At 47.8% G+C, this 69,994-nt stretch overlaps 3 protein-coding genes across 3 annotated transcripts; 2 read left to right on the top strand and 1 right to left on the bottom strand.

The window, feature by feature from the left end:
• The first annotated feature begins 2,114 nt into the window (after positions 1-2,114).
• PHF19 (PHD finger protein 19) lies at positions 2,115-21,808 on the top strand. The gene is made up of 15 exons (XM_047068782.1): positions 2,115-2,295; positions 4,723-4,923; positions 5,412-5,493; positions 8,101-8,196; positions 8,688-8,788; positions 9,334-9,482; positions 11,073-11,168; positions 11,929-11,997; positions 12,202-12,322; positions 13,854-13,921; positions 15,435-15,596; positions 16,156-16,243; positions 17,035-17,120; positions 18,119-18,214; positions 19,331-21,808. Exons 2-15 carry the CDS (start codon positions 4,738-4,740, stop codon positions 19,671-19,673), a joined length of 1,743 nt encoding a protein of 580 aa, XP_046924738.1. The 5' UTR covers positions 2,115-2,295; positions 4,723-4,737; the 3' UTR covers positions 19,674-21,808.
• Positions 21,809-26,200: 4,392 nt separating this feature from the next.
• On the bottom strand, positions 26,201-43,447 carry LOC124524577 (protein CutA homolog). The gene is made up of 6 exons (XM_047096898.1): positions 43,379-43,447; positions 39,103-39,251; positions 31,972-32,031; positions 29,745-29,790; positions 29,442-29,491; positions 26,201-26,549 (listed from the first exon to the last, which is right to left on the bottom strand). The coding sequence occupies exons 1-6, from the start codon at positions 43,445-43,447 to the stop codon at positions 26,447-26,449; spliced, it is 477 nt and encodes a 158-aa protein (XP_046952854.1). The 3' UTR covers positions 26,201-26,446.
• A 4,123-nt stretch (positions 43,448-47,570) lies between these two features.
• Positions 47,571-69,142, top strand: PSMD5 (proteasome 26S subunit, non-ATPase 5). Its single transcript, XM_047068771.1, has 10 exons — positions 47,571-48,053; positions 55,488-55,632; positions 56,588-56,701; positions 57,141-57,269; positions 59,316-59,425; positions 61,310-61,452; positions 63,114-63,305; positions 65,901-66,010; positions 66,646-66,786; positions 68,337-69,142. Exons 1-10 carry the CDS (start codon positions 47,881-47,883, stop codon positions 68,592-68,594), a joined length of 1,515 nt encoding a protein of 504 aa, XP_046924727.1. The 5' UTR covers positions 47,571-47,880; the 3' UTR covers positions 68,595-69,142.
• Positions 69,143-69,994: the final 852 nt, after the last annotated feature.

Below are 69,994 nucleotides of genomic sequence, written 5' to 3'. Positions count from 1 at the left end.
TGCAATGCTGTTCCCTCCTCCTGGAAGGCTCACCTCCCTATTTCTGCATTCTACCTACTGCCACTTTCCCCGTGAAATTTATACTCTCTTCTCGATTCAGAGTCAGAGCTGCCTCTAAGTAATCACTGGTGCCATCATACTTTTCTGGTGGCATTTATTATTTCCTAATTTGTACTGTTTTGGCAACTCGCTTTAGGGGTGCCTGGGGGGCTCAGTCAGTTAAGTGACCGACTTTGGCTCAGGTCATGATCTCACAGTTCGTGGGTTCGAGCCCCGCATCGGGCTCTGTGAAGACAGCTTGGAGCCTGGAGTCTACTTCAGATTCTGTGTCTCCCTCTCTCTCTGCCCCTCCCCCACTCACACTCTGTCTCTCTCTCTCTCTCTCAACTAAATATTTTTTTTAAAAAACTCGCTTTGCATACCTTTTCCTTTACAAATGTACCTGCTCCTTCATTATGTTATTTTAACCTTCATTCATAGTCTGATTTTAACCTCATCCATGCAACAGCCTGAGATGGGGTGGTGTTAACAACTCCTTTGGACAGATGTGGAAACACAGCCCAAAGGGCTACTCGCTTACCCAAGATCCCATACTGGCCCAGAGGCAGAGCTGGATTTGAAGCCTGGACTCTCCCAATTCCACTTCTGGATCACTGCACCACACCCCTCATATTTGTATGTGTGTGTTGTGTCAAAGCCTGATTCCCCCTTGAGACTGTGGCCCCCCGTGGCTCCAAGCTCTAGGTCCCCCCAGGGTGCACTCAATGAATATGTAATTCCTTGAAACTACAAGGATCGCAGGGTGCCAGGGACTGTGCAAATGTCAACTCTGATCTTCACAGCAACTCTATTCAGATAAGGAAACTCAGGGTCCCACGGCCAGCAATTAGTGGAGCTGGCTTTTCAGACCCAGAGGTAAGCTTCTACTTCCATAATCTCCGCCACTGGCATCCCGAAGGCAGAGCCAGCCAGCCGGAGAGATCAGAGCCCAAGGCGGGGAGGCAAAGAGCCAATGGTGGGCAACTTGACAGTGAACATGGAAGGCTGGGATGCGGATGCCCACTGACCACACCCACGATGTGCACACTGCCCCCAGACTCCACGGAGTGTCTGCAGAACGCCACGGTAGCAGGTCAGAGGAGGGCTGAGGGATGGGGTGGGGGGTTGTTTGCAAGTGTTCACCCCACCCCCACAGAGTGAGTCTGGATACGGACAAGTCTGCACCCCCCCCCCTCCCCAGGGCAAGGACTCTAGGTGACTGGAGTCATGTCCAGTGCCTCAGTCAGCTATTCCTATGACCCTGTGTGTTCTCTTTCACGGTGTGCCATTTATTTAGACTTTGTGTGTGTGTGCCTGGTATGTATTCGCGATTCTATCTTTGTGTTTTCGTTCCTGTGCGTTGTGTTCGTGTGCCATGCGTCTGGTGTCGTGGGCCTGTTGTTTGTCTACCTTACGTGCATGTTCCGTTGTGTGTCCGTGCCGAGCACACTCTGTGTCTCTCCTTGTATCTGTGTCCAGTCTGTGTCTCCATTGTGTGCCGTGTGTACCGTGTGTCGGGAACTTGGGTCTGTGCTGCGTGCGCTGTGGATCTACGTTATGCTTGTGCTGGTCTCCGGCCCGACTGTCCACGCGGCGAGCGCCGGCTGCTGCGTGTTTACGTGTGTGAATCCCGTCCGGCCGCCCCGGGCCTGCGTCCCCGCCCGCAGCCAGTGCGCGTCCGCACCTCCCCGCCGCGCGTCTGGGCCAGCGGGAGGTCTGCGCCCCGCGCGCTGCGTAGTGTGTTTCCTCCAGCGGCGCGGGGCGGTGCTTCCGCGTGTGCCCGCGGCGTGGCCGGGTCGCGGCGGGCTCCGCGTCCCCGTGCTGTCGCGCCGCGTGCCTGCGCCCGGCGCGCGGGGCGGCGGGGATGCGCGCGCGGGGGCCGGGGGCGCGCGGGGGCGGGGGCGGGCGCGGGCGGGAGGCGCTGCGGGGCCCCGCGGCCGCGGGCTCCAATGGCGAGGCCGGCGCGGCCCCCGCTAATTACATAAGCGGGACGTCAATAATTCGCGGGAAAACGCGAAAAAGATGGCGCCCCGCGCCCGGGGGGCCCCTTCCTGAGCGCCCCGGCCCCTCCCTCCCCCGCCTCCCCCCCCTCTTCCCCGCGGCGCCCCCGCCCCGCCCCGCCCCCGCCGAGACCCCGACCCCGGCCCCACGGGCGGACACTCGGCCGGGCAGCCGCGGGCCGCGCGCAGCCGCCTCCGCCGCCGATGCGTCTGGTGGCCAGACTCCAAGTGGGACCGGCCGACACGCAGGCTCGCGGTAAGCTCAGCGGGGACTCCCCGCCACACGCTTCGCTCCCGGCACACATCCCTCTTCTCGAAATCTCCCCGGACTGCGGCGGGCCCAGCGCCTCCGGGGGTCGGGGTGGGGGGGGTTGGGGTCCCAGGGAGCCGCGCGCCTGGGGCTGGGACGGGGGCGAGCGGCGTCCGCGGGGCCGGGGAGCCCCGCCCGAGTCCCCGAGCCTTAGGGGGGCGTGGGTGACAGGTCGCTGCTCCCTAGCCCCAAATCTTGACTTTTCCCGTTCGGGGCGGGGGGTGGGGCGGGGTGGAGACCGACGGGGGCATTTGGGATTTTGCTCACGTCCGAAGTCAGGCTGCAGCAGGACTGGGACGGGGGAGGCTTGGCGTCGGAGCGACTGAAGAGAGGAGCGCTTGAACCCGAAGGGGGTACCTCTGCAAGGTTTTGTTTTTTTTTTTTTCCCCCTCCTGAACACCCTTTTTTAAAAAGCCAACGGCTGCCCTGGGAGAGGCCCCGGCGCATGAATCATCCTCGCTTCCTGCCCCCGCCCGGCCCCGCGCTCCGGGTGCCGCGGATTTGAACTGGACGCCGACGGGAACCCGCAAACAGGCATTTCTTTGCAGATGGGTTTGAATCAGCCAATCACAGCCCGCAGGGGCCCGCCCCGGGAGGATGGAGGCGCGGGGAGGGGGCCGCCACCCGGGGGCCCCCGCCCGGCCAGTGGGGGCGCGGCGACCGGGCCGGCTCCCAACGGCGCGAGGGGGGAGGAAGTGTCAGTTTGTGAACCTGCCGCGGCCCGGGGCCCAGGCCCGGCGGGCGGGGACTTCGCAGCGCCTGGGAGCCAGGTGGCAGGGAGAAGGCAGGGAGAAGGCAGGGATTCAGAGCGCTGACCCTGCCCAATGCCTGCGCTGCCCTGCTGTCCAGAAAAGGGCAGAATGGCCTGCCGTCCAGAAAAAGGCAGAATGGGTGTGTGGGGTGGAGGGAAACGTGGCCACACTATCGTCTGGGGGGCCAAGACCCCAACAGTGCCCTGCCTGCCCCATGGCCCCTGACATGCGCATGCATGTATTTCATTTCATGTACACACTGACATACTGCTGCAGACATCATCAAGCCCAATCTCACGGGAGGGCACATGCACTCACACAGAAAAACACACAGAATTCTCTCCCTGTCTATAAATAATTGTAACACCAGGTGCCGGTGCCATGGCCGGCGGGGGGGAGGGGACCAGAGTAGGAGGTGCAAGGCTGTGTTTTGGCTCAGCAGGGAGTGTGTGGAAGGGCACTGAGCCAGGTCAGCCCAGAGAGGGGAGGAAGGGGCCTTGGGGAAGGCTTTCAATGCCAGCAGAAGACATGGGGGAGCCACAGAAGGTTTCTGGAAGGGAGCCTAAGAAAGGGAATTGGGGGCCCTGGGGAAGAGTCTGGTAGGAGACAGGAAAGCAGGGAGTGACCTGCACTGGGCGCTGGTGTCTCATTCCCCTTCCTAGTACCCAGCATAAGTGAGCCTTCCGAACCAGTTACCGAATGAATGAATGAATGAATGGCCCAAGCAAAAGAGACCTGAACCAAAATGGGCTTGGAAGAGAGGGGCCAGATGCCAGAATTCACTAGGCTTGAAGTTGGCCGACTGTGGCAATTCACTGGTTGGAGAAGTCTAAAGATGCTCGGGTTCTGGGGACCATCAGTGGTACCATTAACAGAAAGAAGAGAGCATTGGGGCAGTGGCACATGTCGTAGGATGGTGAGAGAGACAGGTGTGCAGAGAGTGACCAGCAATGACTTCACTGTGTGGAGCACATTTGCATCTGAGTAGAAGCATAGTGAGTTTAAATGTCCCAGAATTGGTTTTCATTAAATCACCCCACAATTGAGAACAGAAAGGGGGATTACAAAAGACACAGGTGGCCAGTCTATACCGGGTCACAAGCCAGCTAGGAATTTTCCTTCCTAGGTGACTTTCCTTGGGCCAGATCTCAGGGCAGGGGCAGAGAGGGGGGAGAGTGAAAACTTTCCGCTGCTCCCCTGGAGAAGACCCTCCACTCAGATAGCCCGTTTGCTTAAGGGAGAGAGCTTCAGGGTCCTAAGCCTGGGATTCAGGCCCCCTGGGTGCAGAGACCACTCTGTGGATGGTTGAGGGGTTCGTTGTCTTTAGAAAGCAGCATGGTATGGGTGGGAAAGAGAGGTGGGGTTTAGAATCAGCCCACCTGGTTATGAATCTCGGCTCTGCCTCTGCCCCACTGGCCACTTTCCCTTGCCAAGCCTCAGTTTCTGTGTATAATGGGAGTAATAATGTCTCCCTCGCAGGGTTGTCATGAGGCTCCAGTGAGATAATAGAAGTGCCTGGCACATAGCCCGGGTTTCGTAAGTGGTAGTCTCCTTCCTTCCCCGGATGGACTTTTGGAGCAGGGGAGCGAGGAGTAAAAACCCTGTTCTCTTTCTCTTCCAGTGTCAGGGGAAGCTGATGGAGAATCGCGCTCTGGACCCAGGCGCTCGGGACTCCTATGGTGCCACCAGCCACCTCCCCAACAAGGGGGCTCTGGCAAAAGCCAAGAACAACTTCAAAGACCTGATGTCCAAGCTGACGGAGGGCCAGTATGTGCTGTGCCGCTGGACGGATGGACTGTATTACCTCGGGAAGATCAAGAGGGTAAACCTTTCCTCCCGGGCCCCAGTTCTGAGGCTCAGCCTCTCTGCTCATCCTCTGGCCTAGGCCTCCCTTCATCCCCCTCATCCTCCAAAGATGAACGTGGAAGGAGCCAGAGTCTGCTCTTGCAGGTGCCATCCTTAGGGCCAACATCATCCAACCAGGTCTTTAGAAAAGAGCCCTGCGATCCTACAGAACAAAACAAAGGCAGGTTGGAGAGGATCTCAGATGACCACCTGGCCTGTGCTGTCCTCAGCATTTCCACCAAGTTGTGGTCCCCTGGCCCCTGACCGTGCGGCTCCAGGAACTGGGCGCGCACTACCAGGAACTGCTGTCCTCCTTCCCCTTCCAGCCCAGCTCTGCTTTCTGGAGCGCAAGGAGTGGGTGTAATCTCTCTGTCCTGCAGGGGCAGAAATGGGAGAGGAAGACCACGTCCCAGTGGCTTTTCCCCAGCCACTTTCTCACGTTACCCCTCCCTCTCCGTGCCCCAGGTCAGTAGTTCTAAGCAGAGCTGCCTGGTGACTTTTGAAGATAATTCCAAATACTGGGTCCTGTGGAAGGACATACAGCATGGTGAGTACTCCTAAGAGCTTGGGCCCCCTGCCCCGTCCCTGGCCCTCTCTCCTCCTCCACTTCCGTTTTGTCCTCCTGTCCTTCTCTCTTACACTCCTGGCACCTGGCCTTGTCTCCCCACTCCCCACCAAGCCCACCTGAGAAGATGGTAAGGTGGCCGGTTGTGTTTTTACACGGAAAAGGGCTTCTGACATCTGTCATGCCCTTGATTACTCCCATGTCTCCCCTGTCACAAGGGAGGCAGAAAGGCGGAGAAGGTGGTTCGGGAAGGTGCCGGGAGAACTGGGATGGGTCTCGGGCCCGTGTCTGCTTTCTTGCTGTGCTTCACCCCCTGCTGCACGAAGCTGTGGGTCAGTCTGGGGCTAGGAACGGGGAGGGGTCCAGGCAATCCAGACGGGCACCTCTAGACGTGAGCACAGTGTGCCGTACCCTCGTGTGAGGAAACCTAGCGGAGGCAGCTCTAGCCTCGGTGGAAAGCCAGGAGAGCAGAGACGGACCAGGCAGGGTGAAGATGATCATGCCTACGCAGGGCTGGACCAGCTTCGGGGGCGAAAGGGAGCTGGGCTGGGTGCCACCCCTGCACTCGGAGAGCTGACATCTTCCTGTCTTGCCACCGCTGTCCCTTCCCACGGACACGACAGACCTCGCTCAGCAGTCACGGCACTCTCATATTTCCAACGTGGAGCTCCAAGCGGAGACTCAGTAGACCTTGGACCAAGTTTTAGCTCTGCTGCTGGCTAGCTGCGTGTCGTTGGGCAAGTGACAACACCTCTCTGAGCCTGTTTCTTCATCTGAACAATAAGGAGATGATAAAAATACTGGACTCTCAGGGTGGTTAAGTGAGACTCCACGTAAAACTCTTAGCCCAGTGCTCCGGAGTTACAGGGAGGCAGTCTCTAAATAATTTGTTACTGTAAGAAATGATCTCAAGGAGCCTGCCAAGTAGAGGCCGCAGAACCCAGCCAGTTTGTAGAGATTCCAAACTGCCCTTTTCTCTAAGATGTTGTGGCTAATGTAGACTTGGAGGTTCTTCTCCAAGCTCCCCTCACCCTCAATTTATAATACAGAGATCCAAAGCAATGAGGAGCTCTTCTCCCAAGTTACCCTCTTATTGAAGACCCAGAGAGCCAACAGGTGAGAAAGACCCCTCAGCAGACATTGAGTAGAAGGTCCAGCACGTGCCAGGGACCACACGTGTGCCACCGCCCCTGGGGAACGGCTTGTCTCCCCCCTCCAGACGACTGTGCCTCACCGGCAGGATGGGGCCCTGTCCTTGGCTGTGCCCAAGATGAGAGCACAAGGCTGAGCAAGCCGTAGTTATCGATTACTTAAGCTTGTTGCTTTATTGGTTTATATCAGTGGCTTTACTTCCTGAAGCCAGTGCCGGCTTAGTGCAGCCCCTGCCTGGGGACGTATTGTGGGATAAGAGGCAAGAGACTGCGTGTTCATGTTCAACAAACATGTCTTGACCATGTGTTATGTGCCACACACTTTATGAGGTCCTGGGGATATCGTGAGGAGCAGCTACCATTTCTGCCCTTAACAAAACTTTTAGTTGGCTGGGGGGAACCAGACAGAAATATGTTTCAAAATGTATTAATTTATTCACGCAAACCTTTCACACATACACTTATTCTTCAACAATAACCACCCCTCCCCCCCCCCAAAAAAAAGCAGAGAAAAAAAGAGATGAGAAAGAACTTGTAGATTAGAAGCAGTTGAACACATTTGTGGGGCACCTGGGTGGTCAGTCAGTTAAGCATCCGACTTCAGCTCAGGTCACGATCTCACAGTTTGTGGGTTCGAGCCCTGCTTCGGGCTCTGTGCTGACAGTTCTGTGCAGCTTCAGATTCTGGGTCTCCCTCTCTCCCCGCCCCTCCCCTGCTTGTGCTCTGTCGCTCAAAAATAAATAAATGTTAAAAAAAAAGGCTAATAAAAAAAGCAGTTGAACATACTTGAACTTATTATATTTTTATATAAGAGACAGTTGGAAATGTGAATAGTCACCGAATTTGTTGGTGAGAGTAAGAAACCGTTTTTAATTTTTAGGTGCAATAAAGGCACTGTAGTTATGTTTTTGTTTTTTAAAAGAACATCCTAATCTTTCAGAGATACATACTGAAATATTTTCAGAAAATGATTAGGTATCTGGGAAGTGATTCAGAATAATACGGGAGGAAAAAGTGGGTGGGAATATAGGCAAAGCAAGACTGGCTATGAGTTCTTCATTATTGGTAAGAACATGGAGTTTCATTAGAACATTCTATTATTATTAACATAAAATTTTGTTTAACAAACAAGCTAAATTAGGCAGGAGAGGCAGCGTGATATGGTCAGAAAGAACAAAGGAGTTGACGTTAAAGAGCCATGGGTTTGAATCCGACCTCTCCTACTTCTGGGACTTCTCAGAGCCCCAATTTCCCCACCTTTAGAATGGGCTAATGATAATAGGTACCTCAGAGTAGTTGAGATTCAGTGAGTTGGCCCATGGGGCCCAGCGCCACGTCCAGTAGAGGCTCAGGAACTGGAGGGTGATTTTTTTAAACTCTTCTAAGTCCTGCGAGTGAGCAGAACCTGACCCCGAGGGCCTCCCTCTCTCCCTTTCAGCTGGTGTTCCAGGGGAGGAGCCCAAGTGCAACATCTGCCTGGGGAAGACCTCAGGGCCGCTGAATGAGATCCTCATCTGTGGGAAGTGTGGCTTGGGTGAGTGTGGTGAGCAGGGCACATGGGAGGCCCCCACCCGCACCGGCCCCAAGTGGCATATGCCTTGCTACTGGGACCTTAGCCGGCTTCCCGTTCCTCTTGGAGCTCCAGAGTGACAGGGGGCCAGTCCATGGGAATGAGGGCCCAGGGAAGTGACCCCTGGGGGGGAGCTGGGGCTCCAGGAAAGTGAGACAAGGTATGCAGTTTGGAGCTTCCCCTAACCCAGTAGAGAGGAGGGTGGAGAGATGGGGCACAAAGGCTTAAGCCAGGTTGTCGTGCCTCCCCTACTGGGGCCCAGGCTGTCTTTTAGTCGCCTGCTTGGACGCCAACTTGGCTGCCTTGGCGAGCGTCGCCTGCCAGTGCCCTGGCAGCTGGCAGGCACCGGGCTCCTCCTAGCTGCTGCCACCCTCCCCAGCCCTGTGGCCTTTGGGCTGCCTGGCTTGGGGTCAGTGCTTCCCTGTGGGCGCTCAGCAGCCCCCTCTCTTCCTCAGGTTACCACCAGCAGTGCCACATCCCTATAGCAGGCAGTGCCGACCGGCCCCTGCTCACACCTTGGTTCTGCCGACGGTGCATCTTCGCCCTGGCTGTGCGGGTGAGCCCTCCCCCCCTTGCAGCCCCTGCCTTTCCCCACGCCAGTCTGGGAGCCTGGACTCCCTGGGCTCCCACCTGACGGCAGGTCACAGAGCCTGCACTTTGGAGGCAGACAGCCCTCCTGCCACTGACCAGGGAGCGTTATGTCCTTGGCCGGGTTCCTTAGCCTCCCCGAGCCTGTTTCCACAATGGTAAAATGGATATGGGTTGGTGCCAGGGGTAGGTGGCCCCCAATAAATGGTGCTCTACTATCAAAAGACAAAATCCATGTAAGCAGCCACCCTCAGTACCTATTGGTTATTATTGTCACCTTTCTTGCAGCGTGCGACTACTAATACTGTTGTTAATAGAGATCTTTCTGGGATGGAGAGAGCATAGATTTGGGATCGATAAGAAAAAGCTTCTTGCGTTTCTGACAACGTTGGAGTAATTGCGGGTCCCCGAGTCAGCGTTTCCCCCGTGCTGGCCGCACGCAGACCTGTGTGGCCTCGCCCCCCACCCCCCACCGGGACCCCGCCGCTGAGCCGGACCCTCATCTCCCCGCAGAAAGGCGGCGCGCTGAAGAAGGGCGCCATCGCCAGGACGCTTCAGGCCGTGAAGATGGTGCTGTCCTACCAGCCGGAGGAGCTCGAGTGGGACTCGCCCCACCGCACCAATCAGCAGCAGTGCTACTGCTACTGCGGCGGGCCCGGAGAGTAAGGCCGCGGGGGCGGGGCCTCCGGGGGCGGGGAGGTGGGCGGGGGCTCCGCGGAGGGGCGGGGCCCGAGGGAGCGAGGCTGGAGCTCAGGCTATGTGGCTCCAGGAAGGGAAGGAAGTGTGGAAGCGCGGCTAAGAGCCTAGCCCCAAGTGTCCAGATCCTCCCAGCCCCTTGGGGCTGTGTGCAGCCCCTGAGTGCAGTCCTCATCGCAGTTTTCCCGCTATACGGTGTGGTGGACAGGGCGCGATTAGATTAATTCACATAAAGGCTCATGCAGTGCCTGTTACTTGAAGGCACTTAATAAATGTTAGCTGTTACTGCTGGCGCATGGAATTGAAGGTAAACCTTGCTCTTGTCCGAGCCAATGAAACAGGCTGCCGGTGAGGCATTAAAGTACTTTGGCCTGGAAGTGTGCAAGCAGGGGTAGGGGGTCATATGTCAGGGATGCTGTGGACGGGATTCTTGCCCTGACTATAGGACAGGAGTCTTTGATTGATTCTTCCTTGCCAGCCTGGGCCTCCCCGTAGCCATGGGGGATTGAGCCTGCTCTCTTGGCCTGACTGCACCAGACCTTGTGGCAGGAACCACAGAAGTGACAGATGGGGTCTCTGCCCTCAGGACATATCCGTATGGGATGCCCTAAAGTCCTGAATCTTAGACCCAAGCTCTGTTGACAACCAGTAGGTATCTGGAGGCTGGGCGTATCCAGCCTAGCAGGGTAGCAGGCCTAGCTAGGCTTATCCAGCCTAGCAGGCCAAGGGATTAATTACCTTGGCCCCATCAACTTCCCTGGGTGTGGGGAGGTCTATGGGATAACAGAGGAAGAAATGCTTATAGAGACCTTAACAGAATTGAGGCAGTGGTTCTCAGTGCATCTCCCGCCCGCCCCCCCCCCCCCCCGCCCCGCAAAAGATTGAGTAGGTCTGGAGTGGGCCAAGGAATCCTCGTATTTTAACCTGGACCCCAGGTGATTCTGATGTTCACGGTCCATGGACCGCACCTGACAAGTTATGAATGAAGCATCGGTTGTCAGTGAGGAAATACCACTTTGCTCTTTGTTCATATTTAGTGCATAGTTGTTGAATGGCCATGACAGGGTAGATACAGTATTGGGTGAGAAAAAGCAGACATGGCGCTGCCCATGGAGCTTACAGGAGCCATTATATTCCTGCCAAGTCTCTAGGGCAGACCTTTCCATTGCGGTAGTTTTTGAGAAGCTGTATGTGGGGCCCAGTCCAGAGATGGGGGCTCCAACTGTGTCATGAGGAGGGCAGGCTTTGAAGTTAGGGAGGCCAGGGTTTGAATCACCATCCACCGTTTGCTTCCTGAGTGACCTTGAGCAAGCCATTTAAGCTCGGAGTCTATAAAATTAGGGCAGTGGCCCATCTTTTACCAGAGGGTGAGATCAAACAATGTAGCATATGCCTGCTCCCTGGACCTCCCCCAGGCCCAGCCTAAGTGCTCGGTAACTGTGAGTTCTCTTCCTTTTCCCCCGGTGGAGTGCAAGTTTGTGTTGGGAGAGGTTGCGGAGGCTGATGCCTGGCTAGCAGTGTGGGCCTGGCTGACCCTGGCTCCTCTGGCTCTCCAGATGGTACCTGCGGATGCTGCAGTGTTACCGGTGCAGGCAGTGGTTCCACGAGGCCTGCACCCAGTGCCTCAATGAGCCCATGATGTTCGGAGACCGGTAGGTGCTAATCTGATCCACTTCAGCCTTGAGGGGACAGGGGACAGTGGTGGCGGTGGCTCTTTCAGACTGCCTGCCAGGCCCTACGCAGGTGGGGGTCTGTGAGGTGGGTGCCTGTCTATGGGAGGCGGCTCAGGGTGAGGGAGGCCTTCTCAGTAGAGGGCTGTGCCGGACCACAGCCCCAGTTGCCATTGACTTGTCGGGGACCTTAGACAAAGCCCCACCTCCCCTAAGCCCCAGTCCCTTCCTGAGTCTGGGCGGAGGGGGAGGGATGCAGGAGGCCCTGCCTCACCCTTACCCAGGCTACTAGAGGAGCCACTGGGAGCTGGATGATTGATCTGGCTTCTAATGAATGGGGCTAAGCTAACAGAAGGCTTCTGTGTGTCACACCAGATATTGCGTGTCTTGGTTGGTGTGTCAGGGTTGTGATTGCGTGTGTGTGCACGTGGGTGTGTGTGTGTGTCTCAGAGGGGAAGAGGGTGCCCACTGCAGCCCAGCCTAGCTCAGCTGGCTCTGAACTCAGCCACACTCTGGGATAACGGCGTTTGGGAAAGAGTTTGGCATAGGGGAAGGTCGGGAAGTATTGTGTGGTCTGTGTCCTGCCCCGTCCTAGCCGCTGCCTCCTGCAGGGACCACTAGTCGTTGGAACGAGGACAGCACTCACTGTGGGAAGGCCGGTGGGGAGCAAGGGTGGGCGAGGGCTGGGCCAGGGTGGGGTGTCAGCCCCTGCCACCACAGGCCTCTCTCCACCTTCCTCCAGGTTCTACCTGTTCTTCTGCTCCGTGTGTAACCAGGGCCCGGAGTACATCGAGCGGCTGCCCCTGCGATGGTGAGACGGGGGGGCTCGCTCGGCCAGGCCCACCCCTGTCCCCTCCCAGCTGCTCCGCTCCCACCTCCCTCCGGGAACAATTCCATTTCCAGCCACCAGGTCCCAGCCTTGCCCCTGCCCTTCAGCCTGGGCCCCGGAGGCTCCAGCCCGGGCTGGGCAGGCTGCCGCCTCACCCCAGCCCCACCTACTCGCCCCCTTGCCCAGGGTGGATGTGGTTCACCTGGCCCTCTACAACCTGGGGGTGCAGAGCAAGAAGAAGTACTTTGACTTTGAGGAGATTCTGGCCTTTGTCAACCACCACTGGGAGCTCCTGCAGCTTGGCAAGGTATGCAGGGCCACGGGAAGGCAGAACGGCCAGAGCCCATTCCACAGTGGGCTTACCGAGGTCCAGAGAGGTGAGAGGTTTGCCCAGGGTCACACAGTGCAGGACTGGTGTCGGGGTCTCTTTTGAGGACTCACCCTTCGGCAGCACCACCTGCCCGCAAGGGCTGTTGGCTGGGAGAAAGACCTAGAGCCTTGCAGCTGCCACATCCCCTGGTCCAAGCCTCTGAGCCCTTGCCCTGCGAGGGGCTTCCTTGACCCGGGTTTTGGCAGCGGGCGGATTGGGGCCACCCTGACTCAGCAGCGGATTGGGGCCACCCTGACTCAGCAGCAGGGGGCCGGGGGTGGATCTGGCTGCAACAGGGCTCCCTACAGAGATGTTGGACCTGCTCCAGATTACCTGGCTGTAGTGGAAAGTGAAGTGGGCCTGCCCTCTGCTGATCTTACTCTGAATAGCAGAAGTGGTCAGCGGGAGCCTGCGAGCCTGGGAGCTGGGCAGTAAAGTAACAAACCACAGACTTTCAGGAGGTCAGAGGTGGCCAGCACAGCTTTGGGGCTGAGCCAGGATTGGAGCCAGGGCATCCCAGCCTCTCTCATGGTGGGGCCGTGCCCGCTTTTCCCTAACGGCAGCCTTAAGAGTCCTCTCTACCAATCCAGAGTGGGGCATATTCTCTACTGACTGCCAGAAATCTTTCTTTGATGAGACAGGAATTTACCAAAAACAATTTTTTTAAAAAGGACGACCCTTTATGCTTTGCAAAAGCTTTTCATATAACAACATCTTCATTTATGGTGTTTGATAATTTATAAAAGCTATACGTGTTGTAAAGCCTTAAAAGACAGATAGAGCTGGTATTTTTAATAACTTTTTTTCTGATATGTAAAAAGAACATACATGTTCCTGACAGAAAAATTGTTAAATGCCAAAAAGCATAAGGAAGTAGACTTTAAAACGTCACCTACCCATCACACCACACAGAAACAACTGCTACTAATGTATTCCATCCTTTCTTCTGTGTCTGTTTTTCCTTTTTCCTTGGCTTAGGTTATACAGTAAGTAAAATTTTAAATCATCTTTTTTTTCAATTCATATTATATCATAAATACGTTTCCATATTCCAGAAAGAGTTTTCATCAACACTTTTAATGGTTTCCTTGGTTTCTAGCATGGTTTACTTAGTGCTTTCCTTCCTGTTGGGCAGGTGGTTTCTTGCCCACGTTTCATATTTGGCCGTCATTAGGAACGACGCTGCAGTGACCATTTTTGTACTTAAAGCTTTGTGTTTCACGTTAGATCTCTGTGATAGATCCCATGGCGTGGCATTACTGGGTCAAGGGCATGGGCATTTTTAAAGCTCCTGATACATCTAGGACGGGAGTTACTCTCCCCATTTCCAGAGGGAGAAGTGAGCTCAGAGAGGTGAAAAGATTTGGAATCCTGGAGGAAGTCAGGGTCCTCACCCGGAGATTTCAGGGAGGGGACAGGGGCCCCCATGTGCCTGGGTCTGACTATCCTGCTGGCTGCTCTCCCTCAGCTCACCAGCACCCCCGTGACGGACCGAGGACCGCATCTCCTCAATGCGCTCAACAGTTACAAAAGCCGGTGCGTGCAGGGAAGGGAGCGCGTGCATGGGCCCTCCCCCCCCCCCCGCCCCGACAGGTGGGATTGGGTGTAAAGCATCTTCTGGCCTCGTGGTCTTTGCTCAGCCTGTGCTCCAGCCTGGGTGTCCTGCCCCTTCTCTTTGACTAGATGAGTCCCACCCATTCTTCAAGATCCAGGGAGCACTCCACCTCCTTTGTGATGCCTCCCCTGAGCACTCCAGTGACCTGATGCATTTTGGCCCTGGGCTCGGCTCCACAGGGGGTACACCCCTGATCTCTGAGGGCCCGTCCTGCTCTGGCCGTCTGTGGTTCTGGGCCAGGCACTGAAGGTTCCATTCATCATCTCTTGGGTGGGCCACAGCCTCCTAGCTTGTCCCCAGCACCATGTTTTCCCCTCTAGACTTCTGACTCCTCAGAACCTACATCTGGCACATCCCTTGCTACTCCTGCACAGAATGCCCAGGCTCCTGAGCACGGCATTCAAGGCCTCTTATGAGGAGACTCTGCCCACTCCTTCTGCCACTGATTCTTTGCTTTATTCTGGGTGTCAGCCATTCTGAATGCACTGCTCTCCCACTCAGTGCTTTTGCTCAGATCCCTCTGTTTGACTGGGATGCTCTTCCATCCATTTCACTCATTTGTTCCGTGAACAACTTTGTTTTTTAAACGTTTGTTTGTTTTCGAGAGAGGGAGAGAGGGAGAGAAGGAGGGGCAGAGAAAGAGGGAGAGAGAGAACCCCAAGCAGCCTCCACACTCAGCACAGAGCCCTACTCAGGGCTCGAACTCATGAACCGTGAGATGACAACCTGAGCCGAAACCAAGAGTTGGACCCTTAACCGACTGAGCCCCCCAGCCGCCCCCAGGAACAACTGTTTATTGAACTGCTACTCTGCGTCAGCCCTTTGTGGATGCTGAGGACACAGGGAGGAATAGGACATGGTCCCTGCTTCTGTGAAACCTCTCCAGACTTCGCTAGACAGAATTAGCCACTCTATATTCCTTCTGCCTTCTCACTATTCTTGAGTAGTGGGGCTTCCTGCCCTCCCTGTAGATAGTCTCTTGAGGGGGAGGACTGTCTGAGTCACCTCTTCACCTCATGGCAGCTCGGCTAGTGTTGGAAGGATGAGGGAAGTACCTGGAGGTGTTTCCAGTCTCCCTGGGGAGACCAGAGACCAGAATGGTGCAGGATCCAGTGTCTTGGCCATAGCAGTTCCACTGAAAGCTGGAACTTCCGATAGGTGACCTTGGGGCTGGCTGAGGGAGAGGAGGAGCAGCAGGAACCACAGACATGCAAGAGGAAGGATGGGGGGGACCACCAGCCACATCCCCAGCCACCACCTGGGACCCCTGGTCCCACAGGCCTTGAGGAATCAGCATCTCCATGGGCAACTCTGGATTTCAGTCCTGGGTCCAGGGAGACAGAGAGTAATTTTAATGCTTGACTCTCCTCCCCAGGAGGATGGACCGACAGACTCCAGAGCTTTCTCCTCCCCCTGTCCACCCCCTCCCCCCAGGTTCCTCTGTGGCAAGGAGATCAAGAAGAAGAAATGCATCTTCCGCCTGCGCATCCGGGTCCCGCCCAACCCGCCAGGGAAGCTGCTGCCCGACAAGGGCCTGGTGCCCACTGAGAGCGTGGCCTCCTCTGAGCTGCGTAAGAGAGGAAAGAGCAAGCCTGGGTCAGTGCCTGGGGACCGAGCTCGGGGTCTCCGCTGCTCCTGGCTCCAGCCCCAGCCTATGTGCTGTGCGGTGGGCCCAGAGACCACAGTGACATCCAAGCGAGCAGGGAAGAACTCCACCTGGTTAGGCCCAGCTGGAGGCACCCTGAGAGGGCCAGTCAGCGGCTGGACTTGATCCCCCATCTGGGATTTCTTCCACCGCGGCCCCTATTGCCTTGCTTGGAGGGAAAGGCAGATTGTGAGGCCCTGTCTTGCTGGGTTAGAGCTGAGGCAGAGAGGGAAGAGGAAGCGAGAGTGTGTACGGGGTCCCTAGCTCTCCTGGCCAAGCTGAGCCCCTCATCCTGGGCGCCCAGGGCAGAACATCCTTCCCTCTTTTCTGCCCACCACACCCCCCTCCGCACCCTCCTACACCTGCTGCCTGGAGGATGTGCCCTCCCCAGACAGCCCTGTGAAGGAGCGCCTGTCCCTACCCGCCCTGCTGTGAGCCCAGCCCTGCCTCTCCTTCCTCCGGGCCTTCAGGCTCTGACCCAGCCACCCTCTCCCCTTTCTGTCTCCACAGTTTGTTGCCTCACGAATTCCAGCAGCAGAAAAGGCGAGTTTATAGAAGAAAAAGATCAAAGTTTTTGCTGGAAGATGCTATTCCCAGTGTTAGTTTCTTGTTTTCTTGCTCTCCACGTTCACACACAGGGTCAGCACATTAATTAGGGATTCCTATGCAGGAAACTAAGCACCCCAGGCCCCAGGGACTCTCCCACATCCCTTAAAGGAGAAGCCAGTTCCTTCTGCAGCAAAACAAGCAAAAACCAGGCACTTTGAGACCACCACTTTCTCTCCCTACACTCTCCCACGACTGCTTTCTCTCCCCAAACTCTCCTGAGAAGCCAAAGGGGGCGGGGCAGGGTAGGTAATATCCTCACCTCCACAGTCCAGTGGGGACACTGAGTGCCAGGGAGGGACAGTGACTTTCCCGAGGTCACACCTCAGCCAGTGGCAGAGCCCAGCCTAGACCCAGGGCTCCGGAGCAGTCTTTCCTTGGCCCCGCATCCTTGCTGCAGCCCTCCCTGGAGGACGAATACTAGCGATGCTCACACCTCCCTGTCACCTGACAGCGAGCAAGTTGCTTTTACAGCCAACATCTCATTCTTCTGTGCTTCCCAACACCTCTACCAGGGAAGCACGGCAGGTGTCGCTGGCCACCTTTTGCGGTTCAGGTAACTGCGGCCCAGAGTTGCGAAGGCCATGTGCTCAGCTAGGGACAGGGCTAGAACCGGTCTGATGTGGCTCCCTGGTCAGACAGAATAAAGAGCGAGTGACGAGTCTAAGCTTCGGGAGGCCCAGCCCTCAGAAACCCTGTGTGGCCCTCAGCAGAGAGAGGGTGCTGTGGGGGGCGGGTCTGATGCTCACTGACCCATCCTCCTGCTCCTTCCTGTGTCCACAGAGTGACTTTACCTCAGCCTGGAGCACCAACCACCACCTGGCCAGCATATTTGACTTCTCGCTGGACGAAATTCAGAGTTTGAAAAGGTACCGACGAGGGACCCGGCAGAGAGGGCTGTTCTGGAGCGTGGGGTAGAGGCAAGCAGTGAGACCTCCATTCCCTGGCAATGAAGGAAGGCTCTGGAAGGGGCAAACGAGAGAGCCTTTTGAGGGAGTGGAAGGTCCCTTGGGTCATTCCAGTTAAAAGGGTCCATGCTGCATGAGGCCTACTGACTAGGCTGCCTGACAGGTCTTCCCACGATAGAACTTTCAGCACGACATCCTCCTGCTGTAGGTGTGCGGGGCTCCCAGGGACAGCTCCCCAGAGCAGGGTCAAAGGCCGCCTCGCCTGGGCCCTCCCTACCTGTCCAGCCCCTGTCCTGCTTCTCCCTGCCCTCACACCATATACCAGAATTGCTTTGGCCACCCTGCATTCCCGTTCCTCCAGGGAGCCTTCCCTGGCCCTCCCCAGGCTGTGTTGGGTGCTCCTGTCTGTGTATCCCCACAGCTCCTCATGCTCAGTACACCCACGGGGAGGGGACGCACAGCCCACTGTTCTGTTTCTGGAAGTATCAAAGGCCAGCTGGTGCTCCCTGAAGGAGAGGAAGGGCTTCGGTCAGGCCTGGGCTGCGGCCCCTACGTACCAATTACTGACTGCGGCGTCAGGGTCCTCCAGCCTCTCTGCACCTCCCACCTGTTTCCGCGTGGTTATTAGGAGGCTCGAACGGGTGCTGGAAATGAAAGCCCTTTGGGTCTATATAGCACCCAGGTGGCGGTGGCCAGGCTCCTTAGTGCACCTCTCGCCACGGGGGCAGGTGTGGGGGGAGGCTTCCTCTAGCGTCCCGAGGCTCCTCGGGCTCTGGAGGCCGCTGCGTAGGAGATGGACAGGCCGAGGAGCAGCCCCTGCAGGCACGGTGGTGGGAAGCGCCGTGGAGGGAAGGCGGGCCTTCGATGGGCCGGGGGAAGGGGGCGGCGCTCAGGGCCGACTGGAGGGTCCCAAGGGGTGCCGAGGGCCGGCGGCAGGCTCACCCTCTCCCCCCTCGCAGCGCCAGCTCGGGCCAGACCTTCTTCTCCGACGTGGACTCCACGGACGCCGCCAGCACCTCCGGTTCGGCTTCCACCAGCCTCTCCTATGACTCCAGGTGAGCTTCCCGCAGGATGGACCCTGTCCGTCGTCCCCCCGCCGCCTTGCCTCCCCCTGGTGCCGTGTGGCCCACTCTGTGTGCTGGGGTGTCAAGCTCGGGGCCCGGGACCATCTGGTTCTGATGTGGGCCTTCAGGTGGCTCTTCATCAGCTGCAGGTTATGTGACACTTGTTGCCGAGCAGTTTCGGTTCTAGGGCTCTACCTGCCATGATTTTGCCCGTCTCTACCCCTGACTATAGGGTCCCCTGCTTCCTGGCTGTCTAAATCTGGTGTCTGTCTTCTGGGTCACTAAGGAAAAGAGCCACTGATTTGGAAGCCTGAGGGAGGGGAAGATGGCATCCTGCAGGGTCTGGGGTCTGGGAGAAGGGACAGAAGTGCCTGGGGACCTAGCCAAGGGTGCAGCCTGTGTGGCAGTAGCTGGTGCTCGGCAGCACGGGAGGCTCCTGTGACTGTATGTGAGGACTCTTGTGTCTTGACGTCTATCAGAGCATCTCTAGTTGTCGGTCTCCTTTGCTGCCTCTGGGTTTGTAGTTATTTCCTCTCGTTTCTTTGGTTCTCACAAGCTCCCCGGGGCTTGGCTTCTGTTTCTAACCATCTGTGAACACATGCCTCTTCTTCTGTTTCCCCACCACCTCTCTCTGTCTCTTCGTCTGTGTGTGTGTGTCGCCCACGTACATCTGTCTGTCTGCAATCCAAGACTCTGGGTACGAGGCCCGTCAGTCCCTCCCTCCCATCCCCCACCCCCTCCGACTCCCCAGGGAAGGGCCTCCGCGATGCAGGTGCAGGCGAGGCCTCCGCGCGGCACTCGGGAGGCGCAGGGTGGCACCCCTCCACCTGTGCGTGCAGTGCTGAGGTCCTACGTGGAGAGTGTGCACTTTTAGAGCCGGACACACCCGGGTTTGAATGCCTGGCTCAGCCACTCGCCCGCTGGTGGCTTCTCCTGTTCGGCCTCCTTGGGACCGTGGTGGGGACCGTGGTGAGGACGGTGGTGAGATGCTGCAGCCCCCTGGGGCCCGGCCCGGTGCCTGGCGCCCGGGAGGGGCCTCAGGGAGAGGGGCTGGTCAGCATCGTTCCACCCCGTTCCCGCCGTCTTCCTCCCCCCACCCTGACGCAGACGGACAGTGGGCAGCCGCAAGAGGAAGCTGGCGGCCAAAGCGTACGTGCCCCTGCGGGCAAAACGGCGGGCAGCCGAGCCGGGTGGACGCTGCCCCTCAGACAGCAGCGCGGAGGGGGCTTTGGGCCCCGAGCGGCCGGACGAGGGCGTCGACAGCCACACCTTCGAGAGCATCAGTGAGGATGACTCCTCCCTGTCCCACCTGAAGTCCTCCATCACCAACTACTTTGGCGCGGCCGGGCGGCTAGCCTGTGGGGAGAAGTACCAGGTGCTGGCCAGGAGGGTCACGCCCGAGGGCAAGGTCCAGTACCTGGTGGAGTGGGAAGGGACCACCCCTTACTGACGAGCCCCAGGGGACGCCGGCAGCCCGTTCTCTCCAGGCCCGGGCGGGGGAGGAAAGCAAGACAGCTGCGAGTGCCTGTGGCCGAAAGGCCCTCCCGCCTGCCTGCCAGGCCCAGGCCGGCGCCTCTCTGCGTGCCTGTTCCGCTCTTGGGCCTCGTCAGGCTCGCCACCCCTTTGCCTGTGTGTCTAAGGTCCCACTGGCTGTCACTCAGTGTCTTCACACTCTCCCTCCAACCGTTTACCTGTAACTGAATGTGTGTCCCCATGGCGCTAGGACCCTTCTCCCTGAGGCCCAAGTCTTTCTCTTCGTCCCATTATGTCCCTTTACCTCTCTCCTACCCCGTTTGGGGGGGGGGGGGTGTGTTTACACACCTACGCGCGCATGGCTGTCCCCGTACCGGATGTCCTTCACAGCTGACCCGCGGGCAGCCGGTTGTCCCAGGGACCACGGTGTGCGAACGGGAACCTTCGAGCATGGCTGAAGGTGAAGAGGACGCCCCTCCGAGCTTTTCCCTCCCCCCTCTGCTGCCCCTCCATGCTGTGAGAGTGGGAGGCTGCCTCTGCCGGTGAGGCAGAGACCCCGGGGCTCTCGGGATCCCAGGAGCCAAGAGGCTGGGTCTCTGCCTCAAGGCACCAACACCAGAGCCCGGTTAGTACGGCTGCAGGTGTCGGCTTCCGAGGTCCCAGAGCTGGTCCTTTCTCTGGCCCCGCCCCCTCATCGTTGCCGAGGTCCTGGCCTCAAAAACTTGCGGGACAGGAAGGGGGAGGAAAGGAGACCTCAGGCTGTCTCCTGTGCCTCCCACCCCCAGACCCACCTCACACCCAGCCGAGCGATACCCACTCTCACAGAAGCTGCCATCCACACGTGCGCTTTCACCCTCGAGGCCTACACACCACCCGCACGCGCACACGCGCACCCCACTCCCTCCGGTGCCAGCCTGGCTCCTGCCCTCTGCTCTCCTGTGGCCCTCTTCAGGGGCCCTGTGCTGCAACTAACTGTGAAAGTCCAGCTCCGGCCCCTTGGTCCTGACCATGAACCAGCTAGGACCCCACAGGGAGGCGTGGAGGGCGCACACCCTCTTCCTCACCCCCTGCCGCACTCTGAGACTGACAATCACTTTTTGGGACAGGTTGGGACTTTTAAAAGGCTTGTGTTGTTCAGTCCCCCCAAAGGGAAGCCTTTGTCAGCGGGGGTATAAGTAGAATTCTTAGAACTGACATTACAACTCATACCATCTGGAGGGAAACCAAAAATGAGAAGGGGAGGGGACCCCTCATTTTTGCTGCTTCCAGAGATATTAGAAACTGACCCACTTGATTGGAAAGTAGGAAGAAGTGCCTTGACTAGGGCAGGGGGTGGACCAGATGGGGACCAGCCTTGCCAACTGCCACCGTGGCCTCCAGCCTGGCTGAGTTCTGCAGGCTGCCAGCTGCAAGGCGAAAGTGGGTGAACGAAGGGGCGGCAGTGGGGGCAGCAGGCCTGGGGAGCTGGTTTTTCCGTGGCTGTGCCCAGCCCTCCCCAGCTGTGCGCATCATGGAGTCCCTGAGACTGTTCAGACGCCCCTTGCCTTAAACCTCAGCTCCTATAGTGCCTTTCACACGGGACCTCACCTCCTGCACGTGGCCCACCCACTCCCCTCTGCTTCCCCAGCAGGACCCAGGCAGGGAACAGCTGGGGTTGGGCCCAGTTCTCTCCCTTCTCAGCCCCACAGCTGCTGCCACGGAAGCCCCCCCGCTGGGGCCAGATGGAAGGGGAGCCGAGAAGCCAGCCCCCAGCCTAGCAGGGGTGTGGGACCCGGCGTCCAGTCTGTGGCTTCCTGCCTGGCTTCGGCTTTCTAGGCTTCTGGGAAAGCACTGGATGAGCAAGGCCTGCCACAGTGCACCTGTACCTTCTCTACTCAAGCTCCAGAGAGGCTCTGGGCCGGAAGAGGGGAGGGGGTGTCTTCCTCACTTGGGAAGTCAGCGTTAGGCCTGGGAAGGCCACCCTGGCTCCACACCCCAGCATTTCATTCATAGCAGATAATAGCTGCATTACTGCCAACTGACCTTACAATAACCCTGTGCACCTTTGAAAAGATTTATGGTTTTGAATTGCTGCTTTTAATAACATTTGTTATATTAAAGTTATAATTAATATGTGTGATTTATAATTTAAAAGCTCCCTTTGAAAAATTAACTATCTTCTCCCTGGTGAATGAACCGTCTATCAGCTGTTGGGTACCGGGAGGAATGGTCTGGTTTCTGGTCTTGGTTTCCTGGAAACTGAGGAGGCATGACAGGACTCCATCTGGCCACCTGCCACTCCTACCCCTCCCTCCCACATTCTCCCCACAATATTCTCACCTTTACCGCCAACAGGATGTGGAACTTTTTTTCTAGTGTGAGTACCTGATCCATGGGGGCAAAAAACAGCTGAGGGCCATGAAGTAAAAGATGGGGAATGACCTCAAACTGACCTTATTAAAATAGTTAACGTACAGCCGCTCTAAAACTACTTAATGCACGCAGTCACACAATCCGAGAAATCTGGTGTTTATGGCCTATGCCACTCCAAGCAGGTGCCTTTGCTTTCCTCACCCTCCAGATGCCAGCAATAGTCCCTGCCGAGTTTAGCTCCCAGGTGTTTGGAGGAAACCCTTCTACATATACGTGTGATGTGATGGGTTATTACTTTAAACTTGTCTAAATTTGGGACAGTTAGAAGAGAGAAAAATAGGCATGAAGGGATAAAAAAATTAGCTATAGGGAGGTTCAGGTCATTGGTTCAAATGGATTCTGTAATTGCAGGGACAAAGTGTAGCCTGTTAATCACCCTGAATATTCATGTCTGCACTTAAAAAAATTCATTAACCGTCGCTCCCACTTGTTTCTACCATGGTTTCTGGTTCAGCCTTTTAGCTGCCCTTGGAACAAAACCACAGCTGAAGCCAGGGTGTAAGGGGGTGGGATTATTCTTTGGGCTGCCAACAATGTGATGGAATGAAAAGTGAATGGTCTGAGGGGTCAAGAGACCTGGGTTCTAGTCCAAGTTCCAAAGTGAACAGCTATATAGACCTCCTGAAAACAATGGTCCTGCCCAGGCTGGAGAGTGCCTGGTTCTTCGTAGTCTAGATTAGTGATTACAAATTTACAACAAATATTTACTTTGGAATTTAGGAGCAAGAAATTAGAATTCTCAGAAATTCTCTAAATCACAAGTTATTCTTGAAATACTTGAAACATCCCCCCCCCCATTATCATAGATATCTGAAAAAAATTTAACAGGAATATTACACTTAGCAGTAACTACAAAGAACTGTAGCCTATAGGGAATAAACACTGGAAACCTCCAGGGAACATTACTGGCTAGTATTCAAATAACATTCAAATACCCTAGCAAGGTTAAGAATACATGGAATCACGTGTCAAAATTGCTAAATTAAAATTTATTTTGCTTCCAAAGCTTATTTCTTCAAACAAAGCTCATAGGATTTGTATAAAGTATATTATGTGTATTAACTTATTTGTACAAATAACTCAGTTTGCAGCAGATAGGGCTCGACAGACACACCTGGGACATGGCAACAATCGCAAGCAAGATTCATTGGTGGGTAACCATTTCTCTCCTGCCCTGGGTCCCTCCACCCTCAACTCCGTGTGTTGGTATTTCTTGCTCTGTTTTGATTTGATAAAGATAGATTCCTTCAAACCAGTTAACATCTTTATGCTTTTAAGCGTTAGTATTCACAGATAATTTTAGTATTGTTTTTCATTTCCTCAAGTGATTTTTCTGGGGATTCTGGATTCAAAAAACATACCTTTCCTGAGAAATGCTGGGAAGGAATTCCTGCATGGAGCCACTCATCTAGGTCCTATCCCAGGTCCACAGGATGACTCAGGGGGCAGGGTGGGGGGCAGTGTGGTCTACGGTAAGCTGGGAGTCACGCAGACCTGCAGAATCACTGAACTCCTCTAGTCCTGTGCCCTGATGTGCAGAACAAAGATACTTTCACCAGGCTCTGGATCTGTGGGGACAAGTAAACACTGCAGTACATTTTCAAGTGCCAGACCGATTACTGTATACATGTTTTCAGAACGACTCACCCTTCCTTTAGAGTTGGCTACAGTAGGCTCTCTGGGCGTTTGGCCTACAAAAGGGTATGTCCAACCTCTGAAAGAGGCAGTAAGAGCATCAGATCTAGAATCAGACGGGTTCAGAGTCTAGCTCTGCCACTTATGTTAGGTGTCATGCTCCCTGATCTCAGGATTCTTCTGCAGGCTGCGGAGAACACTGAGTTAAAACCAGCAGAGAGCTGGTATTTTGTTCTCTCCCATTTCCTGTAGGTAACTATGACACTGAGGCAAAGGAAGTCCACCAAGAAAACTTTCTGTGCACAGTCAGCATCGAAAATGACCCAATGAAGGCCAGAGATAGAAAAATCTCCTTTGGAATTAGTCCCACTTTAGGAAAGTTCAAGGAAAAGCAGCTGGATTTTGCCAGTTCCATAAGTTAGAAAGTAACTGGGCTATAGAGAAAGCTTTATTCAAATCCTTGAAACATCAATTTGGGAAATATTTGCCAAACCCTGTGCAAGAGATCAAATTGATTCAGACATACTCTTGACCTCGAGCAGCTCACAATCTAGAAACAGGCTGGCTGTAATGCACAAGGATAATAGGAACACTGAGGCCGGAGAGATTCCTTCCAACCCAGAGGGAGCCTGCCTTGCAAAGGAGCAGCCAGATTTCCCAGGCGTTCGTGGAAAAGGGCACTCCAGGCGGAGGGGATGTCCGGAACGCAGGAATAACTTCACATAGCATACTGGAGCCATCCACTTGCCACAGTGGGCAAGGAGAGGTGGGCGGTGGAGATGGGAAAAGCGAGTTGAGGCAAGGTTATGAAGGGCCTTGAAAGGCAGACCAACAGACTGGGCTCTAACCTGAAAGCAACAGAGGCAGTCCGTCTGGGGTCCCCAGAGCGTTTTCAGCAGGGTTTACTTCACACCAGATTTTGCTGTGTATCAGAAACATCTGTTGTAGGGGGCACCTGGGTGGCTCAGTCGGTTAAGCATCCGACTTCAGCTCAGGTCATGATCTCGTGGTCCAGGAGTTGAAGCCCCGCATCGGGCTCGGTGCTGACAGCTCAGAGCCTGGACCCTGCTTCGGATTCTGTGTCTCCCTCTCCCTCTGTTCCCTCCCCATCACGCTCTGTCTCTCTCTCTCTCTCTCAAAAATAAACATTTAAAAAAATTAAAAAAAAAAGAAACATCTGTTGTAAAAAGGGACATCACCAGTATCATTCTCTTTGTCCTTCTCCTGAGGTAGCCCTCCAAAATCCCTACTGGCTATCAAAAAAGGATCCTCTGGAGCTTTGGAAGGGCCTCGGCCTTAAGTCCCTACAAGGTGTTCCCAAAAGGCCCTGGGAGAGCCTCCATTTTATATTTGAAGGAACTAAGGTTCAAGGAGCACCGTAGGTGTCAGAACTCGAGCCTGGCAATAGCTCTGCACATATCCTTCCCTCTGGGAAGACCCAGGATACCAAAGAGGCCTGTGGACCCCACAGTCTCCCCAGAGTGGGGTTACCTTGTGACAGATTCCGGGAGGGAACCTAGGTCAATCTTTCTCCTCACCCTAAAGGGGTGCTGCCTCCCCTGCCCTCTTTCACCTGACACCCGGGAGCAGGCATAGCAGAGTACCAGACACACGGTGAGCAGTCTTGGCTTTACCGTTCTTAACACGCCACCCCCTTGCCGGACCTCAGTGCAGTTCAGTTTCCTTTGGTAATCTATAAGATGGAGACTGGCTTAGACCCCTGGTTTACCAGCTTTTATCAAAGAAAACTCAAAAAAACTTACAAGGGAGTTCAATACATAAAAGTGATACAAGACAGTTCTACTGGTTGAGGTATATATTGGTTGAGGTACGGGTGGGGAGCGGGTCTCATACCCTTACCCCATCCAGGAAGCACCCAGGGTACCGTACCTTCTGTTGACTGCTAGCTCAGGGGAGCAAGTCTGAAAAACCCTAGTCTAGCAGTTCCCCAAGGTTCTTTCCTACTTTAGCATGCTCAGTTTCAATGCTCAAGTGACCAGGTTAGTACAATGGGCTCAGAACCTAGGTCTCTAATGAGCAAGGCACCAGAACCTTCTGATACCTGTCACATTCAGGCTAGGAGGAGTCTAGACCTATTTCCACCCATGAAGCTGTGTCTAAGCCCTAATACTCCTGCAGTCCTATCCCCAATCACAAAGCCCATTCCCACATTCAGGAATAACAAATACCATCTTTAGTTACAAAAAATAACTCTGCTTGTCCCTGAAACCCCACCATTAGCAATTCATCCTTTTGGATAAAGTGCTGGCCAGCTCCCCTAGAAAGTGACATTCATCCCACACACTGGATGAACAGGTCACCAGGTCTTCTTCCTGCATCCTGGGCACCCAAGGTAGGCCCAGTAACTGCAGGAGATGACAAACGTCACCCTCACTGCCATCTCCCCTGGGTCCTCCCCCCCCCCCCATATAACTGCCCTCACCCTCCCACCCCCTGGCCACCTTTAAGCATGAGGCACTCAGAATCCAGTTCCATTGCGTTGCATGGCCCGACCAACCCGGCCTCCTCCTCCAGCCTCGGGGGCCTCAGACCTTCACCTCCTCAAGTTCCTCAGCTCTTCCACGCTGACACAGACACAGGCTCCAGAGATGCGAGGAGGCAGCTAGAGGCCCCCCGCCTCCCCAGAGGGCGGCTGCTGCAGGCTAGAGGCAGCCGGCGGGACCTGCAACGAGCCGCCCCCACTCAGTCCTCCCCCGTGCCCTCCTCCAGCCACTTTAGATAGCGCACATCTCCTTGGTCCATGGGAAGACTGAAGACCTCTGGGATTTCAAAAGGATGCACCAACCTTTGGAAAGAAAGCAGAGCCCTGTGAGTGACTATGATGAGAATCAGCCTATGCAGTTAAACCCAACCGAACAGCCTCCTGTGAGGCTGCCATCTACCGCCATCTACCGCGGTCCACCTGCCCAGGCCCATGGGCCGCTGCTCCTGAGCCTGTTTCCCATTTGTCAACAAGGAATGAGGTGGGCCAGATGGCTTTAGAGTCTCCCGGTCATGGGTTCCAATTCTAAGCCTGCCTCTTGTAGCTGTGTGACCGTGGACAAATCACTTCATTTCTCCACAGGCCCTAAAAAAAGGGTGTCAAAATAGTACCTATGTGACTGGGCTGCTGGGGAGTGAGACAAGGCACAGAAGGCACTTACCTGGCGTACCGATGGGCACTGCATGCATTCATTACATGGCAGTTAGTGTCTGTATCACTATCCCACGCTCATCGCTGTGCCTTCCCCAAACGACCCCCCATATCTCTGCATTGTCTTCTCCTCCAAGAAAGTTCTCTGTTCGTCACTTACAAGCCCGTCTATCCTTCAAAGCCCAGCTCAACCACTGATCTTCTTCCAGGGATCTTCCTCGACCATCCAAACCCATAGGAAGCTCTTCTTTCTCTCCATTCCTTTCACCTGGCCCTCGGCACACAATGCAAGTTCTTTTCGCTTCTTAGACTGAAGAGATATGAGGCTTTGGGCCTCAGTCCCCCATCTGTCAAATGCGGGGAATAATCCCTGCTTCCTTTCCAATGAAGGAGGCACTGTAAAATTTTCATGAGACAGCATGCATAGTAAATCACAACACATGCACGCGTGCCTAAACATTTGGAGTTGGGGTGATTTTATCCAGTGACCAAGGATAGTGCATTTTCTTATTTCAGGGCACACATCAGTGTGCTTGTTTTCTGTTGGTTTTTTTTTTTTTTTTAAGATCTTATTGGGTTTATTCAATGATTCAAAAACCAGGCAGCATCCCCTCTAGCAAACAGAAAAGGAGCTCCCTCACGTATGTGTTTTTATTAGCAGACATACAGAACTCAGTGTGTGTATGAAGGCAGTGTTTGGACACACAGAATAAGACCGTTTAACACGTTTAACACGTTTTAAACGTTAACGTTTAACCGTTAACACGTTAGTAAGAGCTGCCGTGCCACCACCAAGAATCACTGATTTTTTTTTTTCCTTTGAGAGGAAGAGAGAGAGCACACATGTGTTGGGGAGGGGCAGAGAGAGAAGGGGGACAGAGGATCCGAAGCTGTGCTGACAGCAGAGAGCCCGATGTAGGGCTGGAACTCATGAATCAGGAGACCGTGACCTGAGCTGAAGTCGGACACTTAACTGAGCCAGCCGGGCGCCCCGAGCATCAATGATTTAAGCCAGCGCTTCTCGAGCTTTAACGTGCGTAGGAATCCCATGGGGATCTTGTTAAACTGTAGTTTGACTCCTTAGTTTGGGGTGACAGTGAGGAGGCAGTCCTAGCAAGCTTCCAGGTGATGCCAATTACTCCCCAAACCATACCGTGAACACCAATCTAGACCAGCAGTTTTCAGAGTGAGGCCCACTGACCCCTGGGGAATTCCAACACTCTGCCAGGTCCATGAGGCCAAAACTGTTTTCAGAAGAATACTAGTTTTCATTTTTTTAATGTTTATTTTGAGAGAGAGAGAGAGAGAGAGAGAGTGGGGGGGGGGGGGGGGGAGAGGGAGACACAGAATCTGAAGCAGGCTCCAGGCTCAGAGCTGTCAGCACGGAGTGGGATGCAGGGCTCGAACCCACGAACCGCGAGATCATGACCTGAACCGAAGTTGGCTGCTTAACCAACAGAGCCACGCAGGCGCCCCGAAAAATACTAATTTTCTATTAATCTTCTTACTGTGTTGATCCCTGCACTGCTGGTGCAAAACAATGCCGAGTAAGACTGCTGGCGCCTCAGCACGCAGCAAGGCAGTGGCACCACAGTGTATGAGCCTCACGGTGCTCTTCTCCATCGCACGCTCGGGCTTCAGAAAAGTCACGTTCACTTAAGAACATCCTCGATAAAACAGCGAAGATCGCTATTGCTATTGCACTTCAGCCCTGGAGTCCCTGTCTCATTAATGACGAAATGGAAAGTGCACATTAAAGCACTTCTGCCGGATACTGAAGTTCAATGTTGTCTTAAACCTGTCTGCCCATTGAAGCCACAAGCCAAACTAAACAAACTGCGCTTTTTTTCATGGAACACCATTTTTAATTTCAAGCCTGAGTGACCATAATTTGTCTGTCATGTTTACAAATGCTGGTTACTGTGGTTTGAGCATTAGGCAGACGTTTTTCTCTAATGTGAACAAAGTGAGCCAATCACTCAAATGAAGACAACTGATACCATTTGTTGAGGAAAAAAATTCATGTTTTCAAGCAAAAATTAGAAGTTTGAGAGTTTGAGTTTACCATCATGAGCGTAAAAGTGTCCCAGTACTTAAGAGGGAGTATGTTTTCTGAGGAGACGCAGCCTTCTCAACAAGCCAGATGTTGCCAAAATATAACATGATGCCATTTTTCTCACTTTGTTTCTTGGAAAATATGGTTACTTCCCATAAAAATGTATTACTTATGTTTATATAGAACAGTTGTATTGTTATTATTTTAAATGAACTAAAACATTTTTTTAATTTCGTAGTTTTACTTTCTAATGCAATAAACTTTAACATAACCTTAAGCTCCCCTGGGATCCGAAGACCAAAATCTTGAGAACTACTGTCTCCATTCACTCACTCTAGCCTCTCATTTTATAGCTGGAGAATCTGAGGGACAGGGACATGCCCAGGGTCATATGAGAGGTTGGTGACTAGGCTCTAGGTCTCTTGCTTTTCAAGCTCATTCACTTAGTTCCCAGGACATCCCTGGCTGAAAAGACACACCAGCATTACCTGATATAGCTGAACAGCATGCGGACCTTGGCAGTCTTTGTCTTTATTAGCTGTAAAAGAAAAAAAAAATCCCTGCTTTAGGAAGGACCTTGGCCCCAGCCATGCAGCTACTCGTTCATCTGGCCATTTTGGAGACAGCATTCATCCAGGTCACCAGGCACCGTTGCATTTGCAGATTAACCTAGGGCACCTGATGTGAGGCAAGAACCTCAAGCAGTTGATCTTTGCTCATTTTTAATTGGAACCTTGGTCTCGCTCTCCATCGAGGCCCCAACCACCCCCCACCCCCCCATCCTCACTCACCAACAGGATTTCAGTGGCTTCTTCTATTTCTCCATTCCAAAAGTACCTGGAGAAGAGAACAAAACCAAATTATGATGCTCACAAGAAGAGCCCAGGAGATACCAAACCTGGCCCAATTAGGTGGCTTACCAAGGTGGAGACTTTAAAATCCTTCCAACCCCACACAAAAATGTCTATAATTGGCCAAGTCCCCAGAGGTCATCGAGTCCAATCATTCTAATGCATGCTTCTAGTAGCTGTCTGAACATTCTATCTCTTGAAGAAGTCCACCGATCTACCTTACAGGCTTTCACCTGAGATGGTTTTCCTTCCGGTATGCCAACGTCTGCCACCCAGTTGTTTTCCCTAACTTCCACATGAAGAGCCACCTCAGGACAGCCCTACAGAAACTCCTGTTTTCTCTCCTCCAAATTGGGCATTTCCAGCTCTTTCTGTGCTCATCCTATAGTCATGACTTCCAGGCCCCTCCCATCCTTTGGACTGCTACTTTTATTACTGACTCTTTAAGTGGAGAACCCACAAATGGAGAACTAAAAAAACACAGGAGGCTTCGGGGAAAAAGTGAGCTTTATAACATATGGAAAGAAACAGGCCCAAAAGTTAAAAAAAAAAAAAGTCAATAACGATGTTGAGAAAAGAACACAAAAACAGCATCACTGGCAGGGAAAGAAATTTGGCCTGAGAATATCTACACTGACCCAGGGCAAGCCCAAGATGACCTAGGCCATCAGCACTGTGGTGAAGGGATTGATTATAAAAAGGATGGACGTATGAAGGGAATGCTAGGCTGAAATGCTGTTCTAGTTCCCAAGCACTGACTTTATGTGAATCACTTCCATAATTTTTTTAAAATTCAGTGAGCCAGGCCCAACCCCCAGGGAGAATGACTGAGTAGCAGCTCCAGAATGGAGCTCAGGCCTCTAAAACACAGCCACATTTGGCTGTGCTGACAGCTCAGAGCTGGAGCCTGCTTCAGATTCTGTGCCTCCCTCTCTCTGTGTCCCTCCCCTGCTTGCACTCTGTCTCTTTCTCTCAAAAATAAATAAAGATAAAAAATTTAAAAAAACCCACAGCCACACTTGGGAGCTACAGCTACAGACAGATGTGAGCCACTGAGGGGAGGGCGTTGCTGGAGGTGTGGAGGGGGCTTTCATAACACAGCACTTTCCTGCTCTGACCTTCAGAGTAGATACTATTTCTCTCTCTCTCTCTCTCCCCCTCCCCCACCAGGGGAGGAAGGAGATGAGAAACAGGCTGATCAGAGATATCAAGGCATAAGACAAATCTTGCACAGCTAGTACTGGGAGGCTGAGATATTTTGATAAGGGAAATGGTACAACCAGGATTAACTCCTGTGAGGGAGTTAACAAAATGAGAGGCAGACACTACAAAGAAGCAGCTTGTCACATAAGCTAACCTCTGAGTTTCCCACAGAATTCAAAAGGGACAGGAATTATTTTCCTTGATATCTTAATAGGCTTACTCAGGGATGGAATGTCCAGTCTGAATTTTTTTTTTAATGTTTATTTATTTTAGAGAGAGAGAGAATGAGAATGAGCAGAGAAAGAGGAAGACACAGAATCCAAAGCAGGCTCCAGGCTCTGAGCTGTCAGCATAGAGCCTGACGTGGGGCTCGAACCCATAGGCTGTGAGATCATGACCTGAGCTGAAGTCAGACGCTTAACCTGACTGGGCCACTCAAGTACCCCCAGTCTGACTTCTTTGCTAATAACAAGCTAACTAATTTAAACAAAGAATGTTGGTTAAGCATCCAGCTCTTGACTTCAGCTCAGGTCATGATCTCATGGTTCATGGGTTTGAGCCCTGAGCTGGGGCAGTGCTGACAGTGTAGAGCCTGCTTGGGATTCTCACTCTCTCCCTGTCTCTGGCCCTCAGCCGCTCGTGTGTTCTGTCTCTGTCTCTCTCTCTCTCTCTCAAGATAAACTTAAAAAAAAAAATTTAAACAAAGAATGTGCAAACAAGATTCATTGTTCCTAAACTACAATTTTTTTCCACCCTTCTGTTTACATAGCCTATTTTTGCTTTTATTGGTTGACATAAATCCACTAGTTGATTTCCTCTGAATATAAATTAACAATGAACTGTTCGTTAATCAAATGCCTTTGAGTTGTTCTTTGACAATTTCCCATTAGTTCGTTGTCCTTCCCACCAGCCAGTACCTGACCTCGCACTCCCACACTCTTCCACAGGCCACAGCAAAACTCACAGTGAGGATGCCTTGGGCAGGATGTTCACAGAGGCAGCCAGCTTCTTATCCAGTATAGCCCTAAAGCAGACAGAGAGAGAGAGAGAGAGAGAGAGAGAGAGAGACCATCACCAAGGTAAGTACCGAGCATCTTAAGAAAAGGGACAAGGGACAGGAGTTCCTGGGAATTGCCCAGGAAACCAGAGTTTACGTAGATAACCATTTAGAGGGCCCCTTCCTCCTCAAACCAACACATTCCATAACCACCAGGCACAGAACTTCTAAAGACAGTGCTATTTATAAGTCCTCCCCTGGGTGGGGAGGAAGGTAGAGAAATAGCTATGGGAAGGCAGTTTTAAGAACAGGCCCAGGGGAAGGGGAACAGATTAACACTGGACAGAGCACAACACCTGAATTCTGTTCCTGACCCTGCAGTGGATGGTTGTGTGACTTTAACCACATTCTTTCATTCCAAGAGTAAGTATTCGAGCATCTGTCCAAGACAGGCATGTCCCCCTGACTCAGGCTGCCTCTCCTGCTATATAGTTACAGTAACAGGATAGGTTCAGTCAGCGGTTTCCAAACCTTTCAGTCAAGAACCCATTTTATTCTATCACCATCTTCTGCTTTTGTCTGATAGGTATCTGGCTGACACTGCTTCTGATCTGTAGATACCCACGTGACCACACAGATCAGATACAACTCCAAATAAAAGCAAAAACCCATCATACTTCTTTTCACCTCTTAATTTATGTAAAGGTTTCTACCACAGGCCTCAAAGCACAATCATCACCTTTGCAGACCTGTAAGATTTTTTTGTTTTTTGACAGATCATAGGTTGGAATCCCTGGTCTGATAGTCTGATTCCTGTGCAGAACCCTGATGAACACAATCAAATGCACTTGAATTAGTACAGGTGTCACGGAAACAGGAGCACCACCAAGTCATCAACGCAAAGAGGCGTTCTCAGACATCAAAACCTCAAGCCCTCAAATCAGGCAGGCCTTGACAAACATTTCTCAGGTCTCAGGCAGCCAAGGGGGCCTGATCTATTCTCCGAAGTGCTTGGACCCTGAGCCCTGCTCACTGATACCTCCTGCCCTCAGCTGTTGCCAAGAGAACTGACCTACTTTCTCTTCCGTGAGTTCCAAGCTGAACGTGGCTCTATTTAAGGCTCCACATTTTGTGACAGTCCCTTGGAAAGTTCCAGAGATAAATAAATCCCTGGCTGTAAGGAGAGACACATGGCACAAATCTGTTTAAGCACCTGCTGCAAGGCTTGCTCACTCAATCGTCCGCTGAGAAAGTACATTTTATTGGTCCTGACTGTGGCAAGGAAACACAGGGGGTGAATTAAACCTTAAAAAAAAAAATAATTCCATTGTCTCATAGGCCCAGAAGGTGAGCTCCTCAGAGACTGTCACGGCAACCTGTCCATGGGTAAAAGACTAGAAACGTGGAGGGCTATGTTATTCAAAAAGCCCCTGTGGCCAAAAACCAAAACCAGAGAGTGTGAGAGCAAGAGAGAACATTAGCTGACTGATTAACACACACACACCAAGACAAGCAGCGAGTCACAGGTGGCAGCTGAGGTCCTCACGCTCATCCGAGGACAGCAGAAGACAGAGACGCGTAGAGCCTCGAGAAACTGCCAAATTCACAGACTAGTGAATCACAAACCACATACGTGGTCTGGCTCTTGTGGCATTTTAAATTCTTGATTTTGTTACTAATATTTACTATCAGGGGCGCCTGGGTGGCGCAGTCGGTTGGGCAACCGACTTCAGCCAAGTCACGATCTCATGGTCCGTGAGTTCGAGCCCTGCGTCGGGCTCTGGGCTGATGGCTCAGAGCCTGGAGCCTGTTTCCGATTCTGTGTCTCCCTCTCTCTCTGCCTCTCCCCCGTTCATGCTCTGTCTCTCTCTGTCCCAAAAATAAATAAACGTTGAAAAAAAAAAATTAAAAAAAAAATATTTACTATCAGGATATTTCACACTCAAAAAGTAAGAGATTCTCAGGGCATCTGGGTGGCTCATTCGGTTAAGCGTTCGACTTTGGCTCAGGTCATGATCTCATGCTTTCATGGGTTCGAGCCCTGCATCCGGCTCACTCTATCAGTGCAGGCCTGCTTCGGATCCTCTGTCCCCCTCGCTTTGTCCCTCCCCTGCTGTGTGTGTATGCGTGTGCATTATCTCTCTCTCTCTCAAAAATAAACATCAAAAAAAATAGATTACCTTGTTTCTCACCAGAAAGTGAGTCTTGTAACATTGGACATACTGTCCTCCAAGGTCACATTTACTTAGAGCTGAGCAGTGGCTATTCCCTCGAGGTGACATCCACTTCTCAGGTCCACACATTCCCACTGCCCTCCTTCCTCCCAGTGTGCAGAAGAGTCAGGGCTGCTACCTACCATCGCCGTCCCTCATCACACCCCAGCCCACTTTGCTCATTTAGGGGCCTGCTTGTGGGTATTTGTGTTTGCGCCCCTGATCTGATCCACTTCCCTCTTATCTACAGGAGGTCGAAGCCCAGAGAAGACGACTTGTGTAAGGCCGTATGTGGAGTGGGAAGCAGAGAGGACACTAGAATCCAGGTCTCCCAGTTCAACATTCAGGATTTATACTCCGGCCCCAACAAGAGATGTTTCTAGATCACTTTTCTAGCTAAGAATGTGTCTGTCAATGAAGAGATCTAAGAACACTGCCAAGAACCAGAACTGAACTGACCCAGAACTGAGAGGCAGCAGACTAAACTTTAAAGAACGCAAAGGAAGAAAGACCACCACACCAACCAGAGCTGAGAGACGCGGTCTCGCTGCTGGTTCTGTAGCTCAGGCTGGGCTTCCTGCCTGCTCCTGGTGACGGGCCCTCCCCATCACGTACCACCTACTTCTACAAAGCCTGGAAACTATACCTGCCTGCCTCTTTTCTATCCAAACCACTAATAAAAAAGACCAAACAAAATAGGTTGAGTGAGAGCTCCACGGCCACATCCCTAAAGGCTCCACTTGAGACTTCCAGTCCGACCGGACAGACTAGACAGATACTCCATCCTCCCCTTTGACACCAAAGCCTAGAAGCGACAGGAAATACCTGTTGCTCAGCCATGCCAGCACACGGTAAGAACGCGCTGCGTACCAACGACTGTGGAGAAGCCCCAAAGAAGAAAGGGCAGTCCTGAGACACGAATGGGAGCGTGCAGGGGAGCTGCCACGGGAGACGAGAGCAACAGTCCCCGTCTGAAGGGGACGGGAACCAGAGCAGGCAGGAACGCGGAGGCAACCACCAAGGTGGGTAGCTGGGACGCCGCAGCAGAGGCGGACCCCCAAAATCTCCCAGGGCCCAGGCAGCAGTAATGGAGTGTCTGTCCCCAGGCAGGAGCGGAAAGTGTGCCAGAAGACCAGTCAGTAGGACACCCCGGCCAGGTGAACGTCCCCCAGTGCGCACTCACACTGGAGACAGCGCTGCGTGTCCTTGCAGCCACTCTGCACTTCCCCACAAGCACGACTAAAAAGATGAGAGAGGTCACAATTAATCACAAGGTAATTGAGGAAGGTCAGTAACCAAGAGAGACAAAAACTCAACAAACAAAAGAATTTACACAAGAGAACCAGTTAACAGGACATTCAAAACCAAGATTTTTTTTTTCAATGTTTTTTTTTTTTTTTTTGGGACAGAGAGAGACAGAGCATGAACGGGGGAGGGGCAGAGAGAGAGGGAGACACAGAATCGGAAACAGGCTCCAGGCTCTGAGCCATCAGCCCAGAGCCTGACGCGGGGCTCGAACTCACGGACCGCGAGATCGTGACCTGGCTGAAGTCGGACGCTTAACCGACTGCGCCACCCAGGCGCCCCCAAAACCAAGATTTTAAAATAAGTAGAACTGTGTACACTTGAAAGTTGCTGAGAGCAAATCTTCAAAGTTTTCACCACACACACCCACACGCAAGAGAACCAGGGAAGGTAATGAATGTGCTAACTAACCTTACTGGGGTAATTGTTTAGTGTTGTATATTTACATTAAGTATCACGTGGTCCTTAAATTTAACAATATTGTGTATGTCAATTGTATGTCAAGAAGGCTGAAAAAAATTAAACATAAATTAACTATAATTAATATCCATAAAAGACAAAGCAAGGTTACTGCATCCATAAAATATGATCATGCAATTATGAAAGAAGAGCAGTTGGTTAAACTATTAAAAAAAAAAAACTCTATGGGAATGCAAGCTGGTGCAGCCACTCTGGAAAACAGATGGAGGTTCCTCAAAAAACTAAATATAGAACTACCCTATGACCCAGCAATTGCACTACTAGGTATTTATCCAAGGGATGCTGTTTCGAAGGGGCACATGCGCCCCAATGTTTATAGCAGCACTATCAACAATAGCCAAGTATGGAAAGCGCCCAAATGTCCATCGATGGATGAATGGATAAAGAAGATGTGGTATATATATACAATGAAGCATTACTCAGTGATCAAAAAGAATGAAATGTTGCCATTTGCAACTACGTGGATGGAACTGGAGGGTATTATGCAAAGTGAAATTAGTCAAAGACAAAAATCATATGACTTCACTCATATGATGACTTTAAGAGACAAAACAGACGAACATAAGAGAAGGGAAACAAAAATGTCCTCCTCAGGGAAGGGGACAAAACATAGGAGACTCATAAATATGGAAAACAAACAGAGGGTTACTGGAGGGGTTGTGGGAGGGGGAATGGGCTAAATGGGCAAGGGACATTAAGGAATCTACTCCTGAAATCACTGTTGCACTATATGCTAACTAATTTGGATATAAATTTTAAAAAATTAAAAAAAAACTGTAAATGTTTAAACAAAATAATCAATAGAAGGGCTGAATAGCAAAACAGCTGAAAAACAAATAAGAGAGAACACTGCTCCAAAATTCTCCTAGTACATAGAATAAAGAAACAGAAAAATATAAAAGTTCAGTCAGAGAGAGCAAATTCAACATGTACCTAACTAGGAGTTACAGGAAAAGGACAGAGAAAGAATAAAAAGAGAATATTTACCAAACCAACAGTTGAACATTAAGATAGAAACTCCTAATTAAAAAAAAAAAAAAAAGAGGGATACCTGGGTGGCTCAGTTGGTTGAGCATCTGACCCTTGATTTCAGCTCAGGTCATGATCCCAGGGTCGTGGGACTGAGCCCCGTGTCAGGCTCCATGCTGAGCATGGAGCTGCTTGAGATTCTCTCTCTCTCTCTCTCTCTCTCTCTCTCTCTCTCTCTCTCTCGGTCTCTCTCTCTCCCTCCCTCCCTCTGCTCCTCTCTCCTGATCGCACGCTCTCTCTCTAGAGTAAAATTTTAAAAAGATAGAAACTCCATGGGGCGCCTGGGTGGCTCAGTCGGTTGGGCGTCCGACTTTGGCTCAGGTCATGATCTCGCAGCTTGTGAGTTCGAGCCTCGTGTCGGGTTCTGTGCTGACAGCTCAGAGCCTCGAGACTGCTTTGGATTCTGTCTCCCTCTCTCTCTGCCCCTCCCCTGCTCATGTTCTGTCTCTGTCTCAAAAATAAATAAAACATTTAAAAAAAATTTTTTAAAAACATAGAAACTCCTAAAAACTATCAGAGAGAAAAAGTATTATCTACAAAGGAACGAGACCCCAATAAACACCTGACTTCTCACCAGAACCCCGGAGGCAAGAAGGCAATAGAGACCCCTCCCCAAGCTGACACTGATACATTTACTGAGCTGGCCTTCCAACTAGTTAGGACCCAGGTGTTAGAATCCTTTTCCTCCCAACACCCCACCTCACAGATGTCAGCTGACAGTTCTCTGACAGGACCCAGACTGGCTGATCCAGGGGTCAAGACAGTTTAGCACAGACCCTGGGCACACCAGAAGCATCAGAAAGGATTTCAGTTTCTAGCTGCTAAATATTATGGTTGTATTTCTGGAGTAATCACAGGTTCTTTTAGACAAGTGCTATTCTCAGGGCACCTGGGTGGCTCAGTTGGTTGAGCATCCAACTTTGGCTCAGGTCATGATCTCACAGTTCCCGAGCTGGAGCCCCACACTGGGCTCTCTGCTGTCAGCACAGAGCCTGTTCCAGATCCTCTGTCTCTTCTCTCTCTCTGCCCTGCCCCCACTCTCTCTCTCTCTCTCTCTCTCAAAAACAAATATTAAAAAAAAAAAAAAAGAAAAACTTTAGACAAGGCTATTCTCCAAAGGTAACATTAATGAAGGAAAAATAGACATTCTAGTTGGGGGAAAGAGAATTGAATAAATTGCAAGGTTAATCTGTGACCAACAATTTGGGGGGCTTTGTGTCCCCAAAGACGAGATTCAACATTTTAAAAGACTGTAACTTAGTCTATCATCAGACTTCAAGAATGCTGAGCTACAAAGTAAAAAGCCAAATTCATTACCCTCTAGACCCACTAACCCTCTTCAAAGCTGCATCTATAAAAAAGAGTGCGGGGGTTGGGGGGGATTCATAGCCAACAAACATTTAATGAGTACCTATTACATCCAAGTTAGTGGGGTAAGAATTGCACATATTTCCTCTCCTTTAATCCTCACGACAGCCCTGTGAGGTAAGTGGCATGATGTTATGTTATACTGAGAAATCTAACGCTTTGAGAAAGAAAACAACTTGCCCAAGATCACACAGTTAGCTAAGTGGCACGGCCAACATTCAAATCCTGAACGTTTGATTCTAAGTCCAGTGCTCTTCGCACCACACCATAGCTGCCTTTAGAAAATTGCCAAGTATTTGAACAGCCTCTTCGCCCTCACTTGTCATGGTGAGCACCTCTGGTACTAAGCTAGGAGAATATCTCCAAGAAGACAGCGGAGTCAAGAATTAGAAGACAAAAATTCTCAACCTGCAAAGTCCCCCCATCCTCTGACTTTAACACCCTGGGCAAGCCACCTGACTCTCTACACCTCATATCCCTTGAATGCCCCCATGTGCCACTCAACATTTTCAGGCCCAGGAGCAGGATCCATGGGTGGGGGGGGTTCATTCAGCCGTGGTCCTCTTATCACCCCAAGCTGACAGCTGCGTAGTGGACACACAGGGTTGTCAGAAGCAAGAGAGGGAGCCCCAAGTGGCCACCGTGGAGCATCCCGGTAGCTCCCCCAGCCTCCTGGGGCAGCACCCGAGCCTCTTCACGAGACCTGGCAATATCTCTGGCAATCTGCTCGTTGGGACAGTTGACAAAGACGATGGAGTAAGTGCCGGATACGTAGCTGCCGGTGATAGCTGAATGGAGCTGCAGGCTAAGGGTCCTGAGCACTGGATAGGACAGGAAAGAAGCTGCCAGGATCTACATGGTGGGGAAAGAAAAACACAGGTCAGCAGTGACACGGCCACTTCGCTATCTGCCGGCTCAAGCAAATTGGAACCAAGGCTAAGCATCATTTTTTCATCCCCGTTCCCCATCCACAAAGTAATTCCTGGTATCTGTATGGAGATCTGGTGCTTAAACAAAGTTTTCATGCCTAAATATTTTCCTATTTTCATGCCTAAAAATTTGCATTTTGCAGGTGATAAAAAAATGATAAATCAAGATCACGTAGCTTTTTTTTTTCTTAACGTTTATTTATTTTTGAGACAGAGAGAGACAGAGCATGAATGGGGGAGGGTCAGAATCCGAAGCAGGCTCCAGGCTCTGAGCTGTCGGCACAGAGCCCGACGCGGGGCTCGAACTCACGGACCTCGAGATCATGACCTGAGCTGAAGTCGGCCGCTTAACCGACTGAGCCACCCAGGTGCCCCTCACGTAGCTTTTTTAACTGGTGAAGCCAGGATTAGGAATCAAGTCTGGATGAGCAGAAACCCATTCTTATTGACAGAGCTACTACTGGAGGTAAAGCCAACTGGCAACCACTGAACTGCTATCATCCCATGGGGATTATTAGCAATGATAAGCTCTTACATCTGTTGATGTTTAGGGAGTTAATTTCACCTCCATTCATTTGTATATGTGCAGGCACTGTGGGTAGACCAGTGGAAAAGGTAGCCTAATTCAAAGTAATGTGACCTGTGTTATTGTAACTGAGAGGTGGTGGGACCTGGAGGAAGGCTGTACCTGAGGGAGCAGAAAAGCCTTTGAAGAGAAGGCACCGTCTAAGCTGGATCTGAAGCAATAAATAGGTTTACAAGAGGAAAGGGAGGTACTCTTAGCAAATGACAATATATACAAAGTCGAGAGGTATTTAGGGACAGATATCTAGTTTGCAGGTATGAGATCAGGAGGAAGAAAGACCGGCAAGACTTACAAAGACAAGGGTCAGACAGAGGAGTCTGGGGTTTACACTCATGTGACAGGGTGCTTTTGTAGGTTTTTAGGCAGGAGAGTAATAAACATGGTCAAGCTGAGTAAAGTAACAGAAGAGAGAGGAGGGACCAGAAGGCAGTCTATTTAAAAGGCCACTACAGTGTTCTAGGAAACAGACCTTAACAACTTGAGCAAAGAAGATGGCAGTGACAATGTGAGAGCAAAAGACACTCAAGACTGAATTATCCTCACTATTTTAATGATGAACTTTAAAATAAGACGAACTGGAAACAACTGATGAACGGTCTCCAATCCAGGGCTCTCTGCTTGGGGGATACCATAGAGCCATCAAGAGGATGGAGGCAACTTGGAGGGGCCACAGTGTGACTCAGGCAAGGCTGAACAGGAACGCGCTTCTCCTGCCTCCCAGCCCAGGGCTCAGGCCTCACTCAAACAAGCCTCTGTTCTCCCACTCTCCTTCCACATTATTGCCTGGGGCCTGGCTCCTACTTCTTGGCAGGGCCTGAGCAGCGTTTTTATGTTCTGAGCTCCAGTTTGACTAGAGGCCTGTCTGGGTTGGGTTTCTCATTCCCTCCTACCACCTCCACTGACACCTCAATTCAAAATACCAGTCCTCTGAACTAAACCAGTGACCGTGCAAGAACAAAAGAACCAGGCGGTGCAATGAAGCTTTTATTGCATGTGTGCGTTTTTTAATGACAACCCAATTAGAGTATAAGAAAAAAATTAAGGCACCAGAAAGCAGGATTTAAATCCTATTGCCAGTACTGCTAACTGCCTGTGGCCTTCAACAAGTTACTTCCTCTCCCTTCTATAAATGTTATCTAGAAAATGGATATCCTGACACTTGTGCTGCCTACTTCAGAGTTGTCATGGGTTCAAACCAGCTAGAGAAACTACGTTGTAATCACGAGTTCAGTCGAGGAAGGGAACGTGCTTTGCTCATCACTGTATCCCCAGAAAAGTTGATGGCCACAGCAGGTTAATATTTGTAAACTAGTGAATTAATATACCAGTAATGTGTGGTTATTAAGACTGAATAGCCTTGTGAAGTAGAAAGGGCTCTGGAGTCACCCACTGCTGCTTTGAGCAGAGAACTGAACATACTGGAACATGCAAGGTGTCAACTACATGACTCTGAAGTGGCTTCCAGAGCAGACTCTAAACAAAAGGGGCAGTGGGCTATCCCCCCAATCAAAACAGCCACTCCTGGGGAAGATGTGGGACATTTCAGCCAGCAGGTATCAGCGGAAAACAGAGCTAACAGGATTTTTTTTTTTTAATTTTTTTTTTTTAACGTTTATTTATTTTTGGGACAGAGAGAGACAGAGCATGAACGGGGGAGGGGCAGAGAGAGAAGGAGACACAGAATCAGAAACAGGCTCCAGGCTCTGAGCCATCAGCCCAGAGCCTGACGCGGGGCTCGAACTCACAGACCGCGAGATCGTGACCTAGCTGAAGTCGGACGCTTAACCGACTGCGCCACCCAGGCGCCCCCAGAGCTAACAGGATTAACTACAAACTCCCCTAAAACGTGTTGGAAACTCTCATATGAACTCACAATCAAAATGCTAAGAATAAGAGGTAAATGGGCCCTCAGCTATTATCTAAGATAACCTTTCATTTACCAAACAAGGTAACTGAGACAGAACATACAGGAACTCTATGATAGAACCAAGACTTGAAACCAAGGCTCTTCCTCCCACTCTGGACTCTTTGAACTGCAATGACCAGGAATTGGTCTAGTGGGGTCATGTCAGCTTCACATACTCCAGTGGTTCTCAACTAGGGGCAATTCCCCCCCGCCCAGGGGACATCTGACAATGTCTGGAGACAATTTTGACTGTCATAACTGGGAAGGAGATGCTATGGCATCTAGTAGGTAGAGGCCAGGATTGCTGCTAACATCCTCTTGTTCCATTGATCACAGTGAAATACAGACAGTTGTCTGCACAAGTCTCCCCCATTGGGCATGAGCTCCTTAGTCCCATTCATTTCTATGTTCCCAGCACTTTACAAACCTTGACAAGGAGTACAGATTTGAGAAATGTTTGTGGACCTACCAAAAACGTGTCAGAAGCATGAAAAGTCAGTTTGGAACCAAGGGTGGACCACAATATATTACAAAGTGGCATTCTATGAAAGTAAGATTGATGGGCAATACACACATCACAGAATTCCCTAATAAAAACATTATAACGGAAAAAGATCTACTATAATTTTTAAAGTCTTTATAACATTTTCATACTTACCTTTTACTATACACTTTTCCTAACTTTACATTTGTTTAAAATATGAACCTTTCAGTTCATATTTCATTCTGCCTTTTTCCTTTTTTGTCCTGGAATATTCACACAGCTTTTGAGAGGTTATGATTGACTTTAAAATCAGTGTTAAGACAGAAGAGAAGAGGCCTCAGAAACCACCCACTGGTTCTAACCTTGTAATCGACCTAGTTTTAAGGAATCTAAGATACTCTGGAGTTGAGTGCTACATTGTGTTTATCTATATACACTTTCCTTGGGTGCAGATCCAGAACTTTCTCACAAACACACAAATCAAAAAAATCTACAGTCCTAAAAAGGTTAAGAGCCACTGATTTGTGCCAATTTTTCAGAAGGGGGATGGAAGAGCCAGAGAGGGGAAGAAATCACCCAAAAGGGAAGTAGCAAGGCTTCTGATCCTCTCCTACAGTTCTTTCCACCTCCCGCTCAAACACCACCACCAGCAGTACTCTGTAGGCACTTCCAACCTCAACATTTTACGATATTTCATAGATGAGAAAACAAAACTCTTCCCCAAATGCAGAAAAACAAGATGGTAACTGCAAGAGAAAGAGGCAAAGAATCTACCCTGTGACCCTCACAGGAGAACTCACCAGCGACACCCCTTCACCTCCCGGACAACTCTCACCATGAAACACAGCCCAGGCACTCGTCCTCACAAGGTGGGGAGTGAAGGGTTGCTGGAAATCTTCAGAACCATGCTACAATCTCCAGAACCCGGGCAGTGTCTCCAGGGATCTTCCTACCTGCCTGGTCCCAGCTCAAAATCCCAGGAGCAGAAAACAGAAATGCAGTTTCTTCCCTCAATCCCCAGGTTGGGGGTTTAGGGGTGAGAGAGTTCATGGAGTCGTAGCATGGGGCACTCACCAGGAGGCATATAAGGACAGAGGGCCGCAGGTAGCCTGGCAGAGGACACCGGGAGCCCAGCCTGTCCATGGCGTCGCTGGTAATTTAGTAGCACAGTAGCGAACTGTGGCCTCAGGCTGAGTTGCAAGCTGATGGGCGGGCACTGAGGGCCTAAAATGCCCTATCCCCTCACCACCTGCTGCCTGCCTCACTGCTCAGCCAGGCCCCAGCCAGGCTGGCCAGAAGGAGATAGTGAGGGGGCAGGGAAAGAGGGAGTAATTATTCTCACTAGGCGATTCTCTTCCTAGAAACAAAAAGCCCACGCACCAAATGCAGACCTATAACTCCTACAAAAATAAAAATAATAATTTTCCCTCCCCGTTGTAACAACAAAAAATGATAAAAATCCCCACATCACATGTACAGATAAAAAGATGGAAGTTTCTTAGATCTATAAAACTTTCAGAAACCATGGCACACAAACACGAATACACCTACACAAAACTCTTCCACTTTATAGGGGCCTATCCTGCCAAAAATAACCAGTGAAGCACACGCACACAGGCGTGCGCACACACACACAGCTGCCTTCCTATCCCTCACAGCACCTCCTCCTCCCAGGAGCTCCCTTCTAACTCTCCCTGGCTTAAAATACATTTGTTCCCAGCTGCTCTTCTGGGAAGTCCTGTGAACTTCATCTTTCCAGGCCAGATGCTCCATGCAGCTTTTTCCAGGGTTGATCCCACTGCCCTCTATTTCCCTAAGGCACTTTGTACACACTTCTGCGGCAGCATTTTATATCAACCCTGGGGAGCTGCAAACAAATAAGAAAAGCAGCAAGCTAATGACTGACTGCTGCCCTTTGAGAATGCAGTTCTCGAAGTTCTCTCCATTGCCAGGGTTTGCAACTTTTAAATCCAGCTTTTTAATGTGAAAATATCTTAATTTTTAAATGAGATTTCTGGGGCAGGGGAAGGAGCTGACTACACAAGGATACAAGTAAACTTAAAGTGAAGGGAACTGTTCTGTATCTTGATTGTGGTAGTGGTTACACAAGTGTTAAAAAAAATTCAACACCTACACAGTTATATTGGTGAATTCTATTGTATGTAAACAGTACCTTAAACAGCCAGGGAAATGCTAGAAACCAATTCAAAATTGTTTTACACTGGGTAGACCAAACAACTCATCTGTTAGCTAAATATGGATCGCAGGCTGCCGGTTCACAGCCTTTGTGTTTAATTATCTGCTTACTATCTCATTCCTTGGGACTATAACTTCTTAAAAACCCATACTTCCTAGCAGCATCTGACAAAGTGGTTAATAAATCAGTTGTAGCCCTAGTCTTATCATTTAGGTGTTTAGCTGTGAAGATTCGTGCAAATTACATAGCCTCTCTGAGCTTTGGTGGACTTTTTGGTAAAGGAAGGGCTAATACCTCCTTCACAGGTCTAAAGTGAGGATTAATAAAGACAATTAATGTGAGAGTGTTGTAGAAAATCTAAGAGCACGTCAGCTTTTCAAAAGCAAGTAGTCTCATACTTACTATTATGGTTAACTCAGAAAATTTCGGGGCGCCTGGGTGGCTCAGTAGGTGAAGTGTCCAAACTTTGGCTCAGGTCACGGAATCTCATGGTTTGTGGGTTCGAGCCCCACGTTGGGCTCTGTGCCAAGAGCTGAGAGCCCGGAGTCTGCTTCTGGTTCTGTGTCTCCCTCTCTCTCTACCCCTCCCCTGCTCTCACTCTCTCAAAAATAAATAAACGTTGAAAGAAAAAAAAAAAATTTCCACCTGTGTTTGAAGAACTTAGTATCTGTGGAAAAACTGGGCTAGAGAAAAAAAAGCTGAGCGGTCCTAAGAAAACCATTATATCCAAAGTCCAGAAAACTAAATCAAGACTGTGATCTTTTATACCTATTACATTAATAAGAAATGTAGCCACTGTTAATGACCATTTACCTTAGATCCTGAGATGGCTTCCTGAGATCATGTCCCCAAGTTTAGCATGGGACCCCACATAGCTTATGCTCAGTAAATGTTTGTGGAATGATGAAACAATATAGATGTGTGGCTGATGATAAGCATGGTCATGATGAAAGTGATGTTGGAACAAGAGAGGAAGAATGGCAAGACATGAATCATCATTTGGAAGAAAATGCCTCTGGATTCACTTCTTCAACTCAGGCACTTCTACTCTCTCCAGATTCAATTCTAAGGTTAGATTCCAAAAATCCAATTCTGCATTTTGGCTTCGGCAGAGTCTTCAGATACAGTAAGTCTCACTGCCAACGCCTGAGGGTCCAGGATCTTCTTCTGGAGGCTTCTTATCCTCTTTCTCTGTCTCTACCCTTCTCCTGCTTTTGGGATTCAGATTCAGACTCCCCTTCAGACTCAGATTTTGTATCCATCTTCTACACCCACACTACCTCCTCTTTGTGTCTTCTTTGTTCAACTCCTTTGCTTTATTTTGAAGGTTCTCTTGCACCTCTTTACAGATATATAACAATTTATTGAAGTCTTTTTTAAAGGCCAAACTTCGATACGGGAAAGGATCCCTATCCTTTGCAGCATCAATGAGGTCTGAGGCCTGGCATAAGAAAGCATTCAGTTTCCTTAGATTCATCTTTACCTCTAGTTCCAGGGTCTTGTCTTCTTCCATATTCATTGATATAGACTCTCTTTCGGTTATGAACAAAGCTTGAAACTTGAGCACCTCATTAATTTCCCCGTTCGATATCAATGAAGTTAAAGTCCATCCGTGTTGCAGACTCCATGATTTTTGCAACTTCTTCATTAGCTCTAGGGAAACATGCATAATCATTCACAACATCATCCAAAAGTTTCCACGAGGCTTTATTAAGAGCAGCTGGTCTTATATCATCCATTGACTCTTTTATCACTACCAAAGCATCAGCAATGTTGTACTGTTGCCATGTTCCTCTCAAAGTAAGACAAGGGTTTTTTTTCAATACAGTCAACAAAGTGGTCAAACATACGCTTGGTGTAATACCTCCTGAATGCTTCAATTATACCCTGATCCAAGGGCTGAAGACAGCTAGTGCCTTCCAGGGGGAGAAACACAGTATCAACATTAAGATGAGCAACCAAAAATGAGTCTGGGCGATTGGGACCTCTGTCCAAAATTAGCAACACTCTGAACTCAAGATTTTTTTTTTTCTATTAAATAACTCCCAGCCTGATGAATAAAACAATTATGAAACCAATCCAAAAAGAGGGCAGCGGTTTGGGGTGTGAACTCCAGAATACAGGAAGGCGGTTTTTATCTTTTTCCAAAAGACATGTGGGATTAGGGTCTTTACAAAGCAGCAATGGTTTTATCATTTGGTCACCGGCGGCACTGGCACCAAAAAATGAGGGAAATCCTGTCCTTAGCTTCCTCTAAGCTTTCCGGATTTTTGTCTCTTTCCCTAAAAGTACGTGGAGGCATGCACTGCCAAAAAACTGGCTCATCTCCTCGGCATCGAAGACCCGTTGAGGCACATAGCTCTGATCAGCCTCTGGAGTTGTTTGGACATACTTGGATGCCGACTGGGCAGTCAGCGCTTCTTCCCCTCCCATCGACCTCGAATTTCGCAGACTGTGGCGATTTCTAAACTTCTCAAACCATCCCTTGCTCCCATGAAACTTATCCGAGCTGCCCTTCCCAGTCGTTTGCACCCGCTGCTTGTAAATGCGTTTGGCCTGGCTGCAGACGGCCTTCAGCGTCAGAGGCCGCCCCCCTATGGTCTGGGCCTCCACCCAAAAAGGTTAACTCCGTCTCCATCTTCTCGATGTTTACGTGCCGGGAAATGCACCGCACCTTGGAGCGGAGAGGCGACACAGTCTCCATGCCGGCCCTGATGACCTTCGCGTTTCTCCTAATGGTGCGCACAGTCTATTCGTTGACGCCCAACAGGCGCCCCACGTCGGTTTTACTCACGCCTTCCTCCAGCTTCTCGCGAATTTTCATCTTGTCTTCCAGAAGTATGACCCTCCACCTCCTCTGGATTCGTGTCTGGCCAGGGAGCAATATGCCCAATCGCCTCGGCTCCGCCTGGGGTGGCCTCGGCCGCCGCCCCCACCGCAGCCGACAGCCTGTGGCTTTGGGGCCCAGAGGCCGCCCGCGAGGCCATTTAAGCTTCTGTGGGTCCTCATCGTCACCACTCCGCTTGCCGGGCATTTGACGCGCCTTCGCTCTGGAAGGGAAATACGCAAGGCGACCGGAAAGTCAGCCTGCGGAACCCACCGGGCGGCGCCCACGATGACGCCCCGCCGCGACCCCGCAACCACCGGCAACAGTTGGCTCGGCCCTTGACGGCCCCTGTCTCGCGAGGCTTGGCGGCCCCCCAGGCGCTCGCGCTGCCCGCCGGCCCCACATCGCTATTGGCGCGGCCGGGGCAGCCTGCGGCGGCCGCGGCCGAAAGCCCGGGAAGGGAGGCTGCGCCCCGCAGATCTCGCGAGGCTCGGAGAGGCGCGCCGCGAGCCTGGAGTGTGCGGCCGCGGGAGCCCCCGCTGGAGGTGTACGATGGCGGCCCAGGCGCTGGCGCTGCTGAGGGAGGTGTCGCGGCTGGAAGCGCCCCTGGAGGAGCTGCGCGCGCTTCAGTCGGTGCTGCAGACCGTGCCGCTCAGCGAGCTCCGCGAGCAAGCGGCGGAACTGCGCCTCGGCCCGCTTTTCTCCCTGCTCAACGAGAACCATCGGTGAGACGACCCCAATGGAGGTCGAGGAGACGAGGGTGGCTGGGAGGAGGGGACGGCTTTCCCCTGTCGCGGTGAGGCTTAAAACTCGCTGACACTTTAGCGGAAAGGACCCTGGGCCGGGAGGCCAGACACAGGGCTCAAGTCCAGCCTGTGAGGTGTGCCCGCTTCACTGCCTCATCCTTGAAACAGGAATTGGAGAGGGAAAGCGCGGTTGCTCACCGAGAAAGAGGCGCCGCAATATTCGCGTACAGGTTGGCGACGTTTGTCGTCTTAAGAGGGCCTGTCCTGGCACTTTGGCAAGATCCATCAACATTTTAAATTTGCGTTATCTTTTGATCCATAGGCAGTGAACACGCAGGTATGCTCGCACTCAAAATGTACTGTATGTATAAGGATAGTCGTAACAGAAGTGACAGCAAAAAACTAGAAACAACCTGAATGTCCATTAAAAGGGAATCGTAAATAAATTGTGCTACATTGCTCTATCACCCTGTGCCGCTATTAGAAAAACTAAGGTAGATCTATATATGGGGACGTGGGAAAATCTCTAATATATGTTGTTGAACGGAAAAAGAAAATTGTAGGAGTTTATGATCCCATTATATGTAATGTTTTTAAGTCCCCCCCCCCCCCCCCGGCTAGTATGGCATTGAGAATATCTGAAAGGTACAGCAGAAACTATTAATATAAAAGTGGGATTTCGGATGGCAACTTTTTTCATTTTAGGCCCATCTGTAGTGTTTGATTAAAAAGCACTTTGCAGTTGATCGTTTGATAATTTAAAAACAGTTGAACAATGTTTGTGATCCAGAAATGTAAAAGTGACAAGGTAATAAAGTCGCTGGATCAACACTGGATGATTCCAGGGGGCTTTCTTGGCTATAACTTTCTGAGATTCCTCCCTTTTTTTTAATACATGTTCCCCTTCATGCAGTCCATTAGTTAACATTGTTCAGTTCTGCCTAGGAAATCTCTTCTTTTCTGTCCTGTTTAATTTAGGCCCTCGTTTTCTCCCTCTTGCTAGGTCTGTTACATTAGTCTGACTTCTCATTACGTTTAAGCTTCCTTTGCCAGCGTGCCCTTCCCATACTGCAACCACAGTGAACTTCTTGGATCATTTGACTCATATTTTTTCCATGGTCTCCCATCGTCTACAGTATAGAATCATGGCTTCTTTTTCTGGCATTTGGGCCCTTACCTTGTATTTCCATCCTCCTTTTTCCAGCCTCATCTTTTCCCTCTGTTCCTCTACAGGTACTTCATCTGCTTCAGCTACCGTGTGGCACCATTTACTTTCCCTTGAGCATGACTTGGCACTTTCCTGTATAGATGCCAGTCCTTCTAATGAAATGCCCTCCCTCCGTCCAAATTCTGTCCATTCTTTAAAGCCCAGGTCAAGTGCCATCTCCTCCAAAATGTTTTACTCGGCCACTCCAGTTTCAAGTGACTGGTCCTCAGATCTCCTGAGAGATGTTATCATTATTTCTGTTAATGATACTTGCCACTGTTGTGTTATATTATAGTTCTTTATGTGGTTATTTCTAGTTTGAAAATTCTTTAAAGGCAGGGGCCATACTTTGTTCATCTCTACATCCCTCTTAGGATGCAGCACATAGTGTAATATAGGCTACATAAAAGATTAGATTCATAAATTTTCTTTTTTTTTTTTTTTTTTTTAACGTTTATTTATTTTTGAGACAGAGAGAGACAGAGCATGAACGGGGGAGGGGCAGAGAGAGAGGGAGACACAGAATCGGAAGCAGGCTCCAGGTTCCAAGCCATCAGCCCAGAGCCCGACGCGGGGCTCGAACCCACGGACCGCGAGATCATGACCCGAGCCGAAGTCGGACGCCCAACCGACTGAGCCACCCAGGCGCCCCAGGATTCATAAATTTTCAAGAGGCCACTTTATATCATGGATCAGGAAAATTTCAAAACTCCTACCATAAGTTAACGCCAGAGATACAGTAGGAGCTGAAATGAATGGGAGTTTGTAGAATGAGGTCCATGGAGGACGTGTTTTACCAAATGAAGGAGCCGTGCCGTGGGAGACAATTGGAATGGAAATTGACAGACAGGGTAATTCAGAATGGGGTACATAGTAGATACCAATTGCAATTTGTGGGAATAATTCTCCTGCAGATAGTAGATGGGCAGTCTTGAGATCTATTTCTATTATCCTGCCTAAACTACCAGGTTCCTATATATTGGTTTAGAATCTGATCTAATAGATATAAATCTAGAATCTTGACGAGAGTTTTTATGAGAGAAAGTAAGTTCTAAGACTACTGCTTTTACAACGTGGAGACTGGAAATTATTTACTCTTTGGCTTTTTGGTATAAAGGACAATATGTGGCCTGAAATTTGTGCACTATACAGTTTAACCTATGGCTGCTTTAAAAAGTAGGGGTGGGGGGCGCCTGGGTGGCTCAGTCGGTTAAGCGTCTGACTTCAGCTCAGGTCACCATCTCACGGTCCGTGAGTTCTAGTCCCGCATTGGGCTCTGTGCTGACAGCTCGGAGCCTGGAGCCTGCTTCAGATTCTGTCTCCATCTCTCTGCCCCTCCTCTCTTTCTGTCTCTCTGTCTCTCTGTCTCTCTCTCTCTCTCTCAAATATTAAAAAAAAATTTTTAAGCTTTATTGAGATATAATTTACGTAAAATAAACTGCACATAATGAAATATACAATATGACAGGTATCAACATATGTATATACCCATGAAACCATCACCACAATCAAGATAGCAAAGCTGTCTCTGAGCCCCAGAAGTTTCCTTGTGCCTCTTTGTTGAATCCCTTTTCACCTCAGCCAGGCAACCACCGATCTCTATAGATGAGTTTGCCTTTTTTTTAAGAGTTCTATACAAATGGAATCCTACAGTATGTACTCGGGCTTTCACTCATCATTTTATTTTATTTTTTTCAATATAAACAAAAATTTATTCAGTAACAGAAAATTGCTTCTGTGCAGTTTCTCGTGTACTATGTTTTAACATAAAGGGGATATTTTACAATTATAAGCATCTGGTGACGGATGCTGTTAGTGACAGCAGAAGCTTCTAAATTAGTGTCCTGTTTTTTGAGTTTACTAATTTTTCTTAAACAAAGTAATTGTGATTGTTTAAAACCATGGTCTTAACAGACCAATATGAGGAAAGCATACTGTCTGAAAAGAATACAAAATAAAATGTAAAATAAAAAGTATTTAGAATTATTTCATAAACAGAATTATTTGATTTGTTATTTCTTCTGAGAAAATTATCTTTGTGGGGAGCCTGGGTGGCTTAGTCAGTTAAGCGTTCAGCTTCGGCTCAGGTCATGGTCTCATGGTTCGTGAGTTCAAGCCCTGCGTCGGACTCTCTGCTGTCATTGCGGAGCCCGCTTCGGATCCTCTGTCTCCTTCTCTCTGTGTCCCTCCCCCGCTCATGTGCACACTCTCTCTCTCAAAAACACACATGAAAGGGGCGCCTGGGTGGCTCAGTCGGTTAAGCAGCCGACTTCGGCTCAGGTCATGATCTCGCGGTCCGTGAGTTCAAGCCCCGCATCAGGCTCTGTGCTGACAGCTCAGAGCCTGGAGCCTGTTTCAGATTCTGTGTCTCCCTCTCTCTGACCCTCCCCCGTTCATGCTCTGTCTCTCTCCGTCTCAAAAATAAATAAACGTGGCGCCTGGGTGGCGCAGTCGGTTAAACGTCCGACTTCAGCCAGGTCACGATCTCGCGGTCCGTGAGTTCGAGCCCCGCGTCAGGCTCTGGGCTGATGGCTCAGAGCCTGGAGCCTGTTTCCGATTCTGTGTCTCCCTGTCTCTCTGCCCCTCCCCCGTTCATGCTCTGTCTCTCTCTGTCCCAAAAATAAATAAACGTTGAAAAAATAAATAAATAAACGTTAAAAAAAAAAAGTTAAAAAAAAAACACATGAAAAAAATTCACTCATCGTTTTAAACTTTATGTGGTGTGGGTGAATACTTCATTCCTTTTTATTGCTGAGTAGTAGTCCCTTGTATGAACGTACCACAATTTGTTTATCAGCTTACCTGCTGGTGAACGTTTGAGTTGTCCTCAGTTTGATTATATTACAAATTACACTACTGTGAACATTTGTGACAAGTCTTTATGTAGACAAATTCTTTCTTTTCTCTTTGAGTTAATACCTAGGAGTGAAATGGGTGGCTCATATGATAGGTGTATGTTTAACTTTTTAAGAAGCTGCCTGTTTTCCCAAATGACTGTACCATTTTACATTCCCATTGGCACCATATGAGAGTGGATTATAGGCCTAAATATAAAACCTAAAAAACTATAAAACTTCTAGAAGAAAACCTAGGAAAGAATTTCCGTGACCTTGGGTTGATGAAAGATTTCTTTGATATGACACCAAAAGCATGATCCATAGAAGGAAAAATTGATAAATTGGACTTAATCAAAATTAAATACTCTGCTCTTCAAAGGTCACAGTTAAGAGTGAAAAGGCAAATTACAAATGGAGAAGAGTCTTAGTGAAGAATATATAACAAGGAAAGAATCCATCTTAAAAAATGGGCAAAGTATTTGAACAAGAAGATATGTGGATGGCAAATAAGCACATGAAAAGATACCCCAACGTCATTAGTCACTAGGGAAATGCAAATTAAAATTACAATAACAGGGGCGCCTGGGTGGCTCAGTCGGTTGAGCATCTGACTTCGGCTCAGGTCATGATCTCACAGCTCGTGAGTTCGAGCCCCGCGTCCGGCTCTGTGCTGACGGCTCGGAGCCTAGAGCCTGCTTCGGATTCTGTGTCTCCGTCTCTTCTCTGCCCCTAATCCACTCTCATTCTGTCTCTGTCTCTCTCAAAAATAAATAAACATTTAAAAAATAATACATAAAATAAAATTACAATAACAGAGGCAATTCAAGTATCTATCAGCAGATAAATGGATAGACAAAGTGTGGTATATACATACAATGGAGTATTATTCGGCCTTAAAAAGGAAGGAACTCCTGACACAGACTACCACATGGAGGAAACTTGAAGGCATCACACTAGGTGAAATAAGCCAGTCACAAAAGGACAAATGCTAGGATTCCACTTAGATGAGGCATCTAGGGTAGTCACACTCACTGAGATGGAGAGTAGAATGGTGATTGCTAGGGGCTCAGGGAAGGGGAGAAAGGGAAGTTTGTGTTTTGTTTTGTTTTTTTAATTTTTTTTCATTTATTTATTTTTGAGAAACAGAGTGAGACAAAGCGAGAGCGGGGGAGGGGCAGAGAGAAGGAGACACAGAATCTGAAGCAGGCTCCAGGCTCTGAGCAAGCGGTCAGCACAGAGCCAATGCGGGCCTCGAACCCACAAACTCTGAGATCATGACCTGAGCCGAAGTCGGACGCTCAACCGACTGAGCCACCCTGGCGCCCCGGGAAGTTTGTGTTTAATAGATACAGAGTTCCCATTGGGAAGATGAAAAAGTTGTGGAGATAGATAATAGTGATGGTTGCACAACGTGAATGAACCTTAGTGCACAGAACTATACATTAAGAAATGGATAGGAGTGCTTGGGTGGCTCAGTCAGTTCAGCGTCCAACTTTGGCTCAGGTCATGATCTCACGGCTCGTGGGTTTGAGCCCCGTGGAAGGCTCTGCACTGGCAGCTCAGAGCCTGCTTTGGATTCTGCATCTCCCTCTCTCTCTGCCCCTCCCCCCTTGTGCGCTCGCTCTCTCTCTCTCTCTCTCTCTCCCAAAAATAAATACATAAACATTTTTTTTAATGGTTAAAATGGTAAATTTCATGGTATATATAGTCACGATTTTTAAAAAAGGAAAAGTGTGGTGCCTGAGTGGCTCAGTCAGTTAAGCGTCAGACTTCAGCTCAGGTCATGATCTCATGGTTCACGGGTTCCAGTTCTGCGTCAGGCTCTGTGCTGACAGCTCGGAGCCTGAAGCCTGCTTCGTGGATTCTGTCTCCCTCTCCCTATGCCCCTCCCCCTCTCATACTCTGTCTCTCTCAAAAATAAATTAAAAGAAAAAAAAAACATTAAAAAAAATAAGGAAAAGAAACCCATAACCATTAACAGTCACTCCCCATTCCTCTTCTCTGGCCCTGCCCCAGCCCCTGGCCACCGGGAATCTACTTTCTGTCTTTATGGATTTGTCTGTTCTGGACAATGATATAAATGGAATCATCATCAAAAGGAAGCCGTTTCTGTTCTGGCATCTTTCACTTAGCATAGTATTTCCAAACTTTATCCATGTTGTATAATATTCCACTGTATGGATAAAACTATTTATCCACTTATTAATTTATGGACATTTGGGGTGTTTTCTATTGCTGTGAACATTCACGTACAAATTTTTGTATGGACATATGGTCTCAATTATCTTGGGTATAAACATTCTTAATTATTTCCTTAGGTGCAGTTATACAAAATGCAACCCCTAGGTTATAAGAAATTTGTTCATTTTTAAGGCTTTTGTTATGTATTGCTTAATCGACTTCTAGAAAGGTTGTATTGGTTTAATTCTATACTCCTGTTAGCAGTATATGAGTGCCTATGGTACTGCCCATTAAGAGAAAAGGAAGTTATTCTTAAAACACCTTTTATATCTACAACTAGTAGTCATCAAGTTGTGATTAATTTACTTCTTTAATTGCTCCTGAATCTCTTCCCTCTTCTCCATCCCCCCTGCTACTCCCCTGTTTCACTTCTTCATCACCTGCCTTCTGACTGAAAAATTCTTTCTCTAACTTATACAGAGTGATTTCCTCAAGTCAGATCTCATCATGTTACTTCTTGGCTTAAAACCACTTGATGGCTTGCCATTGCCTTGTGCAAAGACTCTGAATTCTGTAGCGTAACAAAAAATGGCCTATCAGAATCTGGCTTCTGTGCATCTTTCTTATTTCATTTCTTGCCATTCATCCTTCCCCTTTTACCTTCTTCCCACTCCTCTCCCATTCTTATCCCAGTCATATGGAGCTTCTTATACTTCCTTGAATGTATAACCCTATCTCTGTCCTCTGTGCCTTTTATGTTGTCCCTCTACCTAGAACACCTTTGTCCTCCTAGATAATTCCCACTTTTTTTTTTTAATTAAGCTCAGGTATTACCCCTTGGGGAGGCCTCCCTGAACCCTGTGTTCTTTTTTGAGCTCCCACGGCTTCCTACCCTAACCTATAGCATTTGTCCACCTGGATTATAGTTGCTTTTCTGTTTTTCTGTATTTTCCGTTAGACTATGCTCATTGAGTCTAGAGAATATATATTATCCTTCTTTGTAGCCCCAGCGCAAGCATGGCACATAATAGATACTTAGTAAATCTTTAATAAATTAGTAGAAGCTAGTGTTTTAAAGGGAAGTCTGTGTGTAAGCGATCCTCATTGAGCCAGTCTTCAGATATTGATAGGTTGTTACTTCCTACCTTGCAGGACACAAACTAATGAGATCTGTGATGTCGCCTTTAGGGAACAGACCACTTTGTGTGTATCCATTCTGGAGAGATTGCTCCAAGCTGTGGAGCCAGTTCACGTGGCCCGGAACCTCAGGGTTGACCTTCAGAGGGGACTGACTCACTCCAATGATTCCGTAAAAATTCTCACTCTGTCCCAGGTATGAAATTTTACTAGCACATAATAAAGGAGCTGACATTTACTGACCACCTGCTCTGGACTAGGCTCTACGCTGGGTGCCAAAGACAGAAGGATGAAGAAAATATGATCTCTCTCTGTCCCTAAGAAGTGTCTATTCTAGTGTGCATGGTTAACTAACCAGGAGGAATAAGCTAAAGTAAGAAGTTCTACTAAGTATTATCTGAAATAGTCATTCATCAAATACTGACTGATCCTTTTAATGCCAGGCATTGTACCGTATACTCTTAAAGCTACCAAGATAAATAAAGCCTATTTCTTTCCTTCAAAGAGCTCCTAATCTAGAGAAGGTATTGCCATGTTAGGTCTTACTATAGTGGCATGAAAAAGTACTGTTGTGAAGGTCACTAAACCAAGAAATTGAGACAGTAACTCCTGTCACCCAGATAACCAAAATACCCTACTATTTGGGAAAAGAGTGCTGCTGAGGATTATCTTGTTGAGATGTTAGGACCCGAGCAGTTACTTACCCAGTAGGTTTTCAAGTACTGTTTTTTCTTTTCTCCTCTAGAAGTGTTAATTCAACAAAAAGGCAGAAAGTAATTGATTTTTCTTTGACCATTTATGTGCCAGACACTGTAGTACATGCTTTTCCTATTTAGTCTCATTTAATCTTCATAACAATCCTACAAGGAAGTATTCTCATTTTATAGATAAGAAATTAGGTTCAAAGAAGTTAATTTGCTAGTTGATGGAACTAGCATTTGTATTGTTTTCTCTCACTGAAATGTCTCAACTCCTTATCTACCATTTATTTTTTTTCTTTCTTTTCAATAATGTGACTATACCCATAAGTGTGTTCAGCTTTAATGAATTTGGGTCATTTGGAATTTTTAATGGCTTGTCTTATAGCTGTAATCTGTAACCCCTAAAATAACAGCACACTAAGGGAATTTCTGATTACTTTTTTATTTCAGGTCGGAAGAATTGTTGAAAATTCTGAGGCTGTTACTGAGATTCTAAATAATGCTGAATTACTAAAACAAATTGTTTATTGTATTGGTGGAGACAATCTGTCTGTAGCCAAAGCGGTGAGTCACCTAGAACCATCAGCTTAAACATGCACAGTATCCTGAAAAACAAAGAAAGACTTTCTGGACTGAGAGGTGAAAGTTGAGTACGGATGATTTGTATAGTTGTTTTCACAACCTCATGTAGATGGTATCAGATACATAAAAAATGTTGAACAAATACCAGTAAACCCTTCCCTTTTTTCTAGACAAAGCATATCTAAATTATCCGTCATAGAGCTTGTATTAGGTTGCTTGATAAGGAAAAAAAAATGTACATAATCTGTTTTCTGTAGGCAATACTATGTGTCTTTTTCAGTTTTAAATAACGATAGCTAAAACATAGCGAATGGTCATTGGGGAAGATGCATTCCATACACCGATTTCACATCGATATCATGAAGTAGATACTAATATTCTGCATGTTTATGACTTAAGAGATGTTTTCTTTCCTTATAAGGCCATTAAATCCCTGTCAAGAATATCATTAACCCAGGCTGGACTGGAGGCTTTGTTTGAAAGCAATCTGCTAGATGATTTGAAAAGTGTAATGAAAACAAATGACGTTGTTCGGTACAGAGTGTATGAGGTAAGACTAAAAGCATACTTCCTGATGCCTACAATTCAGAATGCAGTAGAGCTTCCACTGGAAGGCAAGATGGCTTGTTTACCATGCATTTACTGAGTATGTAGTCTGTGTTAGGCTCTGTATTTGACGCTGGAGATGTGGGGGTGAGCTCCCAGCCTAGTGTGTGAAACAGTCATGTGAAAAATATTTACAGTACACTATATTAACTACTATAATAGAGTAGATAACATTAAAACTAGACTTTGAAATCGTTACAGTAGGTAGATGAAGAAATGGCTCTTATTTGCACCCACTTTGTGCTTAGTATGGTGCTAAATCTCCACATATATTGTCTTCGACTTTTACAGTAAACCATATACGTTATTACTGTTAACCTCATTGCTGATGGAATAGCTGACAGACCACACAGTTAATAGGCTGCATATTCAAGATGAACCCTTGACTGTCTAATTCCCTGTTCAAAACACTTTCTTACTTTGCGTGTCTTAACACCATCCTAACCTGGTTTCCCTTCTGCCTCTCTAGCTGTTTCATCTTAGTCTCCTGGCTCATTATCCTCAATTGAACTTTTAATTGTTGAAGTTCATAAAAGTAAATTCCCAAACCCTGTTCTCACTGTATATTCATGTCCAGGCGATTTTGTTCATCTTATGATTTCAGTTCCTATCTGAATGAGATGACTCCATAAACCAACCCAGACCTCTCTTCCTTTTTTTTTTAAGTTTATTTATTTATTTTGAGAGAGAGAGCGCAAGAGTGAGTGAGCGAGCAAAATTGGGGAGGGGGAGAGGGAGAGGGAGAATCCGAAGCAGGTTCCCCATTCAGCACAGAGCCCAACACAGGGTTCGAACCCACGAACCACGAGATCATGAGTTGAGCCAAAGCCAAAAGTCAGATGCTCAACTGACTAAGCCACCCAGGTGCCCACCCCCAGACCTCTCTTCTTAACTCAGACCCTCATGTTCAGCTGCTTACTCAGTGTTCCCCCTTTGGACCTAGGTATTCTAGGCCCCTCACACTCATGCTCCAACCAAACTCCTAAGCTTCTTAACCCAGCCCATTCTCCAATAAAAAAAACAACAGCAACAAATTAGCCCTGTGTCACAGTCAACATGGTTGGGTATTAGAACTTGAGCTTATTCTCTGTGAGACCCTATTTTCCCTGCCACATATCCATTAGGTCATCATATTGTGCCGGTTTTACTTACATCCATGTGCTTGTCTTCCTTGGTATAATCACCACCGCCCTAGTCTAAGCTACTAGTATCTCACACCTGGACTACTGTTGTATTTGCATCTCACCTGGTCTCATCCATTTTTGACACCACTGGTCTATTTTCAGACGCAGTCAGGATGATCTTCTAAAAATTCAAATCTAGGGCCACCTGGGTGGCTCAGTCGGTTAAGCAACTGACTTCGGCTCAGGTCATGATCTCACAGTTTGTGAGTTCAAGCCCTGTGTCGGGCTCTGTGCTGACAGCTCAGAGCCTGGGGCCTGTTTCGGATTCTGTGTCTCCCTCTCTCTCTGCCTGTCCCCCACTCACACTCTCTCTCTCCCTCTCTCTCTCCCTCAAAAATAAATAAATATTTTTAAAATATTTTAAAAGTAAGTAAATAATAAATAAAAATTCAAATCTGGTTCTATCATTCCTCTGCTGAAAACCCTTCAGTGCCCTATATCTCTCAGTAAGCTCTTAGGACATACTTGTGGAATGAGTAAGTAAATGACTGACTGATAGAATGTATGAATGGAATGATTTTTAGCAGTCTTATCGCTCATTCAGGCTTTTGTACCCTGATTTATGGATTGATGATTTAAGGGAGAGAAAAAAAAAAGCACAGCTACAACCAGACATAATGGAGTATTTCTGTGCCAAAACAATTTCTCATAGGTTCAATGAGATTTTTCCAGTTGTGGAGACAAATAATGGATTTTTTTTTTAAATTCAGTTATATAAAGTACCTAGTCCTGTGTTTAATTTAAAATGAGATCTAACAGGTTTGGGCTGTTTTGACCTTTCAGCTTTTTCTGTTTTTTTCTTCCAGTTAATCGTGGAGATTTCTTCCGTGTCACCAGAATCTTTAAACTACTGTACCACCAGTGGATTGGTAACCCAGCTTCTCAGAGAGCTGACTGGGGAGGATGTGCTAGTCAGGTGTGTTGACTGAGAGAGTTCTTAAAGCAAAATGTCTTCTTTGAGAGGTCCGGGGAGCAGCTTTGGGACTTAGAGCAATCTTCCCTATTAGAACCTGGACCTGGGTTACAATCTCTTGACCACTGTCCTAAAGAAGAGGTCTTTAGAAAAAGCTCAGGTTATTCGTGACAGTATACTAAAACTTAGCAGAGCCGCCCATGACAATCTACTTTAGGTTAACTGTGTTCCCTGTCCTTGGACATGTGTACTTTTGCAGTCACATGATAACTGCCATTTTGTATTACTTAATATGTTATCTTACACATTTTTGGTTTTGTTAAATAATAGCACTATGGCATGATGGAAGAAACATGGGCTTTTGAAAATGAGCAAGACCTAGGCTTGCATGCATTTCTGCTACTTATTAGCTTTTGACCTTGAACAGATTATTGTAACCTTTCTACACCTCCATTTCCTCTTCTCTCAAATGGAACAGTAACAGCTCTAAAGAAGATACGAAGATTGGAGCACCTGGGTGACTCAGTCAACTAAGCGTCTGACTTCAGCTCAGGTCATGATCTCACGGTTGACGAGTTTGAGACCCACATTGGGCTCTGTGCTGACAGCTCAGAGTCTGGAGCCTGCTTTGGATTCTGTGTCTCCCTCTCTCTCTCTGCTCCTCCCCCACTCGTACTCTGTGTGTGTGTCTCTCTCTCTCAAGAATAAATAAAAACATTAAAAAAAAAAAAAAAGAAGATAATGGGGATTAAATGAATTGGCCAAAGAGACCAATACATTGGGTAACATAGGTCCTTAAAGAAATATTAATTCTAGACTCTTCACTCCCAGCCCTCTACTCCCTAAGTCCCATTTAATATCTGCCAATGTTAACCTTGTTGATATTCCACAGTTTACTAATACATCCTCACTGTTGAACACTTGGTTTGCTTCAGGTATTTTGCTATTTTTGTGCACACAGGTTTTTGTTTTCCTTACATGATTTTCTGAATTTTTTTTAACGTTTATTTTTGAGAGAGAGCACAAGCAGGGAAGGGGCAGAGAGAGAGGGAGACAGAGAATCCAAAGCAGTCTCCAGGCTCCGAGCTGTCAGCACAGAGTGTGACACAGGACTCAAACCCATGAGCCATGAGATCATGACCAGAGTCAAAGTCATACACTAAACTGACTGAGCCACCCAGGCGCCCCTCCTTATGTGATTTTCTGATTGTTATGTTTTTTAAATGTGACTGAATTTGTTCAACTCATATGTGTAAATCAGTCATGAGTTACACTGTTTAAAGCATTTGAGTTACATTGTTTCAAAGCATTCCTAATAAGGAAATTAATTTTTAAGAATTTTTTTAGCCTTATATCAAATTTTGTAACGTAGAAAAAAAACTCTGCAAATCATCTGTTAAAATACCTTAAGGTCAACTATAAAAATACTTTTAAAAATTATTTGTGGAAATTTGATCACAGGTACCTATTACATGATACCAAGAATTTTTATCAATTTTTAAAATATGAGGACATGGCATTATAATTGTGTAAGGAACTGTTCATATTTTTTAAAGGTGCATACTGAAGTATGCAGGGATAAATGGCAAGTTGACTAGAATTTGATTTAAAGTAATTCAGCAAAATAAAAATTAAAAAAAAATCTTTTAAGAAGTTGCTCTATTTTAGTGGAAACAATAATGGGCCTCAAGTCAAAAGTCAAAATTTAAACTCTGCCTTGTAGTGACAATGTGATTCTGGACGAATCACTGCAGCTTTCTAATTCTTGTGTCCCCATCTGAAAAGTAGCCAGGATTACTGACTTTTAGATTAAAAGAATTAAGTAATACATCCTATGAAAGCAATTTATAAACTATGTTAATCGTATGCAAAATTTTGGCATTTTAGAGCCACCTGTGTAGAAATGGTGACATCACTGGCGTATACTCAACATGGACGACAGTACCTTTCTCAAGAAGGAGTAATTGATCAGATTTCTAATATAATTGTTGGGGCAGATTCAGACCCTTTCTCTAGCTTCTATTTGCCAGGTAAGAAATACTGATTTCTGTGAAAATAATGGTGCATGTTTTGTATCTGAGTTATCTCTGACAAGAGAAGCCAGAGATTATTTTCTGTAGAGCAGATCCCTGTATATTTTTTTTAAATTCTTTTTAATGTTTATTTATTTTTGACAGAGAGAGAGAGAGCACATGCACGCGCATGAGCGGGGGAGGGGCAGAGAGAGAAGGAGACACAGAATCCGAAGCAGGCTCCAGGCTCTGAGCTGTCAGCACAGAGTACAGTGCGGGGCTTGAACCCACAAGCTGTGAGATCATGACTTGAACTGAAGTTGGATGCCTAACTGACTGAGCGACCCAGGCGCCCCTAGAGCAGGTCCCTTTAGATGATACCCATAGCCCCTTGATGAGGTGGAATATATTGCCCTGGGAGCCATGTATTGTTGAATCTGATTTTCTGGAAATACCATTGCTGTTTTGAGTATTAGGATAGTTTCCTTTGAACCTCAGTCAAAAGCAACATAAATTAAAATGCTATTAATGGGACGACTGGGTGGCTCAGTTGGTTAAGTGGCTGACTTCGCTCAGGTCATGATCTCACAGTCTGTGGGTTAGAGCCCCACATCATGCTCTGTGCTGATGGCTCAGAGCCTGGAGCCTGCTTCAGATTCTGTGTCTCCCTCTCTCTCTCTCTGCCCCTCCCCTGCTTGCACTCTGTTTCTCTCTCAAAAATAAATAAACATTTAAAAAAAATTTTTTTAATACTACTAATGACAGTATATTTCACAAATTCATCAAATCTCTGTCGGAATCTTTATCTAATATAGGATCTACTCTAGCCATTCTGTTGTAGGACATGGTTAATTAGTTTTCCTTGAGCACTTGCAGAAATTGGAAATTTATTCCTTCCTTAAGTAGCCTAGCTTACTTCATTGATGAGCATCTCTGTTTAAAAATTTCCTGGGGTGGGACACATGGTTGGCTCAGTAGTCTGACTGGCTCAGGTCATGATCTCATGATTCATGGGTTCGAGCCCTGTGTCGGGCTCTGTGCTGACAGCATGGAGCCTGGAGCCTGCTTCAGATTCTGTCTCCTCTCTCTGCCCCTCTCTCTCAAAAATAAACATTAAAAAAAAATTTTTTTTTTTTTAATTTGTTCCTAATACTCCGAACTTGCCTTCCTCTAATTTATATCCAGTGGTCCTTGTTCTTTGCTCTTCCTCTTGTGTATGGCAGTGCTTCAGTATTTGAACCCAGCTCCATTGACACCCTGGGGTTTCTGTTCTCAGGACCACATATCACAGGTCCTTCGGTATCTCCTAATGGTCTGATTTCTAGGTAATAGAGTACAGTGCATAACCATTCTCCCTTTCCTGGCCTGTAGTTTATTACTGTCCGTATGAAAACATAAGGCCCACATTTTATGTGGCCTTCCTTCTCTATTAATGTATATTCTTGTAGGGCACATGGGTGGCTCAGTCGGTTAAATGTCCTACTCTTGATCTTGGCTTAGGTCATGATCTCATGGTTAGTCAGACTGAGCCCTGTGTTGGGCTCTGAGCAGACAACACAGAGCCTGTTTGGGATTCTCTCTTTCCTCGCTCTCTTCCCTCCCCCACTCCAGTGCTCGTGCACTCTCTCAAAAATAATTAACTTTTTTTAAAAAACGTATATTTTTGGACATTTCTTCAGGATTTGTGAAGTTTTTTGGAAACCTGGCTATCATGGATAGTCCTCAACAGATCTGTGAGCGTTATCCTGTCTTTGTGGAAAAAGTCTTTGAAATGACAGAAAGTCAGGACCCCACCATGATTGGCGTAGCAGTGGACACAATCGGAATCCTGGGATCCAATGTTGAAGGAAAACAAGTTTTACAAAAAACAGGTTGGTATGACTTATTTGGGTTTTCTTTAGGGATATCTTTGTTTTTGGCAACAATTCAATATATAAGCTCACTTGCTGGTGCAATAACTACATTGTAGAAACTATTCTTACAGATGGCTGTCTTTTTATTGTAACCTTGAACGCATCCCTAGAAAGTCTTACAATTATTACTGAATTTTTATTTGTTTATTTTTTACCAGGCTAGACCAAGTACTGTGTCCCTTCTACACCTTCTTTGATAGTGTTCAAGGTCCAGAGACCATGGGCTATACTCCAAAAGACCTGGATTCATGTTCCAGTTCCAACACTGACTTAGCTTTTTTTTTTTTTAATATAATTTATTGACAAATTGGTTTCTTGAACTTCATGCCCTCACTTCATTACTTCAGGTCTTATTTTCCTCATTCATAAAAAGGATAAACAATCTCGGGATTGTGAATATTTAATGAAAACACACATTTGTTTTATATTTGTAATGTCCAGGAAGAAAAAGAAACAAAAATTTGTTACCAATTTTATGTTAAGAATGATACTTTTAAGGCATATCTGTAATTATTTATTTATTTAATCTTTATGGAATCTTTATTTTTATTTATTTTTTTACATATAATTTATTGTCAAGTTAGATAACATACAGCGTATACAGTGTGCTCTTGGCTTTGGGAGTAGATTCCCATCATTCATCGCTTACAAACATCTGTGAGTAATTTAAAGGACTGTGAATTCTATATGAAAACTAATATGGGCACAGTTAAAACCCTTACAGAGTATATGTTGAAAATTAATGTGCTACTGTCTGTCACAATTGGTATCCTTATTAATATACTTTTCTAAGTGCTTTTGTGTATGATATGTAATCCTTATACAGTCCTGCAAAGAACATATTATGCATTCTCATTTTACAGATAAGGTAGCTGAAACTCAGAGAAGTTAACATTTTTTTAGATGATATAGACTGTGGATTTGCTACTCAAATCCAGGTCCTTTAATTCCAAATTCTCTACACTTTGTCTTTTGTATACACTGCATTGCATCTGAATGTATGTTTTTGGCCTGTTACTTGGTCTCTGACTATGTGGGGTTTTTTTTGTTGTTGTTTTTTTTATTGTTTTTTTTTTTCTCTTTAATTTATTTTGAGAGAGAGCATGGGAGGGGCAGAGAGGGAGAATCCCAAGCAGGCTCCACGCTGTCAGCACAGAGCCTGATGCAGTTCTTGAGCTCACAAACCGTGAGATCATGACCTGAGCCAAAGTCAGATGCTTGCCTGACTGAGCCACCCAGGCATCCCATCTGACTACATGTTTAATTTTGTGTTGGTTTAGGTTGGTAGAGGTCATAGTATATGAAAGCATACTTTAAAAAAATCTCATTGTTGGGGTGCCTGGGTGGCTCAGTCAGTTGGGTGGCCGGCTACAGCTCAGGTCATGATCTCATGGTCTGTGGGTTCGAGCCCCACATCGGGCTTTGTCCTGAGTGCTCAGAGCCTGGAGCCTACTTCAGATTCTGTGTCTCCCTCTCTCTCTGCCCCTTCCCTTCTTGCTCTCTCTCTCTCTCTCTCTCTCTCTCAAAAATGATAAACAATAAAAAAATTTCTTTTAAAGTTTTAAAAAAATCTCATTGTTCACTTCACACTCATTAGGGTGGCTATAATGACAGAAAAATGACAAAAATAAATAAAAAGTGTTGACAAGGATGTAGAGAAATTCCCATATTTGGTGGCTATGTAAAATGGTACAGATGCTGTGGAAAACATTATGGTGTTTCCTCAAAAAATTATACATAGAATTACCATATGACCCAGCAAACATGCTTCTAGATATACATGCAAAAGGATTGAAAGAAGGGACTCAAAAGATATTTGTGCACCTGTATTCATAACTTATTTACAATAGCCAAAAAAAAGTAGAAACAATTCAAATGTTCATTGATGGATGAATAGATAGACAAAATGTGATATATACATACAATGGAATATCCAGCCTTAAAACGGAAATTAAATTCTTGGGGTGCCTGGGTGGCTCATTTGGTTAAGCGTCTGACTTCAGCTCAGGTCATGATGTTGCAGTTCATGAGTTCGAGCCTGGCATCAGGCTCTGTGCTGACAGCTCAGAGCCTGGAGCCTCCTTCAGAGTCTGTGTCTCCCTCGCCCTCTCTGCCCTTCCCCCCACCCTCTCTCTCACAAATAAATAAACATGAAAAAAAATAATATAAAAAAAAGGAAATGAAATTCTCATCCATGCTGTAACATGCAGAGACCTTGAAGACATTATGGCAAGTGCAATAAGCCAGACTCAAAAAGACAAATATTACATGACTCTATTTATATGAGGTTCTTGCAGTAACATATACAGAGACAAAGTAAAATACTGGTTATCAGGGGATGGACGTAGACGACATGGAGAGTTACTGCTTAATGAGTACAGAGTTTCCGTTTGAGATGAAGAAAACGTTCTGGAGACAGATAGTGATGATGGTTGCACAACAATATGAATATACTTAATGTCACAGAGCTATATACTTAAAAATGGTTAAAATGATAAATTTTATATTATGTGTATTTTACCACCATAAAAAATGTTTTATTATCTTTCAAAGGAACTCGCTTTGAACGCTTGCTCATGAAAATAGGATATCAAGCAAAGAATGCCTCAACAGAGCTCAAAATTAGGTGTTTGGATGCAATTTCGTCTATTTTTTATATACCAGTAAGTACATTGGGAAATTAATGAAGGATAGTGGGATATGTTTGGGACAATAAATCTATATAAGTCAACATAATCCTGGTTAACTTAATATAGATGGTATTCAACTTTTAGTAAAAGAAGATAATCCTCACTATGTTACTAGTGATATTTTTTTAGTTAAAGTGGAATCATCCAGTATTAGAACTGGAGAGAAGGGGCGCCTGGGTGGCTCAGTCAGTTAAGTGTCCAACTTTGGTTCAGGTCATGATTCACGGTTGATGGGTTTGAGCCCCGCATTGGGCCCTGTGCTGACAGCTCAGAGCCTGGAGCCTGCTTCGGATTCTGTGTCTCCCTCTCTCTCTCTCTCTCTGCCTCTCCCCTGCTCATGGTCTGTCTCTCTTTCTCTCTCTCAAAACTAAATAAACGTTAAAAAAAAAATTTTTTTTTTAAAGAACTGGAGAGAGGACCCTAGAGATTGCCTAATCAACCCTATCAGAAAAACAAAACAAAACAAAACTGAGGAAGTCTGGAGCTGGATTTGGGAAAGAGTGCTCCGGACTTAGCAGAGATCACATAGCAAACTAATGACAAAGTGCCATCAGAATCCAGGTTTCCTGACTTCCAGAGGCTTGAGAGTTTTCATTTCTGTCATGTAGCCTGAGCAGCAGACTGATGACCTCCTGAGGATGACAGAATCCTGGTTTTCTTCTTTATCTCGGGACCCGCTGGAGCTCTTCCGTGGCATCAGTAATCAGCCCTTCCCTGAACTGCACTGTGCTGCCTTAAAAGTGTTCACGGTAGGCATCCTTGTCTTTTTCACCAGTCCTTCTGGGAAGAGGCTAGTTCAACACATGAGTACTTATGATGAGCTAGTGCCTCTGCCATACCTTGGGGATACACAAATGTGTAGTTTCTGCCCTCTATTAGTGTAGACTAATGAGGGAGACATGTGTAAACAGATTGTTTCAGCTCAAGGTCTTAGGTGTTGTGGCAAAGGTTTGAACAGGATTCCACAGGATCATAGAATCAATTCCAGATTCCTTATCTGCCATCAAACAAGCCTTCGGTTGACCCAGCCCTGGTCTTCTTCCTGAGCCTTATTTCCCGCCATTCCCCCTCTGGCACCCAATGCTCTAGTGATACCAAACTGCTTACTTTATCTCTCTGGACCTTTATGTGCCCTCTACATTCAGCGCTGTTTCCCAACTTTGCTTGTTAACCTCTTACTCATTCTTGAAGGACTAGCTCAAGTATCTCTTCAGCAAGCTTTGCCCAAACCCACAAGGTTGAGTTAAGCAGTGTCAGCTCTCGTAAAAGTTGCTTATTCATTATTTTAAAATTTGGAAAGGATTGCAAAGTAGAAATTTTTAAAATCACTTAAAATCAGACCTATTTTGTATATCTCCTTTTAATATTAGTGTTAGTGTCAGTTTTTATTTATTTACCTTTTTTTGATAAAATATTTCAGACATCGGTAATACTTTCCTATCTCTGTCATTCCCCCTTCCTCGCTGACTGTAATCACTGTCATGAATTCAGGGTTTACAAGCCTATACATGATTTTATACTTTTACTACATATGTGTGTATCTTTAAACAAATTACAGTATTTTGCATATTAAATTTTGTAAACAGTATCATGCTGTTTATATCATTCTGCACTTTGCTGTTTTCTTCAACATTTCTGTTTGTAGGGGTTGTCTGTGTTAAAAGTGGCAATTAGAAAGTCATTATTTCATTGTATAGCCACAGTTAATCATTCTCCTGTCAATGAAGATTTCAGAGATTCTCTGTAACAAATGGTCCTATAATGAACATTCTGAAAATGTCATCCTGTGCACAAGCATGAGAGTTTTTTTCAGGATAGTCTTTTCTTCTCTGGTGTTTGTTTTTATTTTTCCACTGTTGTCATTATGCCATGAGTATAATTTGGATCTACTTTTTTCATATCATAGATTTACCTATTCTTTATAAAAATTATTCTTAATGTTTATTTAATTTTCTCTTGCTATATACTAAAATATACTCACCGATCCCCCACTATTAAGCATTTATATTATAATTTTCACACTATGATAACCATCTTTATGTACAAAGCTTTTTAATATGTAGATTTAGATTTAATTAATATTTAGATTTATTTAATAAAATATTTAATTAAAATTTAGATTAATATTTAATATTTAGCTTATTTTCTTAAGATTTCTAGGAGAGAATTTTCTTAGGCAAAAAGTAACATTTTTAAGGTTCATGTGGCCAAAATTTTTTGTAAGGATTGTGCTATCCAAGTAACACATTTCACTTCTTAAGGCTCAGAGGAGTTGTGTTCTTTCTACCTTCTATTTCAGGCCATCGCAAATCAACCCTGGGCTCAGAAACTTATGTTTAATAGTCCAGGGTTTGTGGAATATGTGATGGACCGGTCTGTGGAGCATGACAAAGCTTCAAAGGATGCCAAATATGAACTGGTTAAAGCACTTGCCAATTCCAAGACAGTTGCAGAAATCTTTGGGAACCCAAATTATTTGAGGCTCAGAACTTACCTGAGTGAAGGTCCATACTATGTGAAACCTATTTCCACAACAGCCGTGGAAGGAGCTGAATGATTTCTTCAAGAAGGTAGACCATTTTTTGACCAAAACTTCTCCTAAGGCATTTGACTTCACCAGTGTTTTACAAAACAGAGACTTCCCTTCTCCCAGAATTAATCATGGAGTATCTAATGTAACTTTATCACATGCATTTGTGGTGTTTCTACGTTGAAATACAGTGTGGAACCAGGAAAGCAGGCAAACTTGATCATAATTGCATCAGGTGTTTTTCAGATTTCTTTGACTGCCTTAATCTTTCCAAGAAGATGGAAGTTTTGTTCTCAGAAAATTTCCATGGACTTACCCCATTTTATTTAAAATTGTGCTTCAAATAGAATAATGGAACCAACTTGTTTCTGAATTCTCTTCACCACCTTTTTTGTTGTTCTATTCCCCCTTCTGATTCCACTTGCGAAGTCTTGGATATAAAGATTCTTTGAAAAATAATATGGAATTTTGAAATTATGTTCTCCATACTAAGAATAAATGCTTTTAATAAGGTGTCTTTGGATTTTTTTGTTACTATTATGGAAAATGGACAATAAATAAATCTTTTAAAAACATTTCTAGTGTTCTTCGCGTTTTTGTTGCTGATCATTGAATTTTGCTGGGGGAGTAAATGTTAAGGAGGAGTGGTAACATTCCTAAAGCAGGAAGACTCCCCAAACTCTTGTCTTATTGGTGGGCCATCAATTGTTGAGGGTTTTGCTTTTAATTTCTCAGATCCATCAAGTCAGTATTGAATTGATCAGAGAGAGATACTGACTCCTAATAACCAGAGTCAGATGGCAGCTAGTATATATAAACCAGGATGCCATCTCATTGATTAACAAAGGATGTGCTTTCTTTTCATTGACAAAATGTTCCCACCTCTTTCCAGTGCCCTGCTTTCTAACCGGAAGAGCATTCTGCATACCAATCCTCAGTCACAGGTTTCTGGGTGAGTGTGTTATCTGAGTGTGACCGTTCAGAATCCAGAGATATGTTTCTTTTAGGCCATGGTGATGTTGATAAACCATCCCTGCTCTGTAACAAAATGGTCCTCAAGTTCCTGGAGTTCTCTTGTCCCTGGATTGATCATTTCACATTGATCAAACAGTGTGAGATTCTCGGTTCCACCATCTCCTATATCCCTCTGTGGGTCTATTTCTTCGTGTGTTTCCATACTAATCATTTCTCTACAGCTAATACCACTAATTAGGCTACAGCAAAGTCTTTCCTGGCCTGAGAAACATTCTATCTCTTTAAGGTGACTTTGTTTAATCTCATTCATGAAGTTGATCTTATTCATTTGACATCAGAGTTCAGAGAGTGGCCCTCTCCTATGTGTGGCCTACGCACTCATTCTGACTTTGCACCTGTGACTTTTTTCTATGATTAAATAAAATTTGAAAATTATTATTTATTTCATACTT

The sequence above is a fragment of the Lynx rufus genome, unplaced genomic scaffold (genome assembly GCF_022079265.1).
Source record: "Lynx rufus isolate CCGP_SWC_20201006 ecotype Redwood Valley unplaced genomic scaffold, mLynRuf1.p SCAF_10, whole genome shotgun sequence".
Lineage (NCBI taxonomy): Eukaryota > Metazoa > Chordata > Mammalia > Carnivora > Felidae > Lynx > Lynx rufus.
Note: the sequence above shows the minus strand (reverse complement) of the source record. Positions and strands in the feature narration are given on the sequence as shown.

Excerpts from the sequence above, each read along its gene's own strand:
- PHF19 (XM_047068782.1), top strand. The coding sequence starts at position 4,738 with ATGGAGAATCGCGCTCTGGACCCAGGCGCTCGGGACTCCTATGGTGCC. Across the intron at positions 11,998-12,201 it reads GAGCGGCTGCCCCTGCGATG|GGTGGATGTGGTTCACCTGG; the intron begins GTGAGACGGGGG and ends CCCCTTGCCCAG. Across the intron at positions 15,597-16,155 it reads AGAGGAAAGAGCAAGCCTGG|TTTGTTGCCTCACGAATTCC; the intron begins GTCAGTGCCTGG and ends CTGTCTCCACAG.
- LOC124524577 (XM_047096898.1), bottom strand. The coding sequence starts at position 43,447 with ATGGACAGGCTGGGCTCCCGGTGTCCTCTGCCAGGCTACCTGCGGCCC. Across the intron at positions 39,252-43,378 it reads CTGTCCTTATATGCCTCCTG|ATCCTGGCAGCTTCTTTCCT; the intron begins GTGAGTGCCCCA and ends CCCACCATGTAG. Across the intron at positions 29,492-29,744 it reads AAGCCACTGAAATCCTGTTG|CTAATAAAGACAAAGACTGC; the intron begins GTGAGTGAGGAT and ends TTTCTTTTACAG.
- PSMD5 (XM_047068771.1), top strand. The coding sequence starts at position 47,881 with ATGGCGGCCCAGGCGCTGGCGCTGCTGAGGGAGGTGTCGCGGCTGGAA. Across the intron at positions 55,633-56,587 it reads AAATTCTCACTCTGTCCCAG|GTCGGAAGAATTGTTGAAAA; the intron begins GTATGAAATTTT and ends TTTTTATTTCAG. Across the intron at positions 57,270-59,315 it reads TTCGGTACAGAGTGTATGAG|TTAATCGTGGAGATTTCTTC; the intron begins GTAAGACTAAAA and ends TTTTTCTTCCAG.